At 41.8% G+C, this 60948-nt stretch overlaps 2 protein-coding genes across 4 annotated transcripts; one reads left to right on the top strand and one right to left on the bottom strand.

The window, feature by feature from the left end:
* Positions 1-241: 241 nt before the first annotated feature.
* SUMF1 (sulfatase modifying factor 1) lies at positions 242-37181 on the top strand. The gene is made up of 9 exons (XM_005149434.3): positions 242-456; positions 4776-4949; positions 7261-7335; positions 19696-19778; positions 21937-22059; positions 22652-22766; positions 23677-23790; positions 33647-33706; positions 36427-37181. Exons 1-9 carry the CDS (start codon positions 253-255, stop codon positions 36532-36534), a joined length of 1056 nt encoding a protein of 351 aa, XP_005149491.2. The 5' UTR covers positions 242-252; the 3' UTR covers positions 36535-37181.
* Positions 37182-39369: 2188 nt separating this feature from the next.
* LOC101869605 (histone-lysine N-methyltransferase SETMAR) lies at positions 39370-44013 on the bottom strand. 3 transcript variants are annotated; one of them, XR_004080621.2, is made up of 3 exons: positions 43913-44013; positions 40945-41907; positions 39370-40850 (listed from the first exon to the last, which is right to left on the bottom strand). XR_004080621.2 is itself a non-coding variant. In XM_005149485.3 (2 exons), the coding sequence occupies exons 1-2, from the start codon at positions 43997-43999 to the stop codon at positions 41110-41112; spliced, it is 885 nt and encodes a 294-aa protein (XP_005149542.2). In that variant the 5' UTR covers positions 44000-44013; the 3' UTR covers positions 40884-41109. The 3 variants fall into 3 exon arrangements, 1 of the variants encoding a protein (XP_005149542.2); XR_004080622.2 differs by having other exon boundaries at positions 39370-40807; XM_005149485.3 differs by lacking the exon at positions 39370-40850 and having other exon boundaries at positions 40884-41907.
* Between the last annotated feature and the right edge of the window lie 16935 nt (positions 44014-60948).

Below are 60948 nucleotides of genomic sequence, written 5' to 3'. Positions count from 1 at the left end.
CCCTGCCTCCGTCACTCCCGCTTCCTCACTCTCCTCACGTACCCCTCGAAGGCACAGCCCGAACTCTCTAAGGACCTGCATGGTGTGAGCGAACCGGCCCCGGGGGGGGAGGGGGGGGGGGGAGGAAACAAAGCCCACCATGAGGTGCTCCCGTGGGCGGTAACACAGCCCAGGCACTGGAGCCCGGTGGTGCTGCCCCTTTAAGACGAGATCCGTCACCTGACCGCGGGGGTACGTGGTGCTTCCGCTAACATGGCTGCGCCCGCTGTAGCCTGCACCTGGTTATCCCGCAGCCGCTTTTTACTGCTGCTGGGGTTGGCGGCGGCCGCCGGGGAGGCAGGGCCCGGTGGGGACTGCGGGTGCAGTGCCAGCCGGAGCCGCGGTGACGGGCGGGAGGCGGCGGTGCGGCGGTACTCGGCGGTGGTGAGCGGCGGACGGAGCGCTGGGCACAGGCCGGTGAGCAGTGGGGTGCGGTGTGGTGACTGCGGTCGCGCACTAAGGTGGGAGCCGGGCGGGCAGTGAGGCGGCGGCCGGGGGGTGTTGGAGGTCCTCGGGAGACCTTTTGTGCTCGTGTGGAAAGCGGTCTCTTGGGCCGGGCTCGTGAGGGCAGCGCTCAGGCACTGGGGCCTCGCCTCAGGGAGCCCGTGCGGCTCCCGCCCCGTGTGCTGCTGGCCTCCCCCGTCACCCCTCAGCGCTCCTCTCTGCGCAGGGGAGCTGACAGGCGGATTCCTGGTGTCTTTCTCGGTTGTTTGCCTTGGCAGGCCTCCCCCTGCCCCCAGCTGGTTGCCATGGGAATGCGTGTGCCAGAGGTTCCACCTGAGCGGGGTTGTGTTTACTGGACAGGCTGATGAGGTGATAATCTCTGCTAGTGGGTTCCCATACTTGGGGTATATCAATTCTCTGATCTGTTTACCTCCCTTGCTCCATCTCTTTTTCGGTGTCAATGTAATTGAAATGCTGATAATGATGTGCCATCTTTTGTGTGTTTTTCAGCAAAGCCGTCATTTATGTGTCCATACCTAGATATCCCTTCAGGTTCGCTTTTAGTGAAAGTCTCTTTAATTGCTTGTTCCATTCTACTCCTGTTGATACTCTCCTGAAAGACACTGTCCCGTGCTCAATGTGCCTTCCTGATGAAGGCAGTGCTTAAAGTGGGTTGCTGTGCTATGATGTGCTATGGCAGTGCCTACTGCAAAGGGATACCAAGGCTTTTTGTGTTACTGGAGACCAAATGGCTCAGTGTATGAGATATCTTCAGTTATTAGGAATGGGATTGCTGCTTCATTTCATGGAAAGTGTTAGCAAACTTTGGCAGTCAAAATTATCCCATAGCAGACTTGGATCTTGTCCTTGTGTGAGATGGATTGCAAATAGGGTGTTTAGTGCCGGGTAGCTGGGTCAGCTTGGAAAAAGTCCGTGTTGTGCAGGCTTTGTGTGAAAACCGACCAATTAAAGGGAAGGGTACTCAGCGGTTTTGCCATTGCAGGCTACGCTTAAGGTATTTGATAATATATGAAGAGTATGAATGAAATAATTCATATTGCAGTTGGGCCCTGTGTCGCTAATATACATTTAATGTAATAGATATTGGCATTTCACTGTGGGTCTCACTGTGGAAAAAAAAAATATATGTTTGACTTTTGCCTTATAGAAGGCAGCTGGCACCTTCAGTAGCATGTAATGAAAAGTAATTATCCTGGGTTTAAAGCTATGTCCACAGCATAACTTGATTATGCTTAGCTAGAAAATGTTTTTACCAAAAGGGAAGTGAGGGAATAATTGGCTTCTGCTTCAACCACAAATGGGATTAGTTGTTTCCACTGCATTTTTAGAGCTGGGGAGCTGGAATTTTAATGGGTCTGCCCTAAATTACAACAGTACTTTTAACTAAGTATAATCACAGGCAAATGTGGTCCCTGTTGTTGAAGTTGAGCTTTGAGGACAATGAACTGCATGTGCTAGTTGAGTAATACAGTGAATTTGCAGGCAGTTATTCTTGCACACTCTACCTAATACAGCCAATGATGTATTTGTAAGCCTCTGCTGTTGGGTTTCTGTCTCCATAGTTCAACTTTGATATTTCTTGGAGATTAGTCCCTTGGTGTTAGCTATCTGTTTTAAAATTGGATGTTACAGCTGCTTAGTAACTATACAGATGTGGTTTCTGGATGTCTATGTGGAAAGTCTGTTCTTCCTTTAGTGTTGTATTCCACTGCTCTGAGGCTGAGGAGTGCTATCAGACATCTTCTCAGCCTGTGATGTGTTATCCTAAAGCTGGCTGTCAAAGGGGGGCCCTATTTCTAAACATGAGGTGGAACTGTGAAATGAGCCTTGTGAGGGGGATAATCCTGTGGAATCAATATTTGGTGTCAGTTGGGCACAACATTGGTGGACATGCATAAGTCTCGGCTGTCACTGTGCGAACAGCAGGTTCCCAAGGAAGCCCATTCGTAGTTGAATGTACACTGGCAATCTGCAGAGATGGTTCAGGTTTTGGACATGAATGATAGGTAGAAAAGTGAGAGTTGGTTCTTCACATGCTTTTAGACAGCAGCTCAAAAGTGAACTCCAAATCTTGCTTTGAAGGCTGCTTTAGGGAGTTGTTTTAGCTACAGTGCATTGGAAAGAGATTGGAAGGAAGTGGTGCAACTTTGTGCCACGTTGTCATTCCCTAAGTCCAAAAAAATGTAAGCAAATTTATCCTGAAGCCCTTTTATGGATTTGGTTAAAGACAGCCTGTAAGTGCTCGGATTCTTTTTAGTGGAGAAAAACTATGAGGATGCAGCTAGCTTTAAATGTGGTTACTTGAAAGGAAAAAGCTTCTTGTACCACTTCTTACAAGGCCTGGTGCAAGTTAAGTGTTGGTGGGAGAAGCAAAAGAAGACCTCTGTAGTGGAGAATAAACAATGACATGGGATATGTTGAATGCTTCAGCTTCTCTAAGTAGGGAAAGGTATTGAATAGCTGATGTGACCTTTTTCTGATCATTTGGTATGCTAGTAATAGTGTAACTACATAAATAACAGTAAACTCCAGAAGCTCGAAGGTAACTGATGATTCTTTTTGTCTTCCTAGTTTACAAGTTGTTGTGGGCACTGAGATAAACTGTGTTTGTGTGAGCATCTAACTTTATGAAGGGAAACTTGTGAAGTAAGAGAAAAAAATCAAACTGTAGAAGAATCAAGCTCCTATAACCTAGGTTGTGCTGCAAAATGGCTGTATGAACAAATTCCAGAGTTGACCTTCTGTGGCCCTGCCTTGTCATCTAAATAATGGTACATCAGTTCACATTTTACAACCTTACCTCTGCGGTCTGGCTACATTTAATATGCACTGTGTTTGAACTGTCGTACATCTAAAACTCAGTCTTCTTGCTCTGTCAGAACTTTAAATTTCTGGAGCAGTGTTGGAAGTGTGCTGGTCTGGAAACTTATCAGTGAATGTTTCTGTTGTTAGGCTTGAATTTCCTGCATACCAAACAGTAGGATTTTGCAATAAACCCTCACTATCTCCTGGAACGGGCTTTGTTCATTTTAGGTTCTGTCAGTGTTCCAGCTGCTTGAGTTCCTTGTAAGAGTAGTGTGTGATCACAGATCACTGCCAGGGTATGTTCAGGTGCCACATGATTTTCTGCAGTGGCTGCATACACCTGTGCTCGATGGCTTTCTTGAGGCTCACCCACTCACAAACCTCTTCCCAGAGATGTGAGGTGGCTGAATTCAGTGTGAGTTAGAAGATGAGGGTAGCTCAGGAATCCTGAACGGAAAGGAGAGGGAGTTTTCTTCTCCAGTTCTTTGACTTGTTGGTGATGAGTTGTGTGACTTCTTGGCAAGACAGCTCTTGTGCTGTCAGCCCTCGAAATATCACCTGCTCATGAGGAAGACTTTACAAAGTCCGAGCTGTCATTCCTTACTCCAGCACAAGCTTCTGAGCAGGTATCATGGATGCTCTTGATTTCTGGGTGAGGAGCGTGTTTCTCTGTCTGTGGTCTTTTGTCTTCCCGGAAAGAGCCTACTAAAACTGAAGGAAAATGTGTTCTCTTTCTCTGGAAACTGGCTGAGGCCTTAGAGGGGAAAACATCACGGAAATAGTTAAAATATTATCCTGTTATTTGTCCTTTACCTATGAATCTTGAGGCTCTTGCCCAAGGCCGATCTCCCAGAGGAGTGGGACATAATTGACTTGAAAGTTTGCATCATTTCTGGCACACTGAGCTGCAGGTGCTCTGTCTACCTGCCAGTGAACAGCACGGTTGGTAATAAAATGCTGCACGTGCCTGTCATTAAATGAAAACCCATCTGTAGTTAGTATGCAAACAAGCACAGGCTTGTCCGCAGAAGAGCACTTCATAGTTTAGTAATCTCCAGATTATTCATGGATGCATCAAACCTTCCTAGGAATAAAGTGAAATACCAAAATGTTTCATCTGAAAATGAACAGAAAGGACTCTGAATTATTTCTTGGCTCTTAGGTACAGCAGGAGAACATGTTTCTCCTCCAATATTAGAGCACAAGCATCACCCTCAGTGGAAGTTCTTAATTACTCAGACATTCATGCAAATGGGGGTTTTATTCTCAGTTTAAGTTCTATTGCTATTTCTTCCAAACAGGAGGTGTTCAAGATGACAGTTGCCATTTTGTTGTGCTGGTTTTGTCAGTGAAATGCTGCTCAGAGCACAAGCACCTCCAAAGATGAGGTGAAAGATGAGTAAGACTGGTACATGGCTTTTCAGTCTTTTATTTTCATCATCTTTTGGGTGGTATTTTCTCTGCAGATGGTTGCTATTCCAGGAGGAGTGTTTACAATGGGCACTGATGAGCCTGCAATACAGCAAGATGGAGAGTGGCCTGCTAGAAGAGTCCACATTAACAGTTTCTACATGGATCAGTACGAGGTCAGCAATGAGGAATTTGAGAGATTTGTGAATTCTACTGGGTACATTACTGAGGTAAGGCAGAAGGATGTACAGTCTCCTGTCATAACTGTGTTGGCAAAATTCCCGTTAAACACTTGGGCTTTTCTGTTTTGAAGGCTGTCACAATGCTTGCTTGGGATTTGTGTGCTAGAATATTTCTGATATAAGTAAAGGAGAAATGAAATGGTCTTGCCTTGCTGCCCAGGGGTCTGAAAAGCCATTTAGATGCATGCTGTTACATGTAGTAAGGGTCTTGATAGCTGAACTAATATCTTCCCTGCAGCATGACTGAGGCAGCCTGGGTGTAGCTAACAGATGGCTCAAGGTGTTTATGCAGGATTTTTTGGGTTGGTTTGTTTGGCTGAGTTTTTTGACCTTTGAGTCCTAGGACATCTTTGCCCCAGTGCAACTATGTTAGATATCCTAATATCTAATATCCTAACTATGTTATATCTTCCTTATATTAGAGGAAGAGGGGAGAGGGGTTTTAAAAAGTGATGATAGCTGAGGCCTCTGTAAGCTAGCTCAGTGCAGCTACTTGCTAATGAGCTGAGCAATAGAAAGCCCTGCTGTCTGAAGAAGATATAATAGCATGTATAATAATAGTTTTGTGCCTGTTGCTGGGAACAATGGACTAAGAAGGAATATGTTAAGCGTCTTCCAAGAAAGAAGCTACCTGTGCCTGAGGCTCTGATCTTTCTTGACAGTTGACTGTTCCTACGCAACTCTTATGAAACTGTGACAGGCCTTTTAGGCAAATAAAAGCTGTGGTAATGATCAGGTCTCTAAGGAGGCACTTTGCAGAATTTGCTTGATAAACTGGTTCTCATTTGGAAGACAGGATCCTTCTGGTTGGATGAAGGGCTTTTATCAACAGTTTTTAATTCTTACCTCAATGATTCTGGAAAATAAAGTTGCTTAACAGTTTTGAGCTTGAACAGGGCTTACTTGCTGCAAACAGCTTTGGGCATGAGCACACATGAAGCAACACTGAAACACACTGCTCCATCGGATGGAGTTTGTTTCAGACCATGCCTCAGCTTGGGTAGTTGGATGCTCCTCTTGGATCATTTCCCTTCCCACCTTGCATGGATACCCCTTTTCTACTGGATTTTGAAAAATAAGCTCAGAGTTAGAGTAAGCAGCACTGATTCTGCAGTGTTTTTCTGTGGGGATGCAGCTGAGCAGGTTTCTGTGTATTTAAACAATGCCCACATTACTTTGGGTAAGTAGTGCCAACCTGCTTGGTTTTCATTTATTAACTGAACTCCAGTGGCAGATGAAACCTGAATAAAGAAATCCCCAGGAGTACTGCCTTTTGTTGAACCAAGAGTGTTTGTTAAGAAACTTCAAACAAACAAACCCCTCCCAAAAGTAACAAGCAAACAAAAGAATCAAAGAAAGCCCCTGATTCTGTCAGACTCAAATCTGTGCTTCTTTAGGTGATTCCTGTTTGTTTCTGGGTCTTTCAGATGGGGCAGGAGAAGGGGGGGAAAAGGGTTTGGTTTTTTTTTAATTCTTTGATGAATTGATTTTTGTCTCTGTCTGGGTGTCTCAGATTGGGCAAAAGAGGTAAATGAAGTCTTTATTCCTTCACTTTCCTTTCTGAAACTGAAAATGCAAAGATTATATTTGTATGTTAAAACTTCTTGCAGTTTGGGTGGTGAATGGGATCCTTCTTTGAAGCCATGATTCTTGAAGAGTTCTGAGTGTGCAGAAACAGCTTGTGATGATCATTCTCAGTCTTTGAATACCTTAATATAATGAAGTTCAGAAGGGCAAATGTGTTGAATTATGATAACATGTTTTAACTTCCCTGGTATATCAATTCACTTAATTTACCAAGAGAGGGGGGGGGGAGAACCTTATATTGGTATTATGTACTGTGATCCGTTGAAATTACTTGTACTTTTTTCTTTTGGCTTTTTATAATGCTAGATAAAATGGTACATGGTGCTAGTGATGGTGAAGGAGCACTAACTGGGAAGGCTTAAGCCTGGTATTTTAGCTTTCCTGAAGGAAAAATAAGAGAAATGAAAAATGACTTGAATATTAAGTCATTGACTGTAGCATTTTAAAGCAGAACTGTATTTTTAATTAATAAAAGTAAAAACAATTGCAGAAGCTCTGAGAGCTGCCATCTGTCCAGTGGCTGCTGAAGAACAATGACATCCAGAGACAAAATGCCTTTTCTTTTCTGTTTCAAAATAGCTTTCCTAAAAGAGAACTCTAAGCTTCTATTAGAATTTTCTTATCCTTGGTAAAAGAACGCTGTAAATATGAGTGCTGTTTTAAGAATAACATTCCCTCGGTAGTATGGTTGAATCCTGCGTTCTTTCTACAGGCAGAGAAATTCGGCGATTCCTTTGTGTTTGAGGGAATGCTGAGTGAAGAAGTGAAGGCTGACATCCACCAAGCAGTGAGTAATACAGCAGGGTAAAACTTACTTGCCAATCACTGGGGTAGATGTGTTAGCAATTATGGCAGTAGTATCTCAATTTTGTGATGCTCCCAAAGCCATGTACAAAGATGGGGTTTAAGGAGTGGTGTTTGGCGTAGAATAACAAGACTCCTGCAGTTGTGGGAGATTTATAGTCTATTCTCTGCCCTTTTATTTGTTTTTCTTCATTGTAAAAACCCAAGCAATTAAAAAACCCCTTCTCCTCATTAGCCAAAGTTCAGTATCAGCCCCTTCTTTTCTGTTTTCTTTTTGCTTCCTAAATGAGAGGTATTTAGGACTGTAGTAAATGGTGCAGATACAAGATATTTGTATTACATGTAAGACAGGGATGCTTCAGAAACTCAGCTGTCAGTAGTGGCTTCTACTGAGTCATGTGCTGTGTAGGTGAAGACCAGGAGTGCTTCTGGCTCCCAAGAGCACATGTGCATATTGCTGGCATGCTCTGCCAATGCAGTCCAAAGAAAGTGGGTAAATCCCAGATCCTACCGATTTAAGAAAATGAGGATAATCCGGGTACCTGATATGACAGCAGTGCTTGCATGGGTGCATTTTCTAGGTTAAGGCAAATGTTCCAAAGAAGTGCCATTTCTATGGCAAACCTGAGTCTATATGGCTCCTTATTATATTATGGCTGGCTTAAGTTTACTCTTTTTCCTCCTTTTTTGTAGAACACCCTGTATACTTTGCTGCTTTTCCAGCTCCCTTAGTCTTGCTAGGGCAACATAGTGATGTTGGCAGGGGCAGTGCTGATTAAACTGGAGCTGATCTAATTTTCCTCTTGAATGGAAGTGAATATTGGTTAAAATAAATGAAATTACAGCTTTCCTGCCCTGCCCCTCGCTTCTGTGCTGAGCTTTCTTAGGCATCATTTCCCTCCTCCTTAACCTTAGCGGGTCACTTAACCTTTACAACACCAGGTAATAAGCAGATTATATCCTGTCGCCTGGATAAATTTATCTGCTTTGAGCAGAAGTTTGGATAAGATGACCTCTTGAGGTTCCGCCCCATCAGAATTATCCTCTTGTCAGACACACATAGTGCATTTCTAGATCTCCTGCCCCGTGCCTTTAAAAAGGACTTAGAAATTAGGTATTCTGATATTCATAGTGTTGCATTTACTCTACATAGGAATTTGTTTGCTTTTTTGGTTAATTTTCTTTTGGATCAGCAAAGGTAACTTGGCTCATTCTGCAACTGCTTGAATCATCGCGGGGAATCAGGATGCACACAAGGCAGGAATAAGGTAGCAGGACTGAAACTGCATCATTTGGCAATAGTTCAGGTTGACAGAAGTAAACTTCAAGTGAAACTGCACCTATATAGGAAGGCAAGTTTTTGTTGCCACTTTTTGCACATTTTGATGCTAGATAAGCAAAGAGAGGTGGGACAGTTTGAGATTAAATTCTTTCATTTAATTAATAGTTTCACATAGTTTTACATAGGCATGCCATTTGATCCAAGGTGCAACTTCTCAGGTTTAGAGGATTATGATTTGTTATGACAAACAACTGGGAGTAGCTGGGGCTTTAGTGTTTACTCATTTATTTTTCTTCAAAAGAGTTTATCAAAGATAATTTTCTTCCATGTGCATGGTGCAGGAACTTGGAGTAGTGAATGCTCCTTGTTTTACATAGATGAAGGGAATTCTGCAGAGTTTGATTTTTATCTTCGAAGGGCAGACAGTTGGAGGTTTCAGGAAGCCCAATGTCAATGCATGCTGTGAATGACTGGCAAAATATGTTCGGTTTTGCTCCCTGCTGCAAGGAAATGAAGATTGCAAGAAAAATTGATCTTTTGATTCAGGATTAACATTTGTGTACTATGAGATAGAAGATGATGACTAAACTGGGCTTCCCTGATACTGGCATAAATGATGCTGAAGGTGCAATAAATCCAGACGGGCTCATCCCATCTTCACAGCTGTCAGTATTAGAGAAATTCCTTTTCCTGCCCTACTTCTGGGATGCAGGAATCCCTACGTCAGGCTCCCTGTTTTAAAACAAACAAGCCCTAAGAATGCTGGTGGAAGCTCAGCCTTGGCTATTTGTATAAACACATACAGAGTATTGGGAGCCACTTTCCTGGGTGTGTCAGCCAAATTTTTAAGTGTTGGCTGTGATGCTAACAGAACAAGCATTATGCCAGGGAGCTGGACTGGAGCCCAAACTGATCTTTTTGGCTGGTTCTTTATGAAGGTTTTTTGTATTTGTTAAAAGTAAACTTCAGGAGTCTGTCCTTTTGCCATGTTTTCAGTATTTATTATTAAATCATTTTGCGAGTTGCTTGCACACAGAGATGATAAATAGACACAGGGAGACTACTAATTATTTTGGTAAAGTGATCTGTAGAATAGTGACTGCCTGCCTTGTAGCTTGGCACTTCTTAACATTATGCTGGTGCTGTGGACAAACTTATGTTCTAAAACATGGTAATATTGTGAGGAAGTGAAAAAGAAACCAGAAGCAGCTTTTTTTTCCTCCCGTCTGCCTGCCTCCTCACCAGCTACATACCATGAAATCCAACTTTTAGCAAGGAACTTCTGTCTGCAAGGAGAAAGTGTCAGAAGGCAGTTCAGTGGCAGAGCTGGAAAGAAACTCTTATGTCTGAAGAGACAGCTTAGGATTTCATCTCTATATGCTTCTGCGGCTCAAAACTGCGTCTTTTTGCTGCTGTAGTATGCATTTGTAGTGAGGGGTGAGAGTGCTGTGCTGACCTTAGTCATTCTGGGGGTCTTTGGGTTTTGTGACAGTATGATTTGTACACTAGAACAAGCACACATCTTTCAGCTGCAGAGAAGTGAAGCGTCACCCATGGGGATGGGGTGGTAGAGGATAATGTAGTCAGATGCTTCTCAGATAGCCCAATTCTCCATAGGCCATGCTTATCTTGGCTAAGTGAAACTAATAAAACACATTAGCAGCTTCCTATGGATCAGGATTTCAAGAAACAAGTTTCTATTGGTGATCTGTAAGAAACTTCTTATTGCAGATGAATCCCAACTGTGGGGCAGGGACTTTAAGGGTTCTGCAAAAGCAAATTCTTCCTATGGATCTTCAAGCTTGAGTGAAACGCTAGAAGATAAAAGCTCTTGTTACATTGCCCAGAATGGTCAAGTTCGACTAAAAATAATAATCTAATGTTTTAAGAAAAGTGAGCACATTTTTAAACCTTGGCCTCTGCAGGGTAACTGTTCAACTGTAAGCAGAAAACATGTGTGTTGCATCAAGTTGGTTTGCATCAGCAGACTGTAAGGATCAGCCAGAGGAAAGATGAAAGCTTTTTTCTCAATGTATACCTTAGTCAACTAATACTTTAGCTTGTGGTATGAACCTTCTTGAATCATAACTATCATCAGGAAAAGCAGAAATAAGATATAACCATTGGTGTGTTATTGGTACTGTAAATCTTTCCACCAGATTAATGAGAAAAAAAGACTATTTTTACATTGCCTTAGTGGCTCAGATGTGTTTTTCTCCAGCTGAAGTACAAGGGTGCTAAGCGCAAATGTAATTATACAGGCAGATCGACAGGATTGTGTATTTTAGAAGTAGTATTTCACACACAGTGAAAGAACTGGGGGGAGGTGGAAAGGAAGATACTGAACTAAGTGGAGTATAACAGTTCCTATAAATAATGTAGTGCTTCTTTCTGTTGGGGAATATCCAGGGGTTTTGCTCTATTTGCTCAATTTGGCTTCTCCAGTTCTTAAACCAGACAAATTTATCATAGGCCTTCAAAGGAGCAGACAGCTAAACTCGAGCAGAGGTGGGGCTGGTGAAAGCTAATGCAGGAGCAAACCAGCTTAGCACGTAGAATAATTGTTGGAGCTTTGGGTGTGCATTTCCTGGAGGTGAGGTAGTCTCCCAGATAGCCACTGCTAAAGAAATGTAGGTTGGACCTAACCTTCCTCTGGAAGGGAAGCGGTAAAAAGGGGTGTAGCAGCCAATAATTGAATTGTTCTAGATTTCTGGGAACTTGAGTTTTAGTATTGGCCTCTAGGTCTGCAGTGGTAGCTTGGCAGAGAGTGGAAAGTTAGCTCTGTAATAGATGAGGGTGTTGCTGATGGAACTGGTGAGGACTTCTGCAAATAAAAAAGGATTTTCTAGGGCAAGGGTGGAAGGTCCTTTGAAAGCAAAACATTTTGTGTGGGCTTAACCAGTTTTGATAGCTTCACATAGTAAAATCAGCTCTTAGACTTGCAGGTTAAAGGCAACTACTGATTGCTGAATTTATTACAGCTATTGAGTTATGGTTTTTCTTGGATAGTTGGCCTTTGGTTTAGATGTTGTAGATAAAACACAGCCTAGAATTGCCAATAGCTTGGCACTTGGAGATTATTTTTTTCTTTCCTTCTCTTTTGAGAGAATTTGGGGAAACGGAAAAAGCTCAAACATTTTCGTTATTCTTATTTTATGATGCAACTCTTTTCCTGCTCTTTTTTCTCCCTGAGTTAAGAGGTAAGTAGAGCCGGGGGGAAATGCATGCTCAGTGCTGCTATTCCATGGCATTGTAAAATGCCACTTACATGAGATTTTAATGTATCCTAGAGCAAAAAGCACACAGATTGTGTCTGTGAGATGAGAAGGTACTGAGACACGCTTGTCAGTGAGGGGATTCGAGAGCTCTTGCACATAATGGCAGGTGTTTCACTTGCTGTGCAGCTACCCTGAAAAAGGTAAACAGGATAGCACTTACCAGGGTTGGAGTACAGCATCAGCCAGATTTGCTCACTGGAGAATAGTGGGAATGGTTTTTATTCTTGGCTTGTGGAAGATAGTAAAATTAATTTTTGCTCCTAGGCCAGATAAATTGTGCAGTGAAGAGTCTGAGAGCATACAAATGTGTGTACTTCAATTGCCTTTAGGATTGTTGCATTTTTGGTCTGAAAATGCAATGAAATTGGTTCACTGCCAGACATGAGCAAATACTGTTAAGGAGCTCTGGTCAATCTAGAACTATTGGATGCTGCTTTCTTCCCTGTTTACATGGAAACCTCTACAGTGGTCTTGAGCTGTGCATTTTGCCTATTTATAGCAGTGTCTCTATCCTGTCACTTGAAGGGCATAGTCCCATTCTAAAACTATGAAAACATTAAGCATTTCAAATGAGTATTTCGAATAAACAAGAAACAGCGATGTTTGCAGGTAGGATAGCAGGCTGGTGTTTGCAGAGGTTACTGTGAAGGATGTAACTGCTAGCAGCCTGTGGTAATAACTTGCTTATCTGTGGCTTAGGGTGGCAGGTAGGTTATTGTATAATTTGTCTGATACTGTTAAAATGTCAATGTATATAGGATGCATAAGCAGAAGTTGATAAATACTGCAGCCTTAAAGGTAAATTTTATCTATACTACACTTGGCTTTTGCTATTTCAGATGCTTTTTAGAGAGGAAACTGAAATTAAAGGAGGAGATGGGTGAACCTGTTTCTTGCAGAACCCAGTGTTTGAGCTATCGCCTGTAAGGAGTTGGGAAGATGGAGCTATTGAACTGTTAATCTCTGTCTTATGCTGTACTCCCACTCTTGCTACTGGGATAAAGAATGATGTGCATGAGGCATCTGTCACTGGGAATTACCAGTAATATTAGTCTATATTTATCAGTATAAACTACAGCTTTAAAGAAGGGCATTGCTTGTGCCTCAGGCTGTAGATATATCTATGTATGCCTTATTTTCTTAAACCTTATATTCACATGGTTATTGGAAAAAATTACTAACTTGAGTGTAGTTGGCTGAAAAATAGACTTCCAGAGATGGAACTCACCAGGGAAGTTAGTTCCTCAAAAGAAGCTTCCAGAACTTGCACTTAATGAATCTTACTGGAATATATTTGGTTATTTTTCTTGGAGGTTTGACATGGCTGTGAAGCATTACACTGTTTGAATGAGATTCAGTGGCATTTCCTTATGCAAAAGGAAAAGGTCCTTTGTAAAAGTGAAGTACTAGTTTCTAATGAAGTCTGAAATCTTTTCTCTGACTGATGACTTAGAATATATTTATTCTATGAAGCTGCTGCCTTAACTGTTTGTAGTACTGCAATTTCAAACTACTTTAAGATATTGGGACTCAAGACAAACAATATCAACATCAAACAAAATCCCTTATTGCTTTCATTTCTGAGCTAATGAGGGAAGCTAGAAACCTTAGAAAGTAAGAATGGAAACAGTCTTCTGTAATTGGAGCTTTTGGGGAGCTGGGGCTTTTAATTGACAGTAAAGAATGTGGGACTTGCAGTAGCATTGCAGAAGCTGGCAACAACAAGTATTAGTTATCTTCTGTAAAAAATACTCAACTGTCTACTTTTAAGCTGTTTCTGTCCATGGTTAGTGATGAGGTAGAGAATCTGACAATTGTGTTTCACTTTAGTTTATGCACATACTTACAGAAAGTTTGCTCTCTGCAGAGTGTCTTCAAATACAGATATGAATTATAACTGTATGTGCAGATGATGTTTCCCTTAACACAGCTGCTATGACAACCTTGATAAGCTGGCTAGGAGAGATCTAGTCTTTGTCTTGAGCCTTGAAGCAGTGTTCACTTCCACACTATTTACATTGCAGTGTCTCCCTGACTCAGTTACAGCTGTTTCAACTTAAACACAAGCCCGTTGCTATAGAGATGATGATTGGCATAGAAACAGGTCATGTTTGGGCCTTTACCAGTGCACTGGTATAAAGCAGAAGCAGAGCTGCAGACAGGTGAAGGTGAATGGGAAGCATGCATCTGCTGGAGGGAGTTTCCTTTCATTTGGAAAAATCAAGTGGGACCACTACCTGGCTCTGGCTTGTGTCAGACTGCCCCTCGTGGTGTGATGTTCTGAATCTGCAAAGCTGAATCAGAGTTGGGGGCTAAGCTTTGTTTCTGCCCTCCCCTGGTTTCCCTCTCTGACCCAGAGCAGGACTCCAAGGACATGATGACAGCAGCCAGCCAAAATCTGCATGGGAATGTGTCAGCTCAAAGCTGGGCTGTGCTAGTGCAGCAGCTGCTGCTTCTGATGTCTGGGATGGCTGGATCATAATCCAAGGGCTGTATTGATCTGTTTGTACCCATAGTCCATGTCTGCAGGCAAGTGGAGGTTGATGTTGCCCTGTTACTGGCAGTGTGGGCTCCTATACTGCAGAGGGAAGGAGATGCTGTTGTGAGGCCTGGCAGCCATATGTGAAAGGTGGGAGAAAGATCTCTGCCCTGAATCTTAGTGAGGGAAGGACATTCTTGAGGTTTGTTGGGAAGGCACAAAGCTACTTTAAAAAATAGGTGTAAAATGACTTGTGAACAGGACCCCTGCTAATGTGATTTCGTTGTGGTTTCTGAGGGGAAAATGACAGCTGTTGCATAGTCGTCATTTCTATTTCTTAAACTCCCTACCCTACTAAAAGTGTTCTCTTTTCTGTCTGCCTCTTCAGTAGTTCATTAATCATCTGCTGAGGGTTTAGGATATGGCTCAGAGGAGGAAAAGTTGACAGAGATTGATGTGTATGTGCGTTACATGAATTTAAAATAAAACCTCATCCAAAAATTGCATTCTTTACTGAGTAACTATTATTTCTCACGTGCTACCAGTGCTGGCAGTGAGTGTGCCCAGACCACTGCCTGTATTTCCCAGAGATAATGCTTTGTAACATCCCTGCTTCCAGCTGATGTACACAATGGCTTTTGCAGCCAAGAGGACGCTTTTGCATGTACAGTGCTTAACACAACCGGATTCAAACAAGTGGTAACCTATTAAATCAGCTTCTGAAACTGATGTGTACGTATGTTTCTTTAGGAACCCACCAGAACCAGTTTTTTCCAGACTACTTCGCACTTGGAAAATCACTTTTCAGGCAGTTGATTCCTAAATTGTTAAAGTTCTTACTCTGCGGTAACTTTTGCTTCTTCCAGATGTTCATCTTGGCCAAGTTTATACAAGCCTTACTACAGGAAAATAGCATTATAATGATCTAGTACATAAAAACCCCATGTTTAGTGCTATATATCTGGCTGACAGCATGAATTTCTCATCATCTCATAAGCCTGACTTAAGGTTCAGACCTACAGCTTTGTTATTTCAAGTGACTTCCTGCATGTTAGAAATGGAATTAGAGCCAGGTTTAGCTGCTCAGTTGAGTTTATTTTGGTAGTTATTCTAATACATAAATGTGATTTGATTTAGAAATTTGGACTTAAAGTGTCTTGGTTTTGTGTGTTCCTAACACAGCCAATGCCATGTTAGGTGCAAGACTAATACAGATGTTTTCATGGCTACCGGCTGGGGTTTTGGATGTGTTTTTAAGGGTGTTTCGCTATTGCTTTTGTAGTACCAGTAATGGTGTAATGCTGGCAATGAAAGTGACTTGCTTGATGTTCCCCCGTTTCATTTGTTCTATGTATGTTTAGTAAAGAATTTTCTTCAAGATAATTGTAAAGTAGTTTAAAAATGTTGAAGTCACAAGTTAATGGAGCAATTCAAGTTAGGATTTCCTCAACTACTTTGAAAAGAAGATTGAATACTTAAAACTTTGAATTTTATGCAATCTGATGGTGGGAGTATAGGCTTTAGTGCTGCAAATTGCTTCATTTGAGCAGAAAACTTGTAGGTTGGAATTAACTCTTAGTATATCTTCCCACTATTATCCTACAGCGTTCTCTTTTTCTTAAAGTGCTACAAGTCTGTGGTAAGCAGAACAGGGAGTCCTTAAAGTTTAATCCTGGAGCAGAGAGCTGGATAATCCAAATTTTCAGCTGGATCAGACCAAAACAAGCATTGAGCTTCTCTGCCTCTGAAATGTGCTTTGCTCCTAGAGCTGCATTTCCTGTATATGGAGGCAGTTGTATAACATTATCAGAGCAGTTACGTTTAACCAGTTCTGTTTCAAGTGTGAGCCTATGCTGTGAAGAGTTTATCTAAATGAAGGAGATACTGTCCTCTAATTCAGTATCTCTTCAAGATCTACTCAGCAGCATATGCTGCTATTTTTGCAGTATGAATCTGTTGCCAGTCTACAGAACACATGTTTTGGAGTGAAGCATGAGAACACTAAGCATTGTGAAAGTAACTAAGCTCATTAGCGGCAAGGGAGGGCTTTGCTGTGTTAATTGTGATGTTGTCATATCCCTGTCTAATTAGTTCTACTGCTAATTAGATTTAGAGCAATTAAAAGCTTTAAAGACTTCTGAGAAGTTGTTTGAAAGGACTGTGAATTTCAGGTAGATGACTTTCTCTTTTGGAGGGAGCATCTTGGTGTCTGCTTGCTGCTGTCAGTGGCTGACTTAGATAAGCTTTCAGTTAATTATTGAAGGCTGTACGTGATCTATCATTGTTATCCTTGTCCTAGTACTATATGTGTAACTGCTCTGAAGATCTGGGTGTTCTGCAAGGACTGTCAGCCATTTGGCGTTCAGTTCAGCAGAGCCAGAAACAGAAGACATGCACACGTAGTGCTCTCATGCGGAGAGACTATATTTTTCTCAGTTTAAAATAAACCATTCTGATTGAAAGCATCTGCTTTTTCTTTTGCATAACAAAAGTGTTTTCCAAAATTAAAGTCTTCTGAAGTGTCTTTGCAGTCTCCTGCAGAGGATTTCTTTTTATCCAAAACCCAGTGGTTTAATTTACAAAAATGTGTTGTGCTTGGAAACTTTTGGGATGAAATCTTACTTGGGATCTTTGAGATACATGGAGAGCATTTAGCAGATGGTACCAAGGCTCTTTTATTTTTCCTTAAATAGCTGTAATATTCTAACTTCGGATTTCTGGCCTATCTTGACTATAGATTAAAGGTTAAAGCTCAAAACAGACAAGGAATTGGTTAAATGAAACTAATTTTAGACCTAATGACTGTAGTATCTGTTTAGCAGCTTGGTCATTCTGAAGCTTTAGTGCTATGAAAGTTGAGCAGAGTATCTCTCTGCATGAGGATTCCATCTTTGGGTTTGAATCCTCAGGAGCAGAGCTGTAGTTTCTAGTAAGAGATCAAATACTTCTCATGCTTTTTTGAGAAGGGTAGGGGCTCTGCTAGTGGTGAGAATGTTATTGGCTTTGTTAGATACTGAGCCAGGATTATGTGGTTGTGTTGTCCGTTTATGTGGCTGCTATGCTAGGGAGACCAGAAAGCAGGATCTTTAAGAAATGTTGTTACTTTAGTAGTATTTCTGGAGGGTCCCAGTAGTATTTAGGTGGAGAGAGCATGGACAGAACATCAGCACCAGCAGGGTGCTGAGAGCATCTTTATTTCTGTTGTACTTAGCATTGATGTCTTTTCTTCACTCACTTTGGAAGAGAGAGTGTCAAAGACCTGCATGTGGATGGCTTCCCAGCCTGGACCAGAGCCCTCCCCGCATGTTCAGGGACTCCAGTGCTCTTGCCTAGAGCTTGTAAAGAGCTGTGGGGTAGTAGCTGAGCTTAAGCCAGCAACCCTGCAGCTTTAGTTTAAGTTTACTATTGACCTTTTAGGTAAGGTACCCATATGTATGCTGTAGGCAAAATCTGCGTATGATGATGGGAGAAGAGTGAAAAGCTGTCATGGGAGCTGTTACAGCATAGACTGGTCAGATGCTTTAAAAATAATGTCTTTATGTATTAGCAGCACTTCTGTTTCTTAGGCACTTAGTTTATTTTTGTACCGAAACATTCAAATGAAGGATCTGATGTGTTTGGACCAGATTTTTTTCTTAACAATTTATGTCATAGATAATTTTCTCTTTCATACACATTTAGTTACTTGTTAAATGCTCTTCACTGCTGGAGGATGCAGCTTCCTCCTGGAAGTTGCTGTTAAATTTGTTTGACTGGACTGGTGCTCTGTCTCCTGAGTACTAGATTTCAGGGACTTTTACTTTTGACCTTCCTGTGGAGGATTTGGTGAGTTACAGGACAACGCTCTTGGCACAGTTCCTGCCTGTATATATAATGCTTTAAAAAAATTTGTTTAGCAGTGTGATGAAGAGAAATAAATGTTCTACAATTCCTTTTGCCATTTCTTGAGTGGGGAAAGATGAGGGGCAGTAGAGTGGATAGAAGTTGCTGAAGGTTATTCTTTACGTCCCTGTTAGAGGAGCATCTAGATCTCCTAAGTCTAGGGCTAAGCAGCTGGTAGGTTGTTGAACTCTTAAAACGTTGGAGACTTATTTACTTTGATTTTTGTCCATTATGCAAATCATTTCTGTAACAGGAGTATTTTGGCAGCAGGCACTCAAGCTGTTGGAATAAAACCGCTATTGATGGTTAGCATAAGAGTTCTTTTTAGCCTCAGCTTTCTGAAAGGACCTGTTATCATTAAGATAAGCATTTCTAAGTGAATGTGAATCAGAATAGAATAGCTAAATGTGCTGCACACTGAACTTCTCAGCTTTGAAGTAAGCTTAATAGAATCAGTCCTGAATTAATATATTCCAGGAATAATTCCTTGGCATTGCAGAGCTGAATTTGAGACTTTTGGTTAGGGAGAAGTACTTGATGTCTGCATTGTTACCGAGTATTTTGTCTACTTAATGTTGCTCAGCAAACCAATTGGAAAAAAAAGGCAGTTTCATTTAACTTCTGTGGCTCTTCTGTCTCCACCTTCTGGAAGCTGATAGCAAATAGTTTAAAATCAGCTTAACCATGTTAATGAACTGGAAAGCAAATGTGTTGCAAGATGTGTGCTTTGACCGTAGTTAAAGGACATCATCATGGTTTTGTTTTAGTTATTCCAAAACACTGAGTCTAAGGAGCAAATAATTGGGAAGAAAATTCTCTTTAAGCCCAAAGTATCTCTTTTTTCCATCATCTCTGCATAGTGTGTCAGACTGGAGGCAGCCAGGAGGTTAGCTGGTTTCACTGTACTGTGGGCATCCTGTTGTGAAAGGATGCAATTGTAACATTCCAGCTGACCTCTTGCAACCACCACCCTCTGAGTGTTCTTGGCACATGTTTTCAGAGGTCAAGAACTGAGAATTTCTGAGAGGACAGCCTGCTCCATCACAGTTAGTAGCTGAAGGCTGAACCTTCAAAGAGAATGAACTGTGCCTTTCATCAGACCTGCAGGTGAGAAAATAGGGAAGGAGATAGCCAGAGGGCAGCACTTGGGTGAAATACGCTTGGGATTTGGTCTTTCTCTCACTTGTTTTATGGGTGGTGTGTTTTTCCTACTGTTCTATACTCTGGTATTCCCTGGGAATGTGGATCAAATGATCATCTTGTTTTATTAGAGATGATTGGAACATAATAGGTCAGTTTGCGGCAGGCAGAGCCATGAGCTGTGAGTGAAAGCTTTGTAGCCTGTTGTCACATGGTGGTATTTCAGAATAGCCTTTAGGTGGGAATTCAAGTCATTTCTTCCCTGTCCTTGTCCATTTTTAGGTTGCAGCTGCTCCTTGGTGGTTGCCTGTGAAGGGAGCCAACTGGAAGCACCCAGAAGGTCCTGACTCTAGTATCTCCAACAGGTAAGCTTGTAAGTGTCCATTCAGTTCTCAGAGTGTTTGTAAATATACCTGTAAACTTACTCCAGGAATGGGGGTGCAAGAAAGGGGTTTTAAGTAGTTGCCCATTTGCTGCTGCTTTTGTGACTGTTTTCCCATGTTCTAGTGTGTTGCATGTGATACTTGGAAGTCATATGGTCCGTGATGTAGTATTTCAAGGAGTCCACACTTTCCACCTGAGGGAAAAGAGACCATACTGAAATGTGCTTTAGTGTGTTTTGTATTAATGTTTCTATAGCAGCAGTGAAGCAGAGTGCATCTTCAGAGGGTCAGGAACGTTAAGAGCATTCAGTGTAGATCTGGTTTTGGAGAGGAAGACTAAATACTAGCTGCATGCATACTCTAGGAGTCTGTGTAGTGGGTCCTCCATCTGGGATTTGGAGGCCTCTCTCTGGCAGCAGAAGACTGGGAAGCTTTGCTCTTTTTATTATACGCTTTGTGGGGTGATTATTGTGGGAAATCAATTATGTCTTTATCTAGAAGTCATAAATAATTTGTGAAACTGTACTTAATAGCCTATAGTTAGTGCCATGCTTTGCTAGCTTGAACCCTGCAACTTGCTGACCCATGTCTTTATGCATTCTCTTTCCATTTGGAAGTGGAATGGATTCTATGCCTAGAAAATCAAGAGAATTCATTATTCTTGGGTGATTTTTATGGATACTGCATACCCTGGGTTGCACATGTCAAAGGCTGTTGTACCACTGACTATGTTACTCTGCGCTTACCCGGATATGACTGTCTTCATTTGGGACCTCTTACATTGCACCTCTTGCTCTCATTAGGCAGGTGTCAATGAGGTTGGCACTAGCTGCCTTAATCAACTAGATAAAGTTCCAAAACTACTGTTTGAAATGAAGTCAGATTCTAGCCTAGATCTAGTATATGGTGGCATGTTTTTGAGTCCTCTAAGGACAGGGCTATGTTAGTGTAACATCTCTGATGGCTGAACTGCTTAGTAACGAGTCCATTGTCTGTTCTCCAAGGGCAATGAAAGAATTATCTGAAGCAAAAATAGAGATAATATCAGGAGGCACTGTTAGGGGAAGACAGAAATTCAGGTCACAGTCAGCAGATAGGAACTGGAAACCTGCCATGTAAATCTGGTCTTGTATGGTGCAAGCCTAGCCTGGTACAACTGCTAGTGAGCTTGCCATGTGACAGTAACGTAAAGGACCAATGCTGGCTTGTTAAACAAGTTAATGCCAAGTCCTCTATGTCTTTGGACCTTTATCTTCAGCTTTTTAAGTATCTTAGTCTATTACAGGCTTGGATCCTTGTGACAAGAATGACCTGGCATTTTTTTCTGTCTTTTTCTGGAAAAAGAGATCAGGATTTTAAAGGCAATCCTGGATCCAAACTGAAGGAAAGATGGAAGCTTTTGTGTAAGCCATGCTCTGCTTGAAACACCCAAAGAATAATACTTTCTTGGTAAATTTCTGTAGTTCCCTGTTTCCTGGATTGGGTGCTGCAAAAGGTGGTGTAGCTGAGAGTAAGGACTCTTTCTCATCTCAGTTCTCCCTCAAAAGCCCCACAACTGACAGCAAAGAAACTAGGCACAGGGAAGTGAAGAGCATTCACCATTGCATTGCAATGTAAATTTCCTTATTGAGGATCCTAGCTTCTTGTTAAGGTATTGTTAAATTTGCCTGGCAAGGAGTAGCAATGATGCAGGCTTGTGCTGTCTTCCTTTGAGGCTCTGAGCACCTATGTTTCCACAAAAGCCAGTGTATTGATAGTTCTTTGCTGGCTCCTGGCTGCAGCAGGTTTCTGAGGTGAGACCATGAGAAAGCACAGGCTGTAAAAGTCAGCTGTAGAGAGCTGCGTGTAAAAGCATGAGACAAACAGAAGTTAATCTCTTTCTCTTCCTTGTTTTTCTCTGATGTCTGCATTTCCCTTCCAGCATATTGATGTTTTCCTTTAAATAACTTTTCTGTAAAAGTAATCTAATACCTTCTCCAGTTGTAACTGCACTGTGAACTTCCTCACTGGACTGACAGCCTCACTGGCTCACAGTCCTTTGTAGCCATCTCTTAACCAGTTTCAGAAGGTGTTTGTGCTGTATAGCTGTAAGATTCCCTATTTCTGCTGATGATCGTGTCCTGTTCGTTTTGCTCCCTAGAATGGATCATCCAGTTCTTCATGTTTCCTGGAATGATGCTGTGGCATTCTGCACATGGGCAGGGAAGCGGTTACCAACTGAGGCTGAATGGGAATACAGCTGTCGGGGGGGCCTGGAAAATAGGTACCTCTCACCAGTGTGTCCCTAATAAATGTTTAAAACTGGTATTTACTAGATAGGAAGAGTTCTGTGAGTTCTTATTACCCTCAATGTCTTTTTCTTGTGTAGTATGCACAGCTGTGGTAAATATAACACTGACTTGCCCTGAACAGATTCCTTTTAGCAAGTGAGTTTCCCTAACTACCTAAATGATAGATTGTAATCTGAACTCGATAATGGGAGGAGAATGCAGAGAGCCCAAGAGAGAAGGCATGTGACAGAAGGCTAAAGGCACAGGACTGTTGCCATTGCAGGACATGAAAGGTGCTACGGCCAAATGAGTTGCAAAGAGCTAAAGAAGTAAATAACAACATCATTGCACAGCAGCTCTAGGGCCACGGGAGCCCTGTTTTACCTGACTATGGGTTGGGGAGACAGGAAGACAAGGTGAATAACAGTCTTATGTCTACTCCATCCTGTGTTCTGGGCTGCATACTGCACAGTGCAGCACTGCTTTTCCCTCATTTGTGTATGAATTGTCATTGTAGAGCCCTTTTCATTTTATTTAAAGACAAAAGAGTGTCTGACGACTCTTCTGCTGTATGTCTTTTGATAGGCTTTTCCCATGGGGCAACAAGCTTCAGCCAAAAGGTCAACATTATGTCAATATCTGGCAGGGAACCTTCCCAGCTAATAACACTGCAGAAGATGGATACAAAGGAACTGCTCCTGTAAGTGTGTCTTAGTGAATTAATCACATGGAAATGAACTTTGACTTCCTAAAATTAAGGTCTGTGTTCAACACTGTAAACTATGGCTGTTTTCTATTCCTGTGCTCTTTCACCAGTGTATTTCACTCTAGGTTTGAGTATTATCAAGGGACACTTAAAAAACTAATTGAAAGTAAAGATTGCTTTCATTTTAACTTTTAGCTCTTCTCAAATTGACCTCTTTTCCCTTTTTCCAGACAGTTTGTAGTCAGAAACAAATACTTCCTGCTTGCACTTTTGGCTTGGCAGTTCTTTGAACCCTCTTTTTGTGGTTAGTTGCTCCCAAGGCACAAAAATTCATCAACAGTTCAAAAGAAATTAAACTTCCTATTTTGGAAAGGTTGAGTCTGTTTGGTATGGCAAACAATGGAGTGGGTTTTTAAAGGCAATCAAGAATGTGAATGAAGTATTAAATGGTAGTTAAAGCAAGTCCAAAGTATCAGTAGAGAAGTCTGCATACGCATGAGGTGACAGCTACCCTTGCTTTCTGTTTATGGGAAGGGGAATCTGGAAGTTGTAAGCATGCGCATGGAGGTCAGATCAGTAAAGCTATGTTCAGGTCTGTGTCAGCTGGTCAAACAGTGCCTCTCTATTTAGAGGCAATGAGAAGTTGCTGTGTGCCATAGTAGAAATGTGACGCTGAGAACATAGAGGGTGATAATGATTCATTCTCTCATTCTGTTTTATTTAAATGAATTATGTAAAAATGTTACAGTTCTGCACTACTGATTTGGTGTCAGCTTTTGAGCTATGAAGGCAGAAGCTCCCATTAAAGACAAATACACCTCCAGCAGACTGGTGATCAGGGTTTAAAACAGTATTTCATATTGAGTGGTTACAGAACTGGCACTGTGCTCCCTGTTTCATGTAGGTCACTGCATTTCCTCCCAATGGATATGGCTTGTACAACATTGTAGGGAATGCCTGGGAATGGACGTCTGACTGGTGGGCTGTTCGTCATTCAACGGATGAAGTTCACAACCCTGTAAGTGTTTTACATGAAGTACAGAATTCCCTCTTGCTGCTCTGACCTGGCTGCTGTTGAAAACCTACTGCTCTTTGCTCCTCTCTGCTGTGCCTGCAGTGGGGTGGGCTGTGTTCTAGTGAGTTAGGAAGGACCACACCGCAAGCCATCAACACTGGAATTGTAGTGCAATTTTATTTACTTTCTGTTGGACAGGACAGGCATCCAGAACTGGTCAGCAGTTGCATACTTCGAGGTTGCCATCATATTACAAAGATCAGGAATTTGCCAATGCAGTGGAATTACTTCTCACCGCAAAAGGAAGTTTCTCTCTTTATGTTGCTACAAGCTGTATTACTTCCCCCTCAGCTCTCTCCCAAACACCTGACAAACCATTATGTATTATGTTTATGGTTTCTACTAGCTCCTTTAAAACTCAGCATGTCATAAAGCTGAAGTTCAGGGAAAAAGTATCTTCCCAGGCTTTGAGAGGTTAATCTTTAGTTTTCTTTGTGGCAGGCAGAGAAGGAGGTCCTGCAGGGTAAGCCTTTTGTATGGGGCTTCTCATGCAGTATCTCTCAGCAGATTCAAGTTCTAGCTTTACATCTCCTTCTCTCCCATTTATCCAGGATAAATAATCCTGAGAAGTGCACTGCTCTGCTTTCACCAAGCTTGTTTTCTTCAGGCACAGTTATCTGCAGTGAGAAAGCCAGTTAAACCTCATGGGGCAGGAGCTCTCTGCTGAAGGATTTGTGTATCCCGTGCTGTGGTCTCTCGTGATCTGTATAGCCTTTCTTTGCTGTGCTGCACATAACTGGAGGCCTCTGTGGGATGTCAGCTATTGGAAGTAGCTTGAGGAACTTGCTAAACCTTCATTGCTGTTTTGTACCTTGCAGAGTTTGGCATTCTGCTGTTCTTCCCAGAGGATGTGTCTAGCAAGGGAAGTCAGACTCCCCTTGGGGTCTAGATTGTTCTAGATCTGTACCAGCAGTTCCCTCCATTGATGGAGCATCTGGAGACCTCCTAACCCATACCAACCACACTGGCCAATTTCAAGTTGGCCATATCCCAGTAACCACAGGTTTTTCTAATGGCTTCAGCTCTGTGTCAGACAGTGCACTATCTGCATTGTCCTGAGTAATTGAAGTGCTTGGGACTGTAGCTTTTTTGTTGTTTCATTTTTAGAATAAGATGGACTATTCTCCAGCTTTTGTTGTTAGGCAATCTGAGTGGTCTAGCAATGGCTAAAGAGCCTTCTTTTCCTTTGGGACCTTGGCTGTGTTCTGTCTCCATTTGCTATCTTTTCCACACATTGCACAGTAGATATGATGCGATTTGAGTATTTCGCAGCAGTCAGAATTCTCGGCCAGTTTCTGTGATTCTGCAGTAATGGAAAGCTGTATTGCAGGATTTGTCTCATGAACGTATAACCCGTCCTGTCTTTTCCCAACATTGACTCACTGCTTGCGTACATACACAGCTGAAATTTGGACACAACTTACACTCAGCATTCTAACTAATTCTTCAGGATTTCCCTGTTTGCATACTGATTGATTAGGAGAGAAGTATCGGCTGACTTGCAGCTCTGTTTCCATTCTGGTGGGATTTTTATATGCAGTTAGGGATAATTTTTTTTCTGTACCTTTTGAGTTGAAACAAGAGCAGTTTAAAAGCAACATTTCTAAAGATGAGGTCATAAGTAGCTACCAGAATGTAAGTTTACATGGAAGAACAATAAAAACAGCAAACTTTGTACATCAGGGTAGACTATTGACTTGATTGCAGCCTTATAAGTTGAGTATGAGGAGGAGAGTGGGCAATGCTGAGCTCCCCATTCCAGACAATGTGGTCACTGTGGTTTGTACCAGGGAAGCTCCAGCTTTACCCCCCTTGCTACTGAAGCTTCACTTCAATGCCTGGAGCCAAAGCACTGCTGTACTGTGTAGTTGGAGAGGAAGAGAAAGATCCTGTGCCCACCCACACCCTTGCAGAGACAAAGAGCATCAGAGGGCTGCGAGGGAACACTCTTCTGGGTGTTGGTACCATACTGCAGCTGTCCCTGTTCTTGTTCACCTGTTTTGTAGTCTGATAGTTACTTCAGTCGGATCTGGCTGCTTGTTTGTATTGTGGCCTCTCAGGGCAGGGAAAATGCACAGCTCTGCACAAGTCTTCTTCCCTAGCAAGAAGTGACAATGTTGGGAAACAAAACTAAATGTAACTAGGCCAAGTCTGGAGAATAAAACCACTTCTGATGCTGTGAACTTGAAGGTCACAGATCTGGGTACTATTGCAATCTAGCTATGTTCTAGTTTTTGTTTGTTTTTGTCCATGGGGTACCATAATGTAATGTGCATTACTTATTTAAATAGATAGATCGTAAAGGCTCTGCATAATTAATGACAAGTTTAAAGGTTGGTTTGTTGTTTTTTTTTTCATGCAAGATGGCTGGATTTTTTACATGAAAGGCATGAAATGACTAATTTACATGGAATTTGCGTTCATAATGGAAAGAACCTCCAGGAGTCTTCATCCAAACTGTAGCTTTCAGCTAATCCATTTCCTGCCATTGGTGCTAGTAAAATCTCTCTTAATTTGTTTTTAAAAGAAAATAGATTTCTCTGCCTGTATCAGCCTTTCCAACTTTTCCAAGTCGCACAAAATCTAGCTAGCTGGAATTGTGCATATTGCTGAAGCATGGATACTGTGGTCTGATGCTCAGAGGGGGCTAAAAATGGTAAAGTGTGCTGGAAGAGACCTTAAAGCTCATCCAGTTCCAAACTGCTGCCACAGGCAGGGATACCTTCCACTAGACCAGGTTGCTCCAAGCCCCATCCAACCTGGCCTTGAACACTGCCAGGGATGGGGCAGGCTGTTCCAGTGCCTCACCACTCTCACAGTAACAAGTACTGCAGTGGTGCACCTTCATTAGAGTTACTTATTTGAATGAGACTCTTCTGTGCTCACAATTTCCATGCAGCAGTGCATCGGTGCTGAATTCAGGTAATGGTGTGAATTTTGCTTTCTTTTAAGGGGCTATGAGTTTCCTTAGGTTTTTAAACTCAGGACAAACAGTTTGCAGACACTTCAGAAAGCATTTAAAAATTAGGTGTTAACAATGATGCTTTTAGGTTTTGGGTTTTTTTTTTTCAGATGGAAACTAATTGTCAGAATCTAGTGAGACAGAGCACTTCAAAGTGAATTCCAAAGGGTTTTTCTGATTAAATGGGTAAGGAAACTGAATCTCCTAATGTGAAAAGGTGTCCCAAAATAGCCAGGCTACAGTATCTTCTGAGACATTAAAATGATTAGCACCACATCTATCAGAGCCAATCTCTTCAGTCTCTCTAGAGTACAAGTCAGTGTAACCTATATATAGGATGTGTTCTTTCTGCCTACAAGATGAGGAATTCTTCTAGAGGGTCAGAACTTAGTGAAAGTCTCTTAACATATTTAGCATTAATGTCTGTGCTGGCAAGGTTTGGGGCACACTGTGGGTTGGGTACAAGGAATGAATGGGAGCTTGTATTTGATCATTTTGCTTTCACAGATAATTACCAAAAGGAGAAATAAACTGGGACACCTGAAAGTGCTTTGTAAGTTGTTCACTACTTTTTAAGGTGTCAGATTTAAATTGCATTCTCACAATGAAGCAGTGTTCTTCCTCTTCTTCACCTGGTGCAGGACCTGTGCTTGTAACTGTTGAAGCCAAAGAAACAAACTTAAAAGATCTCTATGCAGCTCAGGAAGTACCTGGAGTGGAGAGCTTGGTACTGTCTCCTTGCAGTTACAAGCTCTAATGTGTCGGGAACATGGGACACTGTCAGCAATAACAAGGTTTAGAAATGCAGCCAGAACTTCCAAGTTAGTGACATTGGAGGGCATCATAACTTTAAGAGCAGAGCGTCAGTAGAACTGGGAACTTGCTTGTACAGACCTTTTTATAAAAGTCTCTTCAACTGTTGTAATCCAGACACTTATTTGTGTAGTAGCCATGGCTTGTTCAAAGGATAAGGAGCAAGTGGTTTGTGTTCTGGATTCCTCTTCTTGTCAGATGTGTGCAGCGAGCTGCCAATGTCCCTGTTCATTTTTGACTTGAGCAATGAAAGTTTCCCCATATTAGGAGCACACAGGATCAGTGGAGGTTACTGTACTGTACTGAGGGACTGTTTGTGAAAGCAAAAAACCCAATATTGTATTTGGTTGGGATTTTTGGTAACAACTTGTGTAGGAACTTATTTGTCATCTGCAACATGGTGAATGGCCCCTTGATTTCATGTGAGATCTTTTTACTCTCCCAGGAAAAAAATGGGAAGTGTCTAAGCCAGTGACATTGACTTAGTGCAGCAGGATACTGCAGTTGAAATCTCATACCAGGAATCCAGAACAAAAAGAACAGAAACCAGAATAAACTCAATCTAAAATAGCTGTCTGTGGGAAACTTCTTTACACTTGGATATAAGTTCTGAATTTTCTGCATTTCAAGAGGAATAGCGTCTCCCACTTGTGACTTGCTCTTCCATTCCCTGCACTTCACAGCATAGTTCTTGTCTGTATTTTCTGTTCACTGACTGCTTTCTAAGCAGAACTTTGTTGTGTGTTGAGATTACAGTGCCAGGCTGTACCTACCATGGCTGATCTCCAGCACTCATTGTGCATTTTGGCGCCCCTTTCTGAAGGGATTCTTCACATGGGTGACTGCTGGGAGATCAAGGAGCTAGCAGTCTTCTTGCTGCTCTCTGGAATTATTTTGCTTTCATTTGAAGACATCTTGGAGTTGCTCTGAATGGGGCTACATCGTGGTACAAAGGCAGTCTTGCAGCATGTCTTAATCATGTACGTGAAGCAGTTTTTATGTGGTCAGACTCAGGTTGGAGGGAATGATAAAATCCACTTGAGAAAACATAAAACTGATACTTCAGCTCCTCGAGCAGTGGCAGTGGGTGAGCAGCCAGAGCACTGCTGCTGTCAGGACAAAGCGCTTCTGCGCTGATTTATCTCATGAGTGGAAAAAAACCCACAGTTTTAAGACAAACTCACAAAAACATTTCTTTAGTGCATCTTGCATCTGCTCTGTGGTGTGCCACGGCTGGGGAGCACGAGGGTTGATTGTTGTTTGGTTTTGTTTCTAAATGTAAATGATCATTTGGCAGACAGTAGCCCCGTGTGTGTGTGTGAGATTGATCAAGCCACAGTCCCTTTATGGGGCCATTTTAATCGTGGTGACTTCCGGCTCAGATTTCTTTGTATACAGTGCATAGGTTCTTCTGACCAGCAGTTCTCTGTTTGAAAACTGATTTAACTCAGAACAGGGTGGTCATGTAGCTGACTGTGCATAGAAAATGATGATGCAACTTCAGAAAGCATCTGTGTGATGTAATGAAAGAAATACAGGTGGTTTTTTACTTAAAAAAATAAAGCTTCTAAGGTGTATTTTAATAAGAAGCTTTGGTAACCACATGCACAAGCACTCTTAATTGTGCAATCAGACTATTATATGTCTGTTACAACATTATTTTGCAAATATACAATAAACGCTGTGCTTTAAGCCTGGGATCAAAGTCTGGGACAGCCCTGGCTCTTTACATACAGACAGCAAACAGCCTTCTGCTTCAATACCAGATGGTGCACTTCTCCAGATAATGGCATAAAACAATATTGTTGGGTGGAATAACATTGTTTTAATCAAATGTGACCTTAATTGCCACACTCTGATTAGTATTTGTTATGGGTAAGCACAATCAAAGTAGGCTTCCCTTATCTAGAAGGAAGATAGAAGCATGAGCAAATACATTGCAGGCTTTCTCTTCATTAGTTATTAGAAATATGTGATATTAAGCTGTAACATTGTCTGGCCAAAGCCAGTGACGTTTCTACACTCTTACCAAGTGTGTTAAAAGAATGCATTATTCTGGAAAAGCTGTTGGGTGGGGGAGATACTGTCTTTTGGGGATACCATACCTGAAGCCTGTTGAAGACAAAGGGGGGTCATTTTTGGGGGGTTGGCTGTGATTTTCTTCAGTACCCTTTAAACAGCAGGCACTCTGACAGGAATGAGTTTCTATTTTTGTCTGTAGATGTAAGGGCTGCTCACTTTCTTTGTAAAACAAGAGAAGGTTTAAGCAAGTGATGTAGATAGGAGACCATCCAGAGAAGAGGACTCTGGTCAGGAGAGCATGTATGAAGCTCTTGTATGCAGCATCAGAAGGAGTGTCGCTGGTAAGGGTAGATCTTAATGCCTTTCAAGAAATTGAAATCTCTTATTTCAGTTTGTCTGTAGGGACTTGGCTTCTTCCTTTACCTCAGTCTGGACCCAGGAACAGAGCCTTATTCTGGATAAGAGGTGATTCCCTCTACAAGTAGACCAAGGAGCTGCAGGACCCTTTTACCTACCTGCCAAAATCATTCAACTTCATGTGCTAAGAGAATAGTCCAGGTGGCTTCTTCCTGCATGTGACATGTATGAGGCCTCTCCAGTAAGGCAGAGGTGGAGAAAAGAAGATAAAACTGAGACATTGGGCAGTACAGGGGCAGTGCAGCTGCTGGTCCTGAGCTTTACCACAGTGGCTGAGCTGTGAACTCACTGGGAGCTGCAGTACAGGGCTCTGAAAAGTGCAAGTACAGCCCATGGCATCTGGGGTGCTGGCAGAACATGTTGAGGACTTCGAGGTCTTTGGTCCCCAGCACTAAGTAGGGGTTGTGCACAGGATGCAAAAGCAAACCATTAGAGAGGAAATGAAATGCTCAATTCCAACACAACATTCTCCTTGGGTGTTGAGAGCTGTGATACAGAGGTACAAAGCACTGTCAGTGGTGATGGGGGTTGCTCATGAGTGTGGAATAAGAATGTCTTATTCACTTAATTTTGGTTGCTTTCAGGTCAGCTCATGGCTTTGCTGGGGACCTGGTGGCTATGGTTCTTTTTATGGTGAAGCTAACATACATATTGAATGAAAGAGTAATCACTGCCTGCTATGTTCAACATTATGGTTCTAATTTTAACTCTGCAGTAGCCTTCAAATGAGAAAGTTTTTGTCAGCTGCATTTTTAGCACTAGAAAGGAAAACTGAATGCACTGTGCCCTGCCTTTGAGGAGCTGTGGTTCTTTTCTGACCTCCCTTAAATTAATTTGAGTTCAGTCATGAGAAGGGTATCAGTCTAGCTGGTCTCTTCCATAGTTACTTGTGCATCTGACTTTGTACATATGCAAGTAGCTGAATCCATCTATGGTGAAATCTGGCTATCCCAAATTCTTTGTATCTTTTCCTTTGCTAAGCTGCAGGGCAAGACGGGAAAAGAGCAACCGCAAGCCCATAGACAGTTGTCAAACAGGCAGGGATGGTTTCTCCAGCTAGTGCCTAGTGATTTACTGCTTTTCAGAGAACTTTGCCAGTTGTTTTATGGTAAACGTTTTGCCTTCAGAGATTTTAAAGAATTATCTATCAAAGAGGATAATATTCTGTAACAGAATAGATCATTGGAGAATACTGTATCAGATATTTGCAGGTTGTGACATGTTTTAAGTGCTGTAATCTTGCTTCAGAGCCTGGAGGGTATGTATGTGTGTGTCACTTTAACTTGGGTTTTGTTACCAAATAGCCTTCAATGCTTAAGTTTTGTGTGGTAGAAGATATTTGTAATTAATAAAAAGAGCTTATGCAATTACCATGGTCTTTAGTTGACATGCTGCTTCAGTGTATCCCCTTATAATTCCTGAAACATACAATAGTCTTATGGCTGGACAATAAACCTCCTAATCCCAAATTAGCATGTTCCTCTTCATTTAGAAAAGCTACTTTAGAGCTGATAGCAAGGATTGCTGCTCAGTATTTGCATTATGGATTTTAATGGGAAATCCTGTTCCAACAGCTCCATTGTTCTGTTTTGTCTTGTTCTCATGTAACTTTTTTTAGGTCAGTTTTCTTCTGGCTGGCTCTACACTGGCTTCCCTTAAAATGAGATTAACAGGCTGTTAGAGCTGATTGTGCTTGCCTAGTGCCTTATCACAGAGTGGGGATCTCTGCATCTACATGCAGGTTTTGTGATGATAGTTTCCAGAGGCCATAGGAAAGGAGTAAGCCTATCTCATGGAGGAGCATCCTGGCTTGGAAACAAGTGAACACTGCCTCTGGGGTGTGGTTTTCCCTAAGTATCTGTAGGTAGTTAAGTGCAGTAGTAGGTCAAATAAACATGAAGCTGCTGAAGTTTTACTATGGTAAGCTTTCTATATGTATAATCACAAAGAAAACTTGGTGGATGCTGTCAGTAGCTTCTGTAGTACCAGTGTCAACTTTCAGGGCTTTCTTACAGTCCCCATGACTTATATATTATGACATACTATTTTGTATCATTTACATACTCTATAGCAATGAACTCTTCTTCCTAGCTGCTAAAAGTTGAGCTGGTGCCTTTCTTGTAACCTGTATTTATGGATACAGGTAGAGGTGAACATCATGGCTTGTTTTTAGTTCCTGTATTCCACAGATTCTTCTGATAAGGTTTTGTGTAGGAATACAGACTGGATTTTACACCGTGCCAACCAGTGAAGTAACCACAGCTTGTACCCTAAGTGAGAAATTCTTTACTGGAGGCTTGGACATGATAAGAAAATGTTTTGGTTGTGCACTAGTGTAACATGTACAGAAATAGAAATGCATGCAAATGGGGTCTCTTACAACTGTGAGAGGATTCTTAATGGTAGCACTAACTTCTAGGCTGGGCTTAGCAGTTAACTAATAAAGCATGCTTTATTTCCTTGGTCTTGTTTGTCACTTCCAGAAGACACATGTTCTTGTGGCTCCTTCCTAAAAGTAGTTTCCTAATGTACATGGAGCACAGCAAGCATGGAAGCATGTTTGGTATCAACAATAGAAACACCAATACAGCAGTAGTTTCTAAGCATTAGACAGATGTGGTGGTGACTTTCACACCTAAAAGGAATGAAGGGGGAGAATTGTTCACCTGCGTAATAAATACGCATCAAAGCTAGCAAAAGAGTGTGTATCAAGGAAGCCCAGCTATCTCCTTGAACTATTAGGCCGTCCTTTGGAGCTGGAATTGAAAAAGAAGAGTGAAATAACCTTGTTAAATCAATTCTAGGGCCAATTTCATAAGCACTTCAAACAAATCACGTATATTACACTGCAAATGTATGTGCAATTATGGAATTGTTGCTCATAACTGCAGTGCTTTCTGCAGGCCTTTTTAGCTGTCATGATCCCACATAATAACAAATATAGTTCCTAATGACTGAGAGATGATACAGAATGTCTTGCATAGTCACTAACTGGTGCTTCAGACTGGAGTTTGGACCCCAGACGAGAATAAGCACTGGATGTTGGGCGTTGCAGCCCCTCCTTGCAATGAGCCACCAAGGAGTGTAGATGCATTTGGAAAAGTGGAAGTTCCCCGTATTCCTTTTGGAGTCCTAAGGGTGTCTGTGGCTTTGTTTCATAGCAGTGGAACTGATGAGAATCATGGATTGCAGTACATGTGCAGGCCAGCACGTGAAAACTTGCTCATCTCTCTTTAGGAAAAGTCTGATAGTAGAAAAGCCACCTGTGTTCAGATCAGTGCTCTCTCACACTTGCCACTGTGTTTTTTGCAGCATATTGCTAGGTGCTCTACAGAAACAAGGCACTCCAGGCCAGTGGGCATCAACTTGAATGTGGAATCCATGCAGCAGTGGGAGGGAGCACAATCACTGGCTGCAAGGCCTCTACAGCATTATTTCAAGCTTTCTGGTTCAGACAGAGCTGATGTTTGCTTACCTTGAATATTGATGGCTGCTCCTCCCTACTGTTACAGCGTTTTACCCCTTACCTTGTAGTTAGCAATTGTTTCTCTCTTTCATACTTAACCAGTGTCCTCTCCTCCACAGAAAGGGCCCTCATCAGGAACAGACAGAGTGAAGAAGGGTGGATCCTATATGTGCCATAAGGTAATGTGGAAAGGCCTGTGGTATTTTCATGTTGATCTTTCTTCTGGAAGGAGTTGACAATAAAATGATCTTCTGACAGTTTCCCAACAGCTTGTTGAGGGGTTCCATGCAATTTAAGGAAAAGCAATACCTAATGTTTTTAAGGATTTCTTTTTTGTTAGCTTTTTTGTTACCCAGCATGGGGCTTTTTGAGATTTAGAAGTTGGAATTTATGTATGCTTCTAGTGCTTGTTTCATTATAGTGCTTGAGTGATACATGTAAGAATAGAAAGTATGGATGTGACTTTTTGGGAATGACTCAGGATATCAGGTTTGCAGAAGGGAGATGAATGATTCAGCTTAGTCAGTAGCACCCTTGAAATGATTTCTGAAAGGTTTGGATACCACCACAATGCAATGGCTGTTCCTGACATAACTCAGGTTTTAAACTGTGTTCACACAGTGCTGGAAGAAATGCTTTTTGTGCATCTCCTTTTTCATTAAAGCTGTCCTGCTCTTCTTCCCTTTCAAAGCCTGCAGCTGGCAAATCCTCCTCATAATTAGATTACATTTTCTACAATGAGATCCCATTTTCTACGCTGATTTCCTCCTTAGGTGAAATCAATGTCAGATGTTAATTAGCAGTTTCCATTAAATTAACACTTCAGTGATGAATAATGTGACCCATTTTAAAGGGTTGTGAAGATTCTGGTCTGTCCTAGTCTTTTGTTTTCGAGGTGATAAAACTAGGCTGTGTATCATGACAGAACCCCCACTGAATACTATTAGTACAAGGGCTCTTTATTAGGTGTCTAAAAATCTGTTCCCCCTAAGCTATCTGTGCTATTGCTCCTTTCCCTCTCAGAGCCGACAAAGGCTGAAGTGGCACCTTCTTACATGTATGCTTAGTAGCTACTTTTATGTTCAAGATAGTCCAGCCTGTGAATCCTATGGTGTCCTGTTGAGGGTTAGGGTAGACCTCTGCAGTGTGAGGTAGCAGCGTGCACTGTGCTTGTTCAGGACAAAAGCTGCTCTCTGGCTCTGCACCCATATGGAAGAGCTTGTGAGGAACTGCTGGTGAATCTCCTTAGATGGAGATACTGTTAACTCATGGAGATAAGCATCAGTGATGGCATTTCCTTGATGACAGAGCTGCTTCCAGTGTCCTCATCCTTGTGGTTGTATGAGTTGACCTGTTTGGTAGCTGTGCCCAAACTCCTGAAGGGAACTGGGATAAAGGAGAAAAACTACCTTCTTCTCCCTGTTCTCCTCTGCTCCTCCATGCCTCCCAAAAAAGGGAGGGGGAAACCATGTTTGCTTTTTAACTCAGCCATGCCAGAAGTCTGCAGCTGAACCAGCCTTTATGGAGGTGGTGTAGTTTTCTGTCAGAGGCCAGGAATCTGCAGGAGTATAGGAACAAAACCACTGAGCCAGGTCTTTTGAAGTAATGTCAAAATGGGGCAGAACGTGGATTAGACTGGAGTTGCTACATAAACACACAGTCTGGGCTACCCCAGCACTTCATTAGTGAAATTACCAATGTGCCTGTCCTTCCATGGCACGGTGGGTAACTGTTTCTGGGTGCTCAGTCTGACTTAAAGCAGCAAACATCTTAAATAGGTTAGTCATGCAATTTGGAAACCACCATTCCTAATGCCGGACAGTTGAAGATCTGCAGCACTGTGAATAGCACGTTTTTCTTTTTTCAAAGAATGTAAGTATATTCACATGCTCTGAGACATGGCCAAAACTGTAAATCCAGAGGACATACAAAGCATGTTACACACCAGTGTCTGTACTGGTCTGTAAAGATGTCTGACCTTGTCCTTTTTAGGTTTATTTGGCTAGCAGCCTTTCTTAAAATAGTGGTACAAAGCACCCTGCAGCAGTCCTTTTCTGAATCCTATGACATTTTTGGTCTAAATTGGTCCGCCACAAAAGTATCAAATCCAACAAGCACAAGACAAGCAACCCTGGGAATGAAAGCACAGAGGCATCTTCTACTGACATGCACCAGCAGGATCAAATCTGTGCGTGATGGGTGTGAGGACAAGTCCTGTGCATAATCTTGTGCTGTCTTCTCCCTTCAAGAAATAAAAGAGCAATGGTGGTTCCTCCTTTCATTTCCTGTGATGTGGCTGCTGGTGTGATTGCAGCACATTCAGGAACAGTGCTCAAAGGTACCTACTAGGAATATCTGAAATGCAATTGAACCATTTTATCAGTGCCTTAATTTTAAATGTAAATGCTTTTATAGTCACCAGTCCAGATTCTATTTCAGTTATAAATATCCCTAGATTATTAGCCACAGAAATATTGGAAAGGAGTTTGCCTCCAGTTATCCCATTCTTGTTGCATCTTTCACTGAGATGTTTTTTGACACATGCCAGTACCTGTCCATTTCCAGTCATCCATTAGGATGCTCATACACAGATCAGGGCACTGAGATGTGCTCTCCTATGAGAAGCGGAATGGTTGTTTTATCCTTTTCTCAGGGCAGGATTATTATTAGTTGACATGTTATCAGTTGCTTTGCCATTCAAACTACTTTTTCTATCAGCTGCAGCTGGCCTCTGTATGTAGTGGGTTTCCCCTTATTTCTAACACAGTTACTTTGATCTGTATCAGTGCACTGACCTGTCATTTGAAATGATTTGCTGCATCAATCTAACAAACTCTTCACTACAGAAGCACAAGCTGTGAATGCTCTTAAGTTCACTTGTTCTCCTCTTTCTCTGCAGTCTTACTGCTACAGGTATCGCTGTGCAGCCCGTAGTCAAAACACTCCTGACAGCTCTGCTTCCAACCTGGGATTCCGCTGTGCAGCAGACACCTTGCCAGAGCTATAGTGACTACAGTGTACAATACAGTGTCACAGAGAGACAGCAAGGGCTGAATTTCACCCAAGGAAGAAGAGACGTGGAGTAGCACTTGCTGATGACACTAAAACTTCCTGCTGAGGAAAAAAAATCCAGCACTACTCAACACTGCTTGAAGAACCTTTATGTATTTATTTTTGGGGAACATGGCCTGGACTTTTATCCTGACCAAACTTTTTATCAATGAATTCTGTTGATTTTAGCACAAGTATTCTGGAGGTAACCAGCACAAAACTGAACAGAAATACGCGTGTTTTTAAAGGTTAATTAACAGCTACTTTAGAGAAGTTCTTTATTAAATAGTTTTATTTATGCATAGTTCTGAGTTTCTACACTCAAATCCAATAAACAAGGACGTTATAATTCTATACAGCTTTAAAGGACAACCGAAGGAGTGGAGCGGGAGGACTCGCAGAGAGCTGCCCACACTGGCACTTAGTGCAGCTGTGCTGTTACGTTCCTGTTGCAGTGTAAATCAGCCCAGAAATGTGCTTTTTCTGGTGAGATACTTGCTCTGCTTTATGAAGTGCCTTTTGCAACTGAGAGATGCTAATCTTCAGGGTGATGGTGATTAGAAACGTTGTACATATTTGAATAAAACTTCATGTTTTATTTTTGCTGAACACTTTTACTGATGGAAAAACACTGTCAATTTCCCCAGAATTTCTTGGATGTGCTGTAGGCTTATTTTGGGGACTTGCAAATTGCAAAAATGGCATCATTATAAACTGAAGCTTACAAATGATTCTACTTGAATAAAGATCATTAAAGTGAAAAGATGGCAATGTAACTGTGAGCCCTAAGGCCTAATAAGGTAAGTTTTGAAACTGTTCTGTTAATAAATTGCACTTAAAAGGAAATGTTAGCAGGGAGGGAAGTAGGACTAGTGAGAGCCACCGTGTTAGGGCATCTAAATGTATTTCACGCCTTTCACAAAGTGTTTTGCACTGCCATCCACGACAGGACACAGTATCTGGTTGTATTTCTCTGCTGAGCCCTCACTTGCTCCAAGTGCAGAGGGAACCAGAAGCTACCTCTGCAGTAAGGCTGCAGCAGGTCCCTGCCCTCTTAAAGGCTGCAGTGCTGCCCACCTGTAAACTGAGAACAACTGGCCTGCCCTGCTGGCTTTTAATGTGTGAAAAATATTGCACATTAACAACTTTGGCACTGATGTATCCCTCCCAACATTGTGTTTGCTGCAGTAAATGGGGGTTGGGTTTAATGCAACCTGAGATTAATAGAAACCCATCACTTGCCAGCTCCTTCACTGCCAGTGCTCCATGCTGAAAAGAAGACACCGGAGAACATCTTTGGAGCTCTTCGGCAAATACCAGCCTCTGGTTGGGGGGAAAGGCAATTCTTGCAAGTGGGGGGGGTGAGGAAACTATTCAGAATGCACCACTCTGACCTGGCACTCACATAAGCATGATAAAAACTGTGGCAAGTATTTTGTGTGATAAGGACTGCTTTAAACAAAATGTTTTATTAAAATCTGTGCATTCCAACCATCTATTTTATTGTGAGGAATAGTGAAAGACTCTATATTTGTATCTTTTTAAGAGGCATGTCTTTGCCACAAGAAGGAATATACTTTTATGAAAGACTTTGACAGGAGTTGTTTTGATTTTTATTCTGGAAAAAAAATCCTAGAAAAAGATACACATAATTGAAAAAAATTATTATGAATTCAAGTAAACAGTTTCATGATCACCATCAGGTATGTCATTGTGCTGTTGTTGGCATGGGTGGGGGGGAATCTTCCTGTTTGCCTGTGCAGATAGTGGAATGTGTCCCATTCATCCTGCCTTTGTTAGGGTAATGGCTTCTGTGTTTTACTATAAGGTCTTTCATTGAACATTTTTGAATTAATCTGACCAGATTTCAGTAAGAAAGTAAATGTGCAAACTATAGGGAGTATTTTTACTCACTAGGTATTAATATTAATGACTTAATATTAATAATTAACTTAATAATTAATTATCAATATTAATGATATTGATAATCATTACTGCACTTTGCAAGCAGAAAGGAGGAGGAAGATTTCACCAGTCTCACAATCCTCAGAGCCACTGGGTTGGATTCAGTTGTGAAAGAGAACACTAAACTATGGAGAGGTAGATTAGGACTCTGAAACTGAAAGGCATCTGAAGGAAATAGTGATCAGAAATTCAGTAGATAGAAACAAGGGTCTGGTTTCTCTTACAGTTCCTTCTTAGAGGATTTTTTTTCTTTAGTAGATAAAGCACTAGCACTACAGCCCAGGGCAGCTGTAGTGCTAAGGCAGTTCAAAGCACAATGCATGTGCTCTGTGAAAAAGGCCATTAACAACTGCTGTGATGGTTTAAAACTCAATGACAACATATTATTTAATGTTCTTGCAAAGCCTTTCATGTGGCTGGCTGTTTCAACAACGGCTCTCTTGTTCCACACTGTGGAAGCTTGTCCTGACCAGGTAACTGATTGTTTGCTTTACTTGCTACAAACAGCATCAGCTGGCTCAGACAGCAAGGGTTTGATTGCAGAGACAGATGGCTTAGTGGTATTCTCTGGTTTAAAGCTAGTGATGCAAGGGCTAGATATTGCTAACGGTGTTTGGGGTTTTGTGTTTTGGGGGTGTTTTTTTGTGAATCTACACTTCCTTAACTACTCACAATCACGCCAAGTACATATTCATAACAGGAAGCTAACAAACCATGCCGCCCTCCTGAAAATGAGGAATGCAGATGGTGTAAAACTAGTCTTGAAACTTTTTCCAGGAGGGACAGAGGAAGTAGATTGGATCATACACTCCCAGCCTTCCAGTCTGAAAGTGGCTGGCATAGTGCCCTTTAGGAGAAGAAAACCAGATAAGCCTCCGCAAAGAACAAGAAACCCTGCAATCCAAGCAGCATGTATTCCAAGTACTGGGATCTGGAGAATGGCTCTGTAGAAGCAGGCACCTTAACCAGGCAAGGAATAAAGATAATGGCTGCTCAGCCATTATTAGTAAACTACTTTTGACAGGCAGCTGAAATCCTGTCAAAGGTCATGGGTACGGTTAAAAGATCAAACTGTGCAGAGCAAATAACCCCCAGGGATTTGTGCCACTGATGGCACACTGTGCATGACTGCAAAAAGGAGCACTGCAGGTTGTCTGTCAAAGCTGGGGGGGAAATTCAAAACAACCCTGTTTGAAGCTTCCTTAATTTGACCTTTCTAGAAAGGAAGTGAAGTAACATACAGCTGCAGGACATACCTTATCCAGCAAGTGCCCTTGTATATCCCTGGCATAAGGGGATGCTCAGTAAAGCAGCATACCTGTTAGACCAGCACAAATACTACTGAAAAAAGATGCAGTGACCTCCCTCTGATGGGGAGGCACAAGCCTTGCTTAATGCTGTGGCTCTGTAGGAATTGTGAAAACAAATCAGTTAGTAGCTGAAAGGAACACTTGTGTAACTGCCAGCCATTCAACAAGGTAAAAAACCAATTTTGTTCACATGTATTTATCTATTTCCTGCTTAATCCATCTCAGAAGTCAGGATAACCATTATACTGCTTAAGACTGGAGTCTGAATTTGCTTCCTGACTGTGTAATAACAGTGCTGGAAAGTAACATGGACATACTGCTTGCTATTATTGCAGAAATCTTACTAGATGAGCTTTGGGATAGATGTAATCCAAAAAAGATGGGCTGACTGTACTTGGAGCCTGCAGAACTGCAGGATTTACACACAAACTAAATGGTAATGAACTTGAACCAGTCAATCAAAACCTGGTTTTGGCATGCAGCTGGATGTGACTGGAGATGTAAAAGGACTGGGGGGCTGGAAGGGGGTTAGTATTCAAGCTAATCTTTCTGGACAAAATTTTTTACATCAGTAATCAGTTATTTATGATATACAGAACAAACAATTTATAGCAAATAAGCTAAAGAAAGTAATTTGTTTGCATAGGACTTAAGAAACCTCCTGCCTTTCTGTTAAATGTCACGATTCTTCAATCATCGAATAGCCAGGTTTGGAAAGGACCTCAAGATCATCCAGTTCCAACCCCCTGCCATGGGCAGGGACACCTCACACTAAACCATGGCACCCAAGGCTTTGTCCAGCCTGGCCTTGAACACTGCCAGGGATGGAGCATTCACAGCTTCCCTGGGCAACCCATTCCAGTGCCTCATCGCACTCTCTTCTGTAGTTTTCAGCAAGGTTTCTTCTTGTTACCACATATCCTTTCAGTGTACCAGAGCTCAAGTTCATTCCTTCTGAAAGGCACAAACCAAGAGAGCTGCTCTAACATACAGCAAGCTGTCAGAAGAAAACAGGAAAAAGAACCCCAAATATCAGGCCTGGCTTTATTGTGGTATATCCCAAAGCTCTAGTACTCCCTCATGGCACCCACCTCAGAAACAGTCTCTAGATGTTGCATGAAGTTATTCTCAGTATCTTGACTTTCAGTTATTGCTCAAAACCAAGTGCTTTCTTGGTGGAATACACAGTTTTAGTTAACTGCAATTTAACCGCTAGAGAAAATCATACTTGTTAAGTATGCTTACAGCCTGAAAATCTATGGAGAGCTACCTGAACAAGCATTTGGTGTGGAAAAGAGGGAGCTGTCCCAAGGTAAGAAGGAAGCACATGTGCGGGAACCACAGTAGCAAGGTTTCCTCAGTCTGCTGTCTTCCTCTAAGGATTTTTGTTCTTCATCAGTTACTGGTAAATTATAGACTCTTCCAGAATAATCAAATGAAAGTTCTTCTCCAGCAGAAATGTCTGTAGCTGCAAAAAGTGCCAGTCTAGGCACCATTGAGTCGACTCGAACTGGCACCATAAATAAATTGGGTTCACAAGAATGATTCAGGAATCTGCCTACATTACCTATGTACCTAGGGTCAACAAAGGTCTCCATTATCTCACCGTTATGGAGGTGCTCCCTTACTGCTATAATATAGTTTGAATCCTTTGATGTCTGGGCCTGAATTCTTCTACATGCCTCATTAAAGCCTAAAACTTCACCAGCATATTCACAGACAAATCTTCCTTTAGCTATGAAGTCCAGCGTACGGAGACCCCACCCTTTCTTTTCAGTCTTGAACACCTCAAGTCTGAACTGCAAACCCCTCTGAACAACCCTGTTTGAACAGGATTCACCACAGTGGCACATGGCATTGCATTCAAAAACAGGCCTGGCGTACTCCTCCTCTTCCTCTGTAGGCCTCAGGCATAAACTGTTGTAATTTGCACCACGGCAAAGGCAAGAGCACACATGAACCACACAGGAGCTGGTATGACAGGAACATCCTGGAAAGGTGATTTCAGTGGGATCAATGTCTCCATCTGCTCCAGCTACGTTGTCTGGGCTGTACTGTGAAAAGAACAAGAGTCAAATCCTCATCATGTTCAATGTTTCTTTCCACAGTGCTATCCAATTTTTAAGAAGCTTGTGTTTGGCAGCACCTGATCTCTGGACTGAACTCATGAACACTTCTTTGCTTGTAAACTTCTAACTACAAGTCTAACTTTTCTAAATGACTTGAAATAATGCATGTCAGTCCATATAAACTGAAAAAGAATCAACAGCCTCTTTGTGACCCAATTCCTCAAACTATTCTACTAGCCAGAAAAAGTACTACTTCTTAGCAGGAAGAACACATCAGCTGATTGGATCTAGTTTAGTAGATAAGAATTTTATTTATGGTAATAGCAAAGCAATTTTAAAGTAATTTTCCCCCCTTCAAAGCACTAAGCTACTTATAAGGTTAGTCTACAGCTATTTTAACTTACAGAATTTCAAATGCCCATTTTTGTTGATGCTTCCAATTTATCTCTTCAAGATGTTGTACGAGAAAGCGATGATGGCGGTGTGCTAGCACACCTCTACATCTTTACAAAGCAGCTGAGCTAACTACTCTGTTATCAGGGCATAACTGATATGAGATGGTGTTTGCTTTACCCTCAATTCTGGCTTTGGGGATAGATGTAGTTCAGTTCAAGCAACTCAATTTTAAAATCAGATTATCAGAATTACACTAATGCCCCCAGCAGGTGAATGATTATGGAACCATGGACTGTTGCAAAATGAAAACTGATAGGAACTTTGCTAAATTTGAAAACCAAAATATAAAGACAGCTACATGTATATTTTTACTTCCATCTCTGGATTCAACTTCCAAAGCTTTATTTAGAATCCTGGAGTATGTGCTGTTACTAAATATTACACTTCACAGTAACTCATGTCTGATACCTTCTGGGTGTTGTTAAACATGCCAGTTAATTGGAAGTTTCTGTTTTCATAAGCATCAGCTTTCTCAAGCATTTAGTTTTATCCAAGAACAAGTTTAATAATCCCTTATCTGTTTGTGTGTTCTCCCATTCACTGACTACAAGCTTTCCTCTTTCTGTAAAACATCCTTGCACCCTGCAATTTAGGAAGATGATGGTCTCTCTGGATTACTCATTTACTTTTTCCTCAGCCTTTCTAGAATCTGCTTCATTCTGTTTTCTAAAGACTCTCTAATATCAGTGAAGCAAACTCCACGGCAATAAGGTACTTCCAGGAAATGCATTTGGGACCTACCATAAGTAATACAGAACACAGCAGAAACTGATCTATGCCTGAGAAAGTATGAAAACAAAATTTAAGTGTAGGAAAAGGGGGAATGGCTTTGAACTGAAAAGGGGTAGATTTTTTGTTGCATAAAAGGAAAACGTTCTTCTGTGTGAGGGTGGTGAGACACCGGCACAAGATGCCTAGAGCAGCTGTGGCTGTCCCATCCCTGGCAGTGTTGAAGGCCAGGTTGGACACAGGGGCTTGAAACAACCTCCTCTCGTGGAAGGTGTCCCTGCCCGTGGCAGGGGTTGGACCTGGATGAGCTTTAAGGTCCCTTTCAATCCAAAACATTGTTGATCGTTCTGTATTTCTAATTTATACCTTCCCTTGTGAACTACTCCAGATGGCTGTGAAGCAGAAAGTGTCTGCCAAGCCTATCAGCTTTTGACTCCCAGTCTAGTTCCTGCCTACAGCCGATGCTAACACCCTGCAGCACAGAAACTTTGCTCCTCCTGAAGGGCGACATCTTAACCGCGCGATTAAAACCTACAAAACGCCACAAATCGAGAGAAAACTACATATATACGTTAACTAAAGCGCACGGCTAAGAACAAGCACTTTATAACACCAGAACCGCGAGCTGGTGGCGGAGGTGGACGAGGCCCCACAGCCCTCCCCGCCGGGCGCTCCCTGAGGGGGCTGCGGAAGGCTGGCTGAGGGCACGGACCAGGAAACCAGCTCGCCAAGGCGCGCCGGGCCCTTTCTCTCCCCCCCACCACCCTGGCCCGGCTCCTGGGGTGGCCGCAGCCCCCGCCCCTACCTGAAATGCCGGCGGGGCCTCCGAGGGTGGCCATAGCGCCACAGCCACCGGCTCCAACCCTCCACTCAGGTCCGTCCCCGCCGCCATCACCCTGACGCCATCCCCTGGCCCTTTGAGGATTGGCTCTCGGGACCGAATCCTCTCTCTGATTGGGTAGCGGCGGTGACGTCCCTCACTGGGCGCGCAGGCGCCGTGGTAGCTTAGGGCGGCCGGCGGGGGTGGAGTGTCGCGTGCTCGCCTCAGGTTTGGCGTGAAGCCGCCATATTGTGGGGTCCGTACCTCAGCGAGGCTGGTGTGAAGCCTGGACGCTTCTGGGCGCGCAGGGCGGCGAGGGGAGCTCTGCACCGCCGAGTGCCAGTGGGAGGTGGCTGCAGTTGGCCAGGGGCTGAGGGAAGCCGGTTGGGCTGTCACCCCAGGTCATTCCTGGCAGCGGTGTTGCCACCCCAAGTCACTCCCAGTGATGGGACAACTTCTCCAGAAACCGGTGTGGCTTTGTAAGGAAATAAACCGTGTACTTTTAACTGTTAATTACAGTGTGATTGTAAAGTCTTGATTATTCTGAAGTTAACAGAATTTGGTGGTGTTTGTGGGTGTTGATCTTACAAGGCCTAGAAATTCTGCTGGCTGTGCCTGGGCACTGGAAACAGCAGCAATCGCCTGGGGATGAAAAAGGGGTTTGCAGGTTTTGTGCTTCCAGGCATGCAGAACAAGGGCCTTTTCTTCCCCTTGGCTACTTTGTCAGGAGATAATTCAATCAACATTAGTTTTCTGGATGAAGTGAGACGTAGACCCATGAAACCAACCTATGGCTTGGTCTGGGAGGCCTTCCTGGTGCTGTGCCTGATGTTCTAGAGCAGTTGAGGCAGATCTGCTCCAGCACAGTGTGGTAGGAATAGAGCAGTCACAGTTGGTCTCGCCTCATCTTTGTGAACTGTCTGAGCTGTGGCTAACAGTCAGACTTGTGCTCTTTGGTTGGTGGTGTTTCCACTAGATTTTCTGTTTTCCCCTTGGGTCAGTGGTTTTGGAGCCAGCCTGAGGTTGAGGAACCATCTTTTAACATTCTTCTTCCGTTTACATGAGCTGTTTTTTCATTTCGAAACCAGTTATCCAGAAATGAGCTTTGCAAATTTAGGAGACTGAAATCCCTGGCGCGTGCTCTGTGCCCTCTAACATGGTATTATTATTTGCATCTCCTGCCCTGCGGCTGTTACTGATGTGACTTTTGTGACCTCTCTCTGCAGCATCCAGAAAATGGAAAGCCTGCACCTGTTGTGTCCCCTTCCTCCTGCCTGTGAAGAGGAGCTGAGCAACCCCAGGAGAGGTCCAGGTAAGACTGGATGTTGACATTCATGTCTGTGGGTTGAACAGTCAATTGGGTAGCAGAATTGATATAAAGATAATGAACGGGGTTGTTTAGGATTGTGTTTTGTCTGTAAAGAGAAGGAAAAGTATGATAAAGGAAATTCCGGAGGTCAGTGCCTCCCAGTATCTGGCCTGTATAATTTTTTGGAAGACTGATCAGTTTAACCCTTCAATTAGTGTAGGCTGCTGTAAATGTGAAGGAAATGTACCTGTAGCATCAGTGCTTTATAACTGGATGGAATGAAAATGGTGGAAGGCTTTAAACAGACACAGCCTGCCCCTCTCATTTTGTCCTCTTAAGCAGCAGTAAAGCTGTTTCTCGTGGATGCCTCTGAGCTTTGGCTTCTTGGGGTTTTGTGCTTTCTCATTGTGGGGAAGGCTGTAGATCAGTTTTATGAAGTAGATGCTGAAATGTCGAGTGATTGCGGATACTGAAATATGCTTTTGTTTTGTAGTTAAGGGCTTTCTGCTATTAGCAAGTGACCTTTAGATCAAGACACACATAATTTGGCTGCTAATCTTTAGTGCCAGATGGAATTCTTTTCAATTTTTGAGTAACAGAAGAAATGACTCATTACTCTGTAGTAAAAGAAACAGATTGCTTACATGTGCAGGAGATGCGGTTTGGAAATATGTGAGAGGTAGTGGAAAATGCAGTGTTTTCCTCTTCCTCCTTCTCCCACCCAAGGCTTCTGTTGTATTGAACTATGAACAGGTTGAACTGTTGAGTTGTCCAGGTTGGGTGAAAAATTGATGAAAGCTTATTTTAATTTGTTATGTAAAATTGTTGTTGGAAGAAAGCTTAAAATGGAGTTGAAGAGAGTGAACTGTATGTGAACTTTGTGCTGCTGAGCTAAGGCACCTAATGCAGCTGTGAATTTCTTTTGCAACAAGCTGTGCTGTCTCTAGGAAGAGACTTGTATGAATCATTTTTCTTTGGTACTTTGCGTTCATGTAGCTGTTAGGTTTTTTTCCCCCAGTATAACGCTTTTTGTTGATTAATTTTTATGACTTGTCTGCAGTTTCTCAGATTTCTTGATATCACTTTGATAATTAGAATTTCGAAGAGTCACTGTGCTGGGTGGAACTGGGAGTTCACATGAGAACTGTCTTCATCTCGCGTCACGGAATTTTTGGAGTTGATGCAGTATATTGTAACAAGGTGGTGGAGCTCAGGATGGTGTGAACCATGACTCATCAGACTGCAACTAAGGGAGCTGTGCTCAGAAAGCTGGGCACAATCCCATTGTATAAGGAATTGGATATAAAGCTCCTTGTGTTTTCTGGTAGGCAGAAGGCCCTGAAATCAAGGAAGACTTTTTTTTCTAAGAGGTTTCTTTCTCATATCAGTGTGTTGGAAGTCAAGTAATCTTAGGTGATCAGTACATAATACTGATGCACTAACAAATACTATGGCAATTTCATGCATTCAGTGTGTCATCATGGGTACTGTTGGTTGGAAGGGAACTCTGGTGATCTGGTGCAACCTTTTCTTCAACTAGGAGTCTTAGGGCTGTTGTGCTGCATGGATTCCATTGTAATCCCCAAGGTAGTTTTCAGTGGGAGTGTCCCTCAGATAGTTCCCAGTGCACTGGTGTAAGAGAATTCTCTGCCTCAGGAATACTCTTACATTGGTCTTCCATTTGGCTGGACTGTTGGAGTATTTTCTGTCTCGAGCTTGCCTTAAGGAACACAGGCAAGTTAGGCCATGCAGGATGGCCACTTTAAATTCCATAGCACGAGAAGCTGTTTGCTACCTGCCCTAGAACGAAGGTTAAAAGAGGCATTTTGAAGGCTCCCTTCAGCTTCCTAGTTTCCTACAGAACTGATCTCTGGAAGAATAAAGTATTCCTTTTAAGTATTTTATTTTACATTGCACATGGTTTCTCTCTGATTTTTGTTCTGAATAGGCTATTCAGATAGTTCTCAGATATTTAAACTTGCTATTTTACTTCAAAAGGAAATAAATCTCATCTGATATACTGGAGATATTTCCTGCAGGAGACCTAAAGTGCTGCTTAAATAGTGATGTTGAGTGAAGACAGTCCAAAGGGACTTCAGTCTGTCATTCCCAGGTTGGGAGTTTATCTGCCTTATCTGTGCTCTTTTCAGGTTGTGTCTTCCTTCTTCTTGAGTTAATCTTAGATATTTCTTTTTTATTTTAATTCCCTTGCTTACAGACTGTTCTTTTTGTGCTGCTGCTCTTCTTGTGTCAGGTTTAAATTTTCCTTTGATTTGACCTTCATTTCTGGATAATCATCAGGTGAGTGGGCATGTGCTCTATACTTCTGCCAGTCTAGTATGTGTCTATTAGAATATTGATTTGCAGAGAGTAAGTATAAAAAAATCAATATCCCATTAAGTGAAGTAGAGTGACAATGTTCTAAGACTGTAGAGTCTGGTAGTCAAGTCCAAAGGCTAGTGTCTAGACTCTAAAGTGGTGGGGTTTTGCCCGTGTGGTCTTGGCTAGGCAGGTAAGATAAAGTGAACACATCCTCTTATGGTTTTGTTCACACATGCTAATGTCTGCAAGACTTACTACGACCAACCAAATCTTAAAAAGTCTTGGTTATATAAAAGGGTGCCTTGATGTATTGTGACACTTGTGGTTTGTTGCTTTCTACTAGTAAACCAGAATATAAATGTTCTACAGTGTATTTAGGCAGGATGTGTAGATGTGAGCAGGCTGATCCTGCATACAAGTGTCTATTCCTCAGTGTTCAGAGAAGTGTGGAAATATGAGGTGTAAAAATTTCTGTTGTTTTTATTCAATATGAGATGCCTACCACCTACAGGGAATAAATGCAGCCCACCTGATTCCTCCCCTGTTCTCTGTACAGTAGTCTGCCATTTGAAGGTGGGGAGTCAAAACGTACGTATTTTTCCATTTCCTGCTTTTGAACCATTCTCAGACCATTCAGCAGTTATTTTAAGATATGCTACTTGTACTTCAGTGCTAGTCATAAACATCTGAATGACCACAGGTATGATTCCCTTCCATGCACATGAATTGCTGTTGCTGTCTTTCAAAAAATTAATAAATACATTAATACAGTCTCCTGATTGCTTAGCTGGAAAACCAGGTTTTGTGCATTTACAGCTCAATTTGTTCAGGCTTTATACCTGGTAAAATACATTAAAGTACCTTCTGGGTTGAGAATTTGAAATGCTGAGAGGCTGCAGTCCTTGCAGTGAGTCAGCCATGGCATCGCACAGTGTCAGTTTGGCTGGAATACTGCCTGCTTTCTGCAATGTCGAGCTCATTACCTCAGTCACACCTGTCCCTCACTGAGCTTGGGAGCAGGACTTCTGAGGGGCCTTCTGAGCCTGGGGCTCCTGCCTTGTCAAACTGCCTCCTGCTGTGTGCTAATGAGCTGGCTAAATCTTCCATGAGTGAATGGATGCTGGAATGAAAAGTCTGGTAATCATGTTTATAAATCCAAAGAAGGAGAAGCTGAAGATCAGTTTATTTAAGTATTCCTTAGCTGTGCAGAGAAGAGTGACCTTGGAAAATGCTGTGTTTGAATACCACAGTTTTCCAAAATATCTCCAAGTGCTTTGCAGAGATAGATGAACTTTGCTTCGTTTCTGGTACAGATAACTGACTCAGAAACAGATGAAATGAGTTAACAGTGGTTGAGCTATTGTTCTTGGTTATCACAGGGCTCTGCATTTCATCTCTCATTGTGTGCTGCTCTTGAAGCATCGATTAGGTAATGCAAACCATAAATCTCTTTGCCAATACACAAACACTCGAAGTCTTGACTTCTGTATGAGTAACACAGTTACTTAACAACATTTTGTCCTATCCTCAGATGTAACAAAACAAGTTTAGAACAATGGGAACAGTTCAGCTCTCGCATGCAAATCTCTGATACATAGCAATGTATGTCAGTAGAAATTAGTCTCAGAATGTATTTCAGTTAAAGAAATTCATGTCTATAAAGTATTTTGGCCTCACAGAAGTAGGGAGACACTTGCAGAAACTAGATGGACCACACAGCGACTGGCTAAAATTGTAATAATGCTTTGCAGGGAATCTGTCCTGACTGTATTCTAATTTTGATACTAAGAATGCTATATAACAGTGTTCCAGTTAAATAGTTTTCTGTGTAACAGTATTTCTTCAAAAGAAACTCATGACTAAGTGAGACCTAGAACTGCCTTGCAGACTGAAGGAATTTCTTCCTTTGAAGTGCGCGTCAGACTTCAGTGCTCCCAATCTGCCTTGTATGAAAAATCTTCATTTGACATCTGTGACCTCTGGCAAGCTGTACAGAGATAAGGAAGATGTATTTGCACATCATTTCGGTCTATGTATGAACTATGTATGTAGTGGATAGTTTCAAGGGATTAAAGCCAGTGTTTCAGACTGATGTATTAGTGTGCTTAGCAAACTTCTGCTGCCAAATTTGGTTCGTAGTTTTACTTAACACACTATAACTTCTTTTCAGCAGTTTGCCAGAGACAGCTGCACTTGCAGGAAGTGAGTTAGTGAAGCTGAGGAAGTATCCATGTAGATTTGCTGGGCTGCCTTTCACCAGCATGGTGGTTGTGCAGTTTCTTTGGCCCATTCCTGTATAGGGTGATTTACTTCATGGTTAGTGACATGGCAACTTTTGCATTTTTATTAGGCTGCACCAGTGCCAGATATATTTGACTGCAGTTTCTGTTTTCACACAGCAAGCGTGTATGTCATGATCCTTTACGTTTGTGACACCTCTGTATTGTAGAATACATAGATGAAGCCAGCCTGAAGTCAAGCTTCAGTTTCCTGTTACAGCTGACAGTGACAGGGGCATCTTGACAAGGGCATCTTGTCACTGTGGGCTACAGCTTGTCAGCAGCTCATTGGCGTGGTATATATATAGAGCCTTCACAAAGGTGGTCGCGGGAGATGTGCTTGTAGTTGTAAAGATGCATGTCTGGTGCCAGGGCAGGTCTTGCTGCTGCTCAGAAAGTTACTGGTCACTTTGCATAGCTGGGTTTTGAGGGGTATCTGAAGTTTATCTCAGGGATACTTGTTTACTTAGCCTTTACCTTGCATGTTCATTTATAGAAAGCAGTACTGACTTTCTGTGCTCTGAGGCATGGCTGGTCACTGCAGAGATTCATCCTGCACGCTGTCAGGAAAGATTCACAGTGCGGGGTTTCTTTTGTTACACGAAGATGTATTCTCCTGCTCTTTATCAAGGGTATTCTCCAGACCCCACATTTTTTCTCTTTGTGACACAACTTTTTTCTCATCCCTGCTTAAGATAATTAGAAAAGGACTGTTTAACTATTGCCTGAAATTCCCATGGAGAATTTCACTTGGAAGACTGAAGGAAGATAATGCCTCTTTTAGTCTCATGGTAAGACTGGAGACTTGTGAAGAATTGCTGTGTGCTGTAACTGCATCCTCCACCTTCCTCAGTATTTACCAGAGAAGGGGGAAGTCTAACCAAGGGTAGAGAAGTGGAGGTTAACATACATTAGAATGACCCTGTGCCACACTCAGATTTTCCAAAATCCCATTTTCCTGGGATATGAATGGGTTTTTTTTTTTTTTCTTAAATGTATTACTAAGTTTTCCACCTGACAGTTCTATACTATTGATGCTTTCAAAAAGATGGTGTGTTGCATGTTTTTTTATTAGCATAGTTGGGAATGATGTGTTGCAAGAAAATAAAGAAGTCTGTTATCTTGCTGCTCCATAACTATACTTGGGTTTAAATGAAATCCATAATTTTTCCTTGTTGGTGTGACAGCAGAAAACATAAAGGTGAAATTGGAATAAAGGTACAGATAATTGTATGTGCTGCAGCAGTTAAATCACTTAATGATTATACAATAATATTTCAGTATGGCATGCAGTCAAACAGTGCTTTTAAGAGGGGAGGAGCAGTATAAAGAATGAATTATGTGTGTTTAATGTAGTATTTCACTGTGATAGTAAATCAGTTCCCCTTGTGAGATTATACAAACAAATTTATGAGTATTTGTGTATATGAGGCAATTAATAAGCCATCTTATATAGGACTAAGACACCCAGTTTTGCACTGTAACCTTCACATACAATTTATCTCAAAGACATGATGCTAAAAACTTTCTAATTGTTCCTTCTAAAAGACAATCTAGGAAAAAAAAAGTTATGCCACTAAAAAAAAGGTTCCATAGTATTCCAGTTACTTAAAATGTAATTACCTTTTAAAGTCACTAATTTTGATGTACTCTCCTAATTTTTATAATGTTATCTGCAATGTTACTTCTGCATGTTTAGTGACATGAGAATTTTCATGTACCTCTCATTCTTTGCTTTATGTCAAGTGCAGTCCAAATAGGAGCCATGAGAAATGGTCTAATACAGTGAACGTTAATATATGAACATGTTCTTCCCTTTTCACCTTCCTGAAAGGAGTTTGAGGGAGGTGGAAGCCCAGTAGCCTTCAACTCCAGTACAGCATCCCTTAATCACCCTGATGCATGCTGAAAAATCCCCAAAGAGGAAAAGATTAAAAAAACCCCTCAAGTTCTCAGTTGCCACAGAGCACTGTTATTTTGCAGGATCCACAGTGAATACTACAAAGAGGAAATCTGGACTGCATTGAGATCATTTGTCATCAGTGAGGCAGGGTTATAGCCCTAAACATTTTCAGTTCACTAAAACTCAATGAAAAAATGCTCAGTTCACAGCACACAAACTGAAAAGAAAATTAGAGCAGTGCTCAGCTGATAGTCTTGAAGCAGTAGTAGTGTCTGGGGGAAGGTGTAAGGCATTCTGAAAAACAGGCTTCTGTTTGGGCACTTAATCACTCAAGTTTTGAAATCATTTAGGAATATTAAAAACCAATCAGCTTTTATTGGCCCAGAGCACTGCAGTAGTTATCTCACTTTTCATCAGTCCTGAATGTGAGTGCCCAAGTACTCAGGCTCATATGCACTTGTGGTGTTGTTGCTATGGTGATGGAGATTATGGTTTTCAGGTGTTTCAGTGAGGTGTAAATGGCCTTCCTGTAAAGACACACAGCTGTAAGGATGGCACTTTACTGGGTTAGGAAGTGTTGAAGAAATTCCTCAGGTTAGCTTAAGAGCACAAACAGCTCTGTGCATGGTTCCCAGGTGTGGCATACCATGGATTGAGTTCCCAATAGGTGTTCCCCAGCTCTATTAAGAATCTCACAACAGATTCTTCCAGATATAATGAATCAAATCTAAAGCCACAAATGTGAATATGCTAGTGTTAGACTGGGGAGATTCACTGTAGCAAGTTAAGGTTTTAGGAATTTATCACTGAAGGTCATTCATTCTCTTTGGCACAAACCTCCATTAACTATGTCCTTTGCATACAGCCCCCATTACAAACTGCTGCGTAGGTAAAAGTGAAGGAGTGGGCACTGCTCCTGTTTGGAAAAACAGTTGCTCCACTGTGGGAAGAGTCTTCTCTGATACTTCGGTTAACACGAATTGTGTTTGATGCCTTTTGGCTCTTTCATTTTAAAGAGTTTGGAGAAACAAAGAGAATGTTAAATATTTAGGCAATGTTATGAATGACAGGAGTTAGCATCATTCTCAGAAGTATTATTTAACTGGCAACATCTACAAACAAGCAGCTGATGGGCCTGGGGTATTGCGTTTAAACAACAGTACTTCCCAAATCTGACATGTTTTCTGGCTTGGCTTGGTTTTTTTGCATTTGCTCCCAACTTCTGTGAATGCTTCTTGTTTTATGGTTATTTCTCTCCTTTCTTGTGGCTGAGCATTACAGTCCTTCCTCACAGAAGCCAAATTATAAGGAAGAGGTAAAAGACCTGTACTTATCAAAGCTGTAGGTAAGCTGCTTGCTGTCTCAGAGGGCAAAACATGAACTAATTTGAACTCAGTGGATTTAAAAGCTGGGATAAGTTTTGACAACCACATTTTCATTTAATATTAGAAATGAAGAATATTAATTGGGTGCAACAGTATTCCTGGTGCAATGGTCCTGAGAAATAGGCAGTTTTGATAGAGACCAAGATGTTTCTAGAATCAGTTTAGGAATGGTTTAAAAAAACCCAACTCAAACAAACAAAACCAGAGAAACTTCCACATGTAGCATATTGCATTCCCTCTTTAGGGAGTCCCAACCTTAATGCAGACTATAGTATAGTAAGATCTTCAATTCCTCTACTTGTTACCACAATGCAAATACTGGTACGACTGTTGTAATACGGATTAGCCAATTAATTATTTGTATCAACATTCGTGCTGATTATTCTTCATTTCTTGCTGGTAGTTTTGTCATGTCTAATAAGTTAATAAGTACTGAAGGGAAGGCTGAAGTTCCTTCTTGGCCAGGCAACTGTGTGGTGGTGTTGTTGTGGACTAGTCACCTCTGACAGCAGTAGATGAAATATGGATAAGTATAAAGCAATCCTGCTTTCAGGGGGTTGTTGGTGACCTTTAAGTTAGGGCTGGGAGTCTCATCATGAACTGCAGCTGCAGGATACATGACTTACTTCCCTTTCCTTCTGAACTGAAAGGTTGTTTTCATTGAAATTACCACTTATTACAGAAAGGTCAAATTCATATAACTGCATCTCAAGTAAGTAGACAGTGACCTTGTTTATCTCAGCACAGTGTTTGCAGCTTCATAATTCTGTGTCTTTTTTTAAAGATCATGCTGTTGTCATTCTTTAACATGTTGCAAATAGACGCATTTGATGGGCTTGACTTTTAACTGCTGCAAATTGTTTCTGTTCACTCATATGGAATGATGGTAAATTACACTAGTGCAGAGTTTGGTGCTGTGTAAGAATTGCTGCTCAATTGCTCTTTGGCTGCTGTCTCCCTAGAAAACAATGCCTAAAGACTGTTTTATGACTATACTCTGTGAGTGCTATTGGGCCTACCAAGACTTTCTATGTCAGGTAATGCAGAGTAGCTAAAGTCTGCACTGTATATTTTAGTTTGACTTGCACAGTGGCAGAAATTATGAATAACATTTGAAAAGCCCCCTAAGTGCCACTGAGGTTCAACAGGACAAATTCTCAACCTGTTCAGGGACTTGCTCTTAGACTAGATTTTACTGCTTTAAGTTAGATATGTAAGGAACCCCTCTTTCTGAGGTCGGATCAGGGTATTTAGAAACCAAATCAGTGCTGCACAGGAGGTTCCCATTCTACAGGGATGTTGTTCTCTTTGGGAAGGAGCTTGCTCCTGCAAAACTGGAGCAAAAGTCACTCTTCTTCCCAGTGTAAGTGGGTGGCTGTGTATGCATGTTCTCCCTCTGTAAGAGCTCTGTTAAAACACTTGCTGATATCAAGGGAGCCTTACATTTCAATCCTTGTTTTGTGTATACCAAAGATTTTCAGCCATTAGAACACTGAGGACTGTGTACATATAGAGGAGGAAGGGATCTGCATCAGAGGGCAAGGCATCTTGAGTACCAAACTAGCCTAACATAGATGTGGAAACTGGAGTTAGGAGCATGTAGATAGTAGTATGGATGGTGTTTCTGCCAGTGGGTGGTGACTTATCTTTATGCTTAATACTGATTTGTTTCTTTAGCTATCAAAACTTAAATCCTGATCATGTTTTCTGGCACAGCTGCTTACAATATTTTTGTGATCTCTTAGACCGCATATTACAGGGAGTGTAAACATTGCACATCAGAAACTGTTAGTAACTACTTTCACCTTCCTCTCCATTTCCACTATATACAGGTGGCATTAGGCTGTATTCCTGCCTCTGCATTTGCAGTATATTTTAAATTGTTATTTATGATTTTATATAGTTGAAAGGATCAAGAACTTCAAGCCCTGTATTTGCCCACAACTCTGCTGGCATTTAGATACCGTTTTAACCAAGTGGATAAAATCTTCAACTCAGGACAGTGGTTAAGTACTAGTCATATAAACTGCCTACAGAAATTAGTTACTCTCTTCTGTGGATTAAAAAAAAAAAAAAAAAAAGGTATTTTGGCCCATATTTAAACTCCTGACAGTTGGGTTTTAGGTGTGTCTAATGTTAAGTACAAATCTTGAGAGTCAGGGAAGTAGACTGGGTGTAGACTAGACTCTTCTCCTAGAGCTTCAGTCTGGTTTTATGTAGCTAGTAAGAGAAACGTCTTTAATTTTTTTTTGTTTTTATTTTTTTAATCTTTTAATGTCTTAAATGCGAGTTAATTCCTGTGCTTGCATAAATTTGAAATTGTGATATCAGTATCTGCCAAGAGATGGCAGTGCAGTGCTGCTCAATGTGCTGGGTGAGATTGTAGGAAACTAGTGGCTATGGCAATACAGAGCCCTAGTTCCTGAGGTTTTTGGTGGCCTCTCCTTGAACAGGCTATGTTTATCAGTTTACTTGCTATATGCTGTGGGTTGAGAAAAGAAGCAGAAATCCAGACTGTTGCTGGCTTTGCAGTGCTCTGTTCATCTTAGGAAAATTACGCTTCCATCCTGCATGCAGAGTAGATTTCTAAACTGTGCCTTGGTTTCTCAATCTCTAAGAGAAATACAAATGTAGCTCTCAAGCTGGCATCATTTCCAGCTCGTGTACAGCTGATGTAGAACTATAGACAGTAGTGGTGCAACACTCATTGCTGTTAGCATGGAATATTAAAAAAAATACTAAATCCAAAAGTATGAAATCACCTTGTATTTCTGCTGAGTGCTGTATATATTCAAGTGAGGTGAGGCTTGTAGAAAGAGGTAATCTCATTTGTCAGAGTTACAAGAGCAGACAGGCGTTCTTGTTTGAAAGCACTTCTTCAGATCTCTGCTGTACATTCAGACATTCAGAGCACACAGAAACACAGAGCTGTTAATGCTGAAAAGCTTTGTCTTCCAAATACCAAAGCATGTATTGGAAAACGTGGGTGGGAGACCAGAGGGATAGCTGCCAGTGTTCCATTGCACTGTTCATACCAAATCAACTTGAGGCAGTGTCTGAAAGAGGTTTCTTTCTTCTGTTTTGGTGGGTTGTCCCTGCATTTGACAGATGCATGTGAAGTCTGTTATAGTTTGTCAGTGCTTGTACCTTTCTATACCTCTTAAGTGCAATTTAGTTCCTGATATCAGTCGGAGGCAGTCTGTAGATTATAATTGTTTGGATGCTGGTGTTGATAGAGTCCTGATTTAGAAGAGAAGCCTCTGAGGAGTGAGTAGTGATCATCTTCAGAATAAACACCGTCACCTGACCTGAGCTAACCCACCATCAGATGTACTGTGATTCTGCACATTTCTTTAACAACACTCCAGTTGGCAGCAGCATTCCTCCGCTTTTCTGTTTAAGCACACCATTCTAACCTGCAGTGTTCTCATGAAGTTTGCTCCTTTGCTAACGTGTCTGTAACAGTTTAAGTGAATACGTAACCCTCCTTCTGTCCTACTTGGGTTGTGACTGATGAATTCTGTTGCCAGGTCAGGAAGTTTCAGGTGTCATCTTGCTTAGCCCAGAGCCTCAGCCAGGGTAGCAGTAGAATTTATACTGGGGCATGCCACACAGCTCCAGGAGCCTCTCATCCACCAGGATACACCCAGGCACCTGTGTGTGTCTTTGCTAAGGTCTTCTCCTTGAATTCTGTGCCTTTCTCCCCAGTTACTCTCAGTAGCAACTCTGTTGTATGTAGTTTGTATCTCGCGACCTGTCTTTTTACTCAAAAGGAAGTGGATTGACTGGCAAGTATATATAAAGTATATACAAGTATATGTATAAAACAGAGATAAGGGAAGTCTCTGCAGGTATGCTGAGAAGACAAAGCTTCAAGAACAGACAGAAAAACCCACCAGAAAACCCCCTTTCTTGTGAATGACTGTGGCTGATTCCACAGTTCAGCTTCTCCGTGCTTTCTCTGTCAAGCAGAAGGTCTGGATCTGGCTGTTACCAGTTGCAAGGTGCAAATCTGTTCATTTACTTGTCTGAAGACTCATGGTCCTTGAGGGCACAGAGGGGACTGATGTCAACCAGAGTGGTCTACAGATGCTCCAGCATGCAGTGGGGTCAGAGCAGCGATGGAGTTCAAAACCTGCATTTTGTCTTAGGTGATTAAAGTCTTTCTCATGAGCTTTCTGCTGTTCCAGATGAATGACCTGAAAGTCGCCAGTAGTGCTCACCGAACAGAAATATCTGCTAGTGAGTTTAATTTCCTTCCTTTCCAGATTATCAGCCAGAGATATTGGGTGTCAGAACCTGCGACACAGGCTTACCTGTGTGAGGAGCTGGTCCTCCCCTGTTCCACTTGGGTCTGTAATTTGTAATTGGAGTGGCTGTTTTCCAAGCTTTGAAGACTGATGATAATGAACCCAAGTCTGTAACAGAATGTCTTGGGGTATGTGGTGAGGTGTCAGGTTGGTATTATTCCTTCCTTTCCTTGGAGAAAGACTGTATTTGGAGTAGGTTTACATAGAGAATTTGCGATGCTTGGCTGCATGTTGAAGATATTAAATGTTGCATTCCTGTTTTCATCAGCCTGCTTCTACAGCTAGGCTTCTACTTTAGATTAACTTTTTAATGTTTCTAAAATACCTAGTTTTGTAGCTTAGAATATGGAAGGTAAACAACACCACTTTGGTGAGTTTCTTTGTAATTAAAGCATTTTTAAGCCATTGTTAAGCTTATATTTTGGAGTGCAGGAATGGAAGAAAACCTGAGTACCATTTGAGGTAGGCATTGCTGAACACTGCTGCTGTCTGTGGGTAGAAACAACCGACTTCTGAATGAATGAATTATTCCCCCTTGTATGTTCTCTGGGCTTTTTTTTTCAGTCCAAAATTGTTCTAATTGTCAATTGGCGATGCTCCCTCCATTCACATAGGAAGTTACTTCTCTAATGAATAGCACTTTGTCAGGACAGTTTCCTACTATTCATTCTGCATTTTCTGCTTCTTAACACAAGACACTTCTGTACCTGATGTCTCCTTTACTATAATAAATATTTTATAATCTTAATCCAATTTCATATTTTTTTTATAATTAGTAGTTCTGAGTGGATGGGAAGTTTCTTAACTAGTGCACGTCTAGTCTATTTTCTTAATTTTCCCTAAAAGCTTTAATAAATATTCTAGTAATTCTAAAAACATTCTTTAGTTGAAGAAGATGGAGTAACCTTTGCAGTGGGTGAGTAAAATTTTTAACCATCTGAAATGTAAGGCTAGACTCCGCTGTCCTTCATGGTGCTGGTGTTGATGTTACTGTTACAGAGCCATGATCTGTTACAGAGTCATGATCTCTGTGGTTATGTGTCTCAGTTCAGCTATATTGCAGATGGCTGGCAGGGAGACCAACAGTTGGTTCTTGGCCAACGAGATATAAAATTGAGAAGCTAAACTCTGAACAGAAGTCTAGAGAGGACTTGATCTTGATTTGTATCAGCAGAGGCCAGTGGAGCAGTGGAGCTTTTTTCCTAAAACCACATCACGAGGACTTTCCGAAAGACATGGGTGGGGGACTGGAGAAGTGAGATCCAGAGGACAAATGATTCATCCAAGATTGCCTAGTGGGATGTGGCGTGGGAATGGGGCCTTCTGAGTTCATCCCAGTAGTCTTCTGGCCAGACTGCCACAGCTAAGGCAGAACAGTCCAGCTGCTCTGCCGTGGTTCTCCTTACCCCTGGACTCCACAAGACTGTGTTGTAACCAAACCCCAGTGAAGGCAGTTGAGTCCTTCCCTTGATATCCGCAAGCTTTTGGTTAGGCTACTTTTGCAGAGAAAGGATACATAATCTTCAGCATTAAGCACTGTTGTAGTTCTTGTGGTGTTCAGGGGTTTTTAGATCAAATACTGACTAAATTCTTGCTTTTTGGAAATGATGGACTGCGTCTTGTGCTAAAAACCATGCTGAGGCTGTTGTGTGTTATCACATGGAAACTTGTGTACAAAGGCCAATCTGTGTTCCCCCTCAGTTAAAATAAACTGTTGCTTAGCATTCGGAATCCTCCCTACTCAGGATTATCTACACATATGCCAGTCTTGCAGCATTGAAAGATGTGTGTGGAGGGTAAAACAGAGTGAGAAAGCCTTTTGTCAGTGTTGGCTGTGCAGCATTAGCTGAGGTGGTTTGGGTTATTTAGTAGTTGAGTAGATTTTGTACAGTTCCCTGAACAGCATTATTTTGCTCCTGATTTTTTAACTGATAATTACTATGTTGATATGACCAGCCTGTATGTGGTCATGGAATGCTTATGAATAAAATATATTATTATTACCAAGATAACAAATTTGTTTTGATAGCAGAGTATTGAAAAACTTAAGGGAAAAAAAGTAACTCCTATTGAGAAGAAAACTGAATGGAATAACCAAGGCTTTTGCCATCTGTCAGCATTGTTTATAATTTATTTTTTATTTCACTTTTTTACCCCAAACCTCTCTGGTCATTCTCAAAAGCACTTTGAATTTCATCCCCTTCCATATGTTCATGGAGTGCACTGTTCAGTACCGTATTTAAATTTTATATTACAAACTGATTGTTCACATTGCTGGAATTAACTTTGTGTCTTTGCTGCGCTTCCTTGTTCAAAGAATTTCCAACATGAGTGTATTCATCCATGTCTTTATTTTCCATACATGTTCAGAACATTTTTGGGGGTTCTTGAGATCTGTCCTTCTTACTTCAGAACTTCTTACTGCTGTCTACAGTAAAGGGGTAAAAAAAAAATCACTTGACCTAGTTACAGAAATAAAGACTGTGAAATGTACACTGGTGGAGAGTCTCCTTGTGAAACCGTGTGTTTTGATTCCTCATTGGCTTTGTCTTTCCATCTGTTCATCTCATCTGCAGCTCTTCCACTGTCTCTCACCAAAGTCTGCTCAGAAGCTGGTAATTATTGGTACATTTATTGTGTGCCAGTCTGTTCTGGGACTGGCTGCTGACTTCTTTCTACTGTCCTGATCAGTTCCTCTGTCCTTTTGTTCCTCTGACTCAGACCTGCTTCTCCCTGTGCCTCTCTCTTTCCCTGACATTGACACTTTCATTGCAGTGAAAAAACTGACAAGATTTTTATAGGAAACAACAAAACCAGAATCTGGGGGTGGTTGTTTCTGTTTTGTTTTGGTTTTGTTTTGCATAGGATTTACTTCTTCCTGTGGCCTCTGTCCAAGTTTGCTCTTGGATTCTGCCTTCACTGTGTCATCTCTAACCTTTGTGTTTCCTGTCATTCTGTTGCATAATCTTAGTGTGATTTAGGTTGTTTTCTGCTATGTTTGAAACACCTTTTCTTTCATTACTGTGAATAATTAGGTGAGCAGTCTTTTGTGCTGTGTATTTGAAATATTCCCCGTGTACCAGGTTTCTTCCCCCTACTTTATTGTGAGAGTCAACTGGATTGAGTATCATGCTGGTATCAACACTGGTTTCTGCAGGGTTATGCTGGAATACCTGCTGTAGCAGAGATCAGAATCTTCCTACTGTGCTCTTTTATTAAATGCATTACAAACTTTAAAAGTGGAAGACTGTATTGATCAGAGGCAGCTGCCCTTCAGTTCTGTTCTCACAGTGCTTTGTAATTTTGGGTTTTGAATGAAGATGCTGGTGTTCCAGACTTGGCCTCTTCTGAGAGGATACTTTCAAAGTGACTCCAGGATATAAACAATACACAGGCCTGTGATCGTGAAATGCAGTTGAGCTGCTTTCTGGTTGCTTGAATTTTAATTCCAGTCACCTTAGAAGGACGTACGTTGTGTTAGAAGAGTTTGACCAAGTGGTTCGTTTCCAAGAT

Source organism: Melopsittacus undulatus, chromosome 9 (genome assembly GCF_012275295.1).
Source record: "Melopsittacus undulatus isolate bMelUnd1 chromosome 9, bMelUnd1.mat.Z, whole genome shotgun sequence".
NCBI classification, from domain to species: Eukaryota; Metazoa; Chordata; class Aves; order Psittaciformes; family Psittaculidae; genus Melopsittacus; species Melopsittacus undulatus.
Note: the sequence above shows the minus strand (reverse complement) of the source record. Positions and strands in the feature narration are given on the sequence as shown.

What these genes read in the sequence shown, in the direction of transcription:
- LOC101869605 (XM_005149485.3), bottom strand. Translation starts at nt 43,999, where the DNA reads ATGGCGGCGGGGACGGACCTGAGTGGAGGGTTGGAGCCGGTGGCTGTG. An exon ending in AGGCCCCGCCGGCATTTCAG is followed by an intron (nt 41,908 to 43,912) that starts GTAGGGGCGGGG and finishes TTCTTTTCACAG; the next exon opens with TACAGCCCAGACAACGTAGC.
- SUMF1 (XM_005149434.3), top strand. Translation starts at nt 253, where the DNA reads ATGGCTGCGCCCGCTGTAGCCTGCACCTGGTTATCCCGCAGCCGCTTT. An exon ending in GACTCTAGTATCTCCAACAG is followed by an intron (nt 19,779 to 21,936) that starts GTAAGCTTGTAA and finishes TTTGCTCCCTAG; the next exon opens with AATGGATCATCCAGTTCTTC. An exon ending in CGGGGGGGCCTGGAAAATAG is followed by an intron (nt 22,060 to 22,651) that starts GTACCTCTCACC and finishes GTCTTTTGATAG; the next exon opens with GCTTTTCCCATGGGGCAACA.